The sequence below is a fragment of the Sapajus apella genome, unplaced genomic scaffold (genome assembly GCF_009761245.1).
Source record: "Sapajus apella isolate SASKATOON/1434 unplaced genomic scaffold, GSC_monkey_1.0 scaffold238, whole genome shotgun sequence".
NCBI lineage: Eukaryota > Metazoa > Chordata > Mammalia > Primates > Cebidae > Sapajus > Sapajus apella.
The window spans coordinates 638-72,311 of NW_022437178.1; the positions used below are offsets into that span (position 1 = coordinate 638).

The 71,674-nt window shown below is 42.4% G+C and overlaps 2 protein-coding genes and 1 long non-coding RNA gene across 3 annotated transcripts; all 3 read right to left on the reverse strand.

Annotated features, from left to right (window-relative positions):
- Nucleotides 1-10,705: 10,705 nt before the first annotated feature.
- S100A11 (S100 calcium binding protein A11) lies at nucleotides 10,706-15,229 on the reverse strand. The gene is made up of 3 exons (XM_032271572.1): nucleotides 15,090-15,229; nucleotides 11,831-11,983; nucleotides 10,706-11,026 (listed from the first exon to the last, which is right to left on the reverse strand). Exons 1-3 carry the CDS (start codon nucleotides 15,090-15,092, stop codon nucleotides 10,865-10,867), a joined length of 318 nt encoding a protein of 105 aa, XP_032127463.1. The 5' UTR covers nucleotides 15,093-15,229; the 3' UTR covers nucleotides 10,706-10,864.
- Nucleotides 15,230-17,320: 2,091 nt separating this feature from the next.
- LOC116544959 lies at nucleotides 17,321-19,723 on the reverse strand. Its single transcript, XR_004266115.1, has 2 exons — nucleotides 19,672-19,723; nucleotides 17,321-17,430 (listed from the first exon to the last, which is right to left on the reverse strand). It is a non-coding gene; the product is annotated as an uncharacterized LOC116544959 (long non-coding RNA).
- A 41,092-nt stretch (nucleotides 19,724-60,815) lies between these two features.
- TCHHL1 (trichohyalin like 1) lies at nucleotides 60,816-64,852 on the reverse strand. The gene is made up of 2 exons (XM_032271581.1): nucleotides 64,598-64,852; nucleotides 60,816-64,131 (listed from the first exon to the last, which is right to left on the reverse strand). The coding sequence occupies exons 1-2, from the start codon at nucleotides 64,841-64,843 to the stop codon at nucleotides 61,558-61,560; spliced, it is 2,820 nt and encodes a 939-aa protein (XP_032127472.1). The 5' UTR covers nucleotides 64,844-64,852; the 3' UTR covers nucleotides 60,816-61,557.
- Nucleotides 64,853-71,674: the final 6,822 nt, after the last annotated feature.

Below are 71,674 nucleotides of genomic sequence, written 5' to 3' on the forward strand. Positions count from 1 at the left end.
GTAGTGAGGAAATGAGGAAAAGGGTGAGCTAGCATTTATGAAGCAAGCTTTGCTTCCTACTTGATATTTACACTTTTCCCAACTTTCACATTTGGGTTTAGTCCCTTGTCAGAAGTGACTCTGGACTGGACTTGTAATGTTCCTGAGTCATTGTCTTTGTTTGCATTCCTACCAGAACCCCTGGTGACTCTGCAGATCATGTTTAATGGTAATGTTGACACTAACTCGTTGTGAGGGTAAAATATGAATCTGGTAACAGAAAGGTTTCTCTCGGTGGAGACAGGTGGGGCCGGGAACCAGGACTGCTGCTGCTTCTCTTCGCCCTCACTGTCTAGCCTTACAGGCAGCTCAAATCGCTCAGAAGCCAGTTTGCAGCCAGTGCAGACTTGCCTCTCCCTCCCAGCCTTCTTTCTTGCTGCTGACGGGTCGAGGGGAGGGGAAGATCTAGGAGATTAGGGTGGGCCAAGAAACAAAGCATGAATTATTGCGGTTGCTGTACAGGTGTGGTCCTCTCAGTGTCTCTGCCTGAAGTCCCAACACATCTCTCACCAGGTTCCTGGATGGTATAATAGGGTCGTTGTAAGGTGGGTAGGTGCAGTGAGTCACTGAGGTCTTCCTGAGGCGTAGTGGGTCAGGGAGAGATCCTCTTCACTATCACTGGAGCTGGGCCACAAATTGGTGGTGGAATGCCCAGCTTCAGGGTCCATTTGCATGGCTGTGTATTTCAGTTACAGGATCTGTACTTGGTTCTTTTTTTTTATTGTACTCTTGTTCTTGTTTTATGCATTTGATTTATTGCTTTATTTATTTGACCGTTTTAAACACAGTCATGCTAATGTCCTTCCAGATTGCTCTCCCTCTTATTACTCAGTTCGAAGTCTCTAGTCCATTGCCTGTACTTGTCATCCCTCTTGTGTCTGTGAGCCTATTTCAAGAGAATTTTCTCCTGTGGACATCTTCCAAATGTCTGGAGGCGTCTCCACGAGGTGACTTTGCATTTGTCTAGGCGCTTTTTATGATGCTTACAACTCTGTAGCAGTTTTTGGTTTATTTCTTTAATAGTGTGTGTTTGAACCCCATGCCTTCTGGGAACACAGGTGCAGTGCTCTGATTTCTCTCAGATGACTTTGCTCCTCCCCAGGGCTCGTTCTGTGTCCGGAGAGGTGGTGGGCTGAGCTTTCCGATCTCCGTCAGTGACAGGCAGCCCTTTAGCAGCTCTCTCCTTTCACTAAGAGCTGAGTTCTAGTTCTCCACCATGGCCTGGGCCATGTGGCCTCCACTCTGGGGCACTGTGACAGCTATCAGTTCCCTTTGTGCTTCCGGAACTTGAATAATTATCTTTCTGCCTTTTAATTGATCAAATATTTTGACCTTTTGAGGGGAAGGGGAAGATTTTATGTTACCCAACATTATTTGTGGTAGGAAAGGGGTTTTCTGTATCTTCTCTACCACCATGGCCCAAATCTCCATCAAAAGAGATAGATATTTGCTTGATTTTTTTTCTTTTTGTTTTTCTTTATTTAAAAAATGTACATTGGATTTGGCTATGATTTCTTAGATATGACAACAAAGACACAGGAAGTACAAGAAAAAGAATATAATTTGGACTTCATCAAAACTAAAAGCTTTTGTGTATCAAGGAACACTATAAATAGAGTGGAAAGGTGACCCACAGAATTGTAGAAAATATTTGCAAATCACATATCTAGTAAGAGCTGCCCTGTCACTGATGGAGACTGGAAAGCTCAGCCCACCACCTCTCAAGATGCAGAATGAGCCCTGGGGAGGGGCAAAGTCATCTGAGAGAAATCACACCATGGCACCTGTGTTCCCAGAAGGCATGGGGTTTAAACACACACTGTTATATCAAATAATAAGGGCTTAATATGCAGAATATAAAAAGAACTCCTACAACTCAACAAAAAACAACCCGATACAAAATGGGCAAAAGACTCAAACAGACATTTTTCCAAAGAAGGCATACAAATGGCCAATAGCACATTGAAAAGATGCTTAACATCACCAATCATTAGGAAAATATGAAAGAAAACAAAAGTGAGATACTGTTTCACATTCATTAGGATGGCTATTATTTAAAAAAGTAGAAAATAGCAAGTGTTGGTGAGTATGTGGAGAATTTGGAAACCTTGTAAGCATTGCTGGTGGGAATGTTAAATGATGCTGCCACTGTGGAAAGATATACAGTCGTTCCTCAAAAACTAAAACTAGTATTACATGATCCAGCAAATTCGATTTCTGGGTTATATGACCAGAGACTTAAACCATTATTTGTACACCCATATTCATTGTAGCACTATGCACAGTAACAAAAGGGGGGAGCAACCCAAGTGTCCATCAATAGCTGAATGGATAAACAAAATGTGGCATGCACATACACACACACACACACACACACACACAAATATATATGCAATGGACTATTATTCATCCCTGAAATTGAAGGAAATTTTGACATCTGCTACAACATAAATCAATCTTGAAGACATTATGCTAAGTGAAATAAGCCAGGCACAAAGAGACAAATATTGGATAATTCCACTGACAGGAGGTACCTGGAGTAGTCAGATGAATAGAGACAGAAAGTAGAATGGTGGTGACCAGGAGGTAGCGGAGGGGAGAAAGGGAGGTTATTGTTTAATGGATGCAGACTTTCAGTTTGGGCAGATGGAAACGTTATGGAGGTGATGGTGGCGATGTTTATACAATGTGAATATGCTTAATACCACTAAAATGTACACTTAAAAATGGTAGCAATGTGAAATTTTTATGTTCTGTATATTTAACCTTAATAAGAAAATTTAAAATTTTCAATAACTTAAGAAAATACACGGCCGGGCGCGGTGGCTCAAGCCTGTAATCCCAGCACTTTGGGAGGCCGAGGTGGGTGGATCACGAGGTCAAGAGATCGAGACCATCCTGGTCAACATGGTGAAACCCCGTCTCTACTAAAAATACAAAAAATTAGCTGGGCATGGTGGCGCGTGTCTGTAGTCGCAGCTACTTAGGAGGCTGAGGCAGGAGATTGCCTGAACCCAGGAGATGGAGGTTGCGGTGAGCCGAGATCGCGCCATTGCACTCCAGCCTGGGTAACAAGAGCAAAACTCCGTCCCACAAAAAAAAAAAAAGAAAAGAAAATACACCAAAAAAACAAGTCTACCTGAATTAGTGTTGGCACTTTACTCTCTGTTCCCCTTGGTGGCAGGAGTAACTGTGTGGTAGAAGAATACCAATCTCAGCTTTCTGCAGGGTGTGGATATTCTGTTTGCCCCTCCAGCTCCACTTTTGGTGCTTCTCTGCCCAGATCAGCCTTCTAGTTGGGTGGGCCAACAGGAGGCACTTGCAGGGGATCAGAATGTGGGAAGAGATTGAAATGAGTGTTTATTCCCCTGGGTTCCTCTTGCCAGGCTGTGGTTTGACACTGACTGCATTTCTACATCTAAGGCCACAACATCTGTAAGTGGCCCCTCTTCCTGGGCTATGGCTCTTGAATTCCAATAATTGCTCCCTTGCCAGTCAGGCGGAGAGGTGGGAACAGCGTCCTAATTTTGCTAGTCCTGGTGCTTTGCCATCTCTCGTTATTTCTCTTAGCTGTACCCAGATCTTTGTAAATACTATGTTCATTAAATTCTCTTCAGTGACCCCCTTTGAGTGTGCATGTGTTTCCCGTGGGGAGCCAGACTGATACACACAGTATGTCCCACATCCGGTATAGCATTCTTTTATCATTTATTCATGTATCATGTAGTTTTTTTTCACTCAACAAATAATTTTTCTGCTACTATATGCTGGGTACCATATTAAGTACTAGCAATACAAAGATGCCTCTAATTAGGTCTATGTTCTCGAGCTTCAAGTCAAGTCAGAGAAGACAGACGAGTAAAAACACTCTAAGTAGAGTGACAAGTGCTATGATAGAGGCAAGAATGGAGTGCTCTGGAGCATAGAATAAGAGCATTAAAATTAGCCTTGGATATGGGCTCTTAGAAAAGGCCTTCTGGGGCGAGATGATACTTAACTGCTTTATAGGACAAGTAGGAACAGGTGGAAAGGGGGCCAAGGGCTTTCAGGGCAGCAAGAAGAATGTGTGTCAAAGCACAGAGCCACATCACTGTGACATCAGTTCTAGCCTTGGTTGGCGAGGTGGGCAGGGAGCAGGCCACAGAGGCTCTTGACTGCCCCAGGGAATCCTGTATATTAAGAAGCTCCAATGCCTGGTTTTACACATGGAAGCGATACCAGAATGTTTGCCTTAAAAACCTCTCTTTGATCACAGGTTGGAAAAGGAGTGGAGGAGGTCGAACTGGACAGGGAGAAGCTTAAGAGAGTTTATTACAAATGGTAGAGGTCCTCTTTTCTGAAGGGTAGGGACTTGTAGTTGGTTTGGTTAACTTAAAAAAATGGTGAAAATTGATATTTATAAAAAGGATAGCCAGGCGCGGTGGCTCAAGCCTGTAATCCCAGCACTTTGGGAGGCCGAGGCGGGTGGATCACGAGGTCAAGAGATCGAGACCATCCTGGTCAACATGGTGAAACCCCGTCTCTATTAAAAATACAAAAAATTAGCTGGGCATGGTGGTGCGTGCCTGTAATCCCAGCTACTCAGGAAGCTGAGGCAGGAGAATTGCCTGAACCCAGGAGGCGGAGGTTGCGGTGAGCCGAGATTGTGCCATTGCACTCCAGCCTGGGTAACATGAGTGAAACTCCGTCTCAAAAAAAAAAAAAAAAGGATATTTGAAATATTTACTTTAACTTAATACATGTATATTTGCCAAAATTTTACTATATTATCTTTCTTGCATAAATTACACTCACAGTAGAGTTTAGTACAATTGTAGCTACCTGTTGGATGTGTTCCTTAAATCATTAGCAGCACAAGAGGGAAAATATATCAGTAGTCAGTAAATCTCCATATTATTCCTTTAGCAGGTATACCCTGTATTTAAAAAGAAAAATCTATCACTATCCCCTAAAAACATTGAACTAGGAAAGAGATGGAAAAATGTTAGGCACTCTACTGTTTCTGTTTGCTACTTTACCAAGAAATCGGGCCAGGCGTGGTGGTTCATGCCTGTAATCCCAGCACTTTGGGAGGCCAAAGAAGGCGGATCAGCCTGGCCAACATGGTGAAACCCTTGTCTCTAATAAGAATACAAAAATTAGCTGGGTGTGGTGGCGCATGCCTGTAATCCCAACTACTTGGGAGACTGAGGCAGGAGAATCGCTTAAACCTGGAAGGTGAAGGTTGCAGTGAGCCGAGATCGTGCCACTGCACTCCAGCCTGGGCAATAGAGCAAGACTCTATCTCAGAGAAAAAAAAAAAGAAAGAAAGAAATCGACCGGGCGCGGTGGCTCAAGCCTGTAATCCCAGCACTTTGGGAGGCCGAGGCAGGTGGATCATGAGGTCAAGAGATCGAGACCATCCTGGTCAACATGGTGAAACCCCGTCTCTATTAAAAATACAAAAAATTAGCTGAGCATGGTGGCGCATGCCTGTAATCCCAGCTACTTAGGAGGCTGAGGCAGGAGAATTGCCTGAACCCAGGAGACGGAAGTTGCGGTGAGCCGAGATCATGCCATTGCACTCCAGCCTGGGTAACAAGAGTGAAACTCCATCTCAAAAAAAAAAAAAAAAAAAAAAAAGAAATCACTGGCCATGGCTTTAAGACACCGGGCTAAAGAGTACTAACCAGAAAGCCTTCACTTGCTTGGGTCCTCAAGTTTTGATAAGTAAGATCTAATCGATACCAAGCTTCTAACTCAAGATTCAGATCAACAAACCCCTATGGAGTACTCCCTATAAGCAAAGTGAGTGGCGGAGAGAGACCAGCAGGAAGGGTTGGTTTGGGGAGGAGATAACGAGCCCATTGAGGGCATGTTGTGTTTGTCCTGTTGGCAATGCCCAGTAGGCATTTGCATTCACAATTTGTGTCTGGAGAAAAGATCTAGCTTGAGAAGCAGACAGAGAGAGAATGAGAGAGAGAGAGAGAGAGAGAGAGAGAGAGAGAGAGAGAGAGAGAGAGAGGGAGGAAGGCCTGGGAATGTGCCCACATTAGGGAGATGGGGTAGTGTGATGGTTAATATTAGGTGTCAACTTGATTGGATTGCAGGATGCCTAGATAGCTGGTAAAGTATTGTTTCTGTATGTCCATGAGGGTGTTGCCAGAGAACATTCACATCTGAGTCAGTGGACTGGGAGAGGAAGACCCACCCTCAATTTGGGTCAGCGTCATCTAATCGGCTGCCAGCATGGCTAGAGCAAAGCAGACCAAAGAAGCTGGCTTCCTGAGTCTTCTGGCTTTCATCTTTCTCCTGTGCTGGATGCTTCCTTCTGTTCCTCCTGCCCTTGGACATCAGACTATTTTTCTCATCCCTCACATGCAACCAAATCCCCAAGCCCATCTGATGCTCCACCCAAATATCCCTTGAATCTACCCCCAACCACCCACTGTCCAGGACACCCCCACCTCTGATCTGGATACTGCAGCAGCTTCCTGCTCATACTCTTGGCTTTGACCGGATGCAGTGTCTGGAACATCATAGAGACTCAAATATCCATTGCATGATGCAGCGGTCAGGCAGGATGAAAAAGGCTGCTGAGCCAGTGACTGGTAGGAGAGAAGTTTCAGTAGAATGCTGAGGGTAAGTGCTAGAACTCAAGGGGTTCAGGGCTGAGTGGAAGAAAGGAAATAGAAGCTTTTGGTGTAGACACATATAAAAACGTAATAATTTTGACCAAAGGGAAATGTCTCAGGCAGCAACTCAAGGGTGTAGAAGTGTTGAGGAGTCTTTTGTTTTACCTTTTTGGTTGCAGAGAACAGATAATGCTTTAAAGAAGAGTATAAACTTAAGAAGATTAAAAATGTTTGTAAAGGAATATAACATTCATTACAGTAATTGTTAGGGAATCAGTGGGAATATATTTTAAGAATTACAACTTTGTGTTAGCTATCTATTATTGTGTAAAAAATTACCACAAACTTAATCACTCAACAATTTCACTGTCTCACAGTTTCTGTGGGTCAAGGGTCTGGTTATGGCTTAAGTGGGTTCCCTGCTTCAGGGTCTCTTAGAAAGCTGCAGCCAAGATGTTGTCCAGGGCTGGGGTCTCATCTGAGGCTCAACTGGGAAAGAATCACTCCCAAACTCACGTGGTTGTTGGCAGGATTCAGTTCCTTGAGGACTGTTAGTCTGGGGACACTAACTTCTAACTGGCTGTTGCTGAGAGGCACCCTCAGTTCCCTGCCTTGTCAGCCTCTCCAGGCTTGCTTCATTAAAATGTGCAAGGTGAGAAGGGAATAGAGACACTGCTGTCAAGATGGAAGACAGTCCTATGTAACCAAATCGTGGAAGTGACATACCATCACTTTTGCTGTATTCTGATGGTTAGAAGCAAGTCATAGGTCCCGCTCATACTCGGGGGAGGAGATTGCACAAGAATGTGAATGTGAGAGTAGGGGATTACCGGGGGCTGTCTTAGCATTCACTCACCACAAGGTGTATTGCAAGAATTTAGGAGTAAGTGCAGCTCTGAGAATGGGAACACTGACATCATAGGAACTGGAAGAAAGCTACAAAGATACCTTCCCACCCCTACATTCTACCTTCTTTCTCATCACTTCACAATCCTTCAAAGGAGTAGACTACCTTGTACTGCCTTTGCTTCCTAATCTGCCCTTTAAAAAACCCTCCCTTCAAATGATTTTGATGCAGGTGGTTGACAGACTGTATTTTGAGAAATTCTTCTCTGCTCATTTTCCCTGGGTAACCTCCAAACTCATGGCTTTGGTCTGTGTGCAGATGACAGATAATTCTGTCTTCAGCTTGACTCTCTTTCAATTCCCAGCTTATCTGTTTAACCTAACATCTCCACCTGCCTGTCCCATAGCTATGATTCTTACTGTTGCAAGTGATAGAAAATTCAATTTAAATTGTTTTAAGCAAAAGCAGGGATATACTGACTCATGCAGCTGCACAGTCAAGGGACAGATTTAGCTTTAGCACAACATAAGAATTACAACTGTATGTTAGCTATCTATCATTGTGTAACAAATTACCAAACATAATTACTCAACGCCATTTCACTGTCTCAGTTTCTGTGGGTCAAAGGTCTTAGCATAGTACTAAGGAGCTGGTATCTTTAAAATTTCTTGGCTCTGTTTCTCCAATGTTGGCTCCACCCTCAGATCCTTTCCCTGTGGTCTTGAGATGGCTATTGGCATGCCTAAGGCTACAAACTCCCAGATTAGAATCCACTGAGAAGGAGGAATAAACAATTTCCTTTATCCCTGAATTCTCAGCAAAGGTACTAAAAGTTCCTTTATTTTGACCAGCTTAGATCACAATGACCACCCTAGGCCAATGGCTGTGTCCAAAGGAATGCAGGGCACTCATTGGCTTCAGTACAGGTGTGACCTTGACTCTCAGAACTGGGGAAGAACTCTACCCAAACTCAGAACACCAAGAGATGGGGAGTGCAGAGCAGGGCTTGATTCAAGAAGGGAGAGGCATGCTGCAAAAACAAGGAGCAGGCACACACAAGGAGCACATCTCAAAGACAACATGTTTTATTTGTTCATTTATTTGGAGGCAGAGTCTCATTGTGACACCCAGGCTGGAGTGCAATGGCACAATCTCGACTCACTGCAATCTCTGATTCTTGGGTTCAAGCAATTCTCCTGCCTCAGCCTCCTGAGTAGCTGAGATTACAGGCAAGCGCCACCACACCTGGCTAATTTTTGTATGTTTAGTAGAGATGGGGTTTCACCATATTCCCCAGGCTGGTCTTGAACTCCTGACCTCAAGTGATCCTCCATCCTTGGCCTCCCAAAGTGCTGAAATTACAGACATGAGCCACCATGCCTGGCCAAATACAACATGTTTTAAAGTGGGCTCCACCCTACGTTTTGCTCCTAAAGCTTAACCCCCTTGCTTCATTCTTGATTTCAGTGAATTGCATCATCGTCCACCCAGTTGTCCTCCTAGGCTTCTCTTTCTCACCACTACATTCAGACAGTCATCATTTCTCATGTCATATACTCTTTCACTCCCCTTCCGCTTCTTTGCCTTACTTCACATTCCTAACTGACCCACTTTACCATCTCCCCATTCTCTCTTAAAAAAAATGTTGACTGGTGGCCAGAGAACCATGAATGTCCAAGGCCTGTGGATAACTCTAACAGCCCACACACTGTTTGCCAACCCAACAGTGGGATTACGTGTTCACTAAGAGTGGATTTGTAATTTGTCCCAAACCTGTTTGTTTTTCTTGTAAGGTACAATTTATTTAAATATCTCACAAGCCAATAAAATATGGGTGTGAAAAGACAGTTTTATCTTTATGAAAGTTAAAGTGAATTCTTTTCAAAGACTCGATGAGACAAATGTGCTGAAGATCATTGCGGCTGCCGTGGGTGTAGCTGAGAACTGTACATGGCTGAGGCAGTGGCTCACCCGAGGCACTGTCCTTCATTTTCCAAAAATGACCTCAGATGTGGCCTAATCCATCTCACTGAATCTATGAAGGAATAAACCATGATCTAGAGAGATTTTTGCTAATTAGTTAAAACTCAAATGAATTGATAAGGAATCAGAGGCTTTCTGGAAACACGTCACTTTTTCCTGGTGCTTCTTAGGAATAATTGCACATTGCGGAAACCTGCCCTTCTTTTTCTCTTTCCCTCCTCTAACCTGTCATCTTTAACCCTGGGTGAATCTTCTTACCTTCTTTCTGGGCTCTCTTTCCCTGCTGCTTTATCAGAGGGCTTAGAAAATGAAAACTAATGTTCGGCCAGGTGCAGTGGCTCACACCTGTAATCCCAGCACTTTGGGAGGCCGAGGCGGGTGGATCGCCTGAGGTCGAGAGTTCTAGACCAACCTGACCAACATGGAGAAACCCCATCTCTACTAAAATTACAAAATTAGCCGGGCATGGTAGTACATGCCTGTAATCCCAGCTACTTGGGAGGTTGAGGCAGGAGAATCATTTGAACCCAGGAGGCGGAGGTTGCAGTGAGCCGAGATCGCACCATTGCACTCCAGCCTGGGCAACAAGAGCGAAACTCTGTCTCAAAAACAAAACAAAAAAACCCTAATGTTAACACTAGCTTAAGCCAAGCCAAACAGAAAGACCTTGGCAACACCAGCTTCCTTTCTGTTCTACAAACATCCCAGATCCTTTTCGGCTTTGGAGGACCTTTGCCCTTCCCGTTGCTTCTCTTGAAATCCTTCTCCTTCTTTCCACGTTTGCTCTTTCTAGTTCTTCAGATCTCAGCACAAATGTCATGTCTGCAGAATAGTGCCCTCCTGTAGTCCCCGTGAATCCATAACATAATTGTAGTCTATCTTTCCTAGGACTTACCATACTCTGATAGTCCTTTGTTTATTTAGTGACTGTTCTCTCCCCCAGCTACAAGTTATACTCAGTGAAGGCAGGATCTTGTCTGCCTTGCTGGTTGTATTCTCAGGACTTCTGACAGTGCCAACAGGGGTAGCAGTGAGTGACTATCGACAATAAGTGACCTCTCTCTATCAGTCAGTAATTTAGAGATGATTCTGGTTGTAACATTAGTTATGATTATGTTTATACCAAGATGCATTGTTCTTATTTACTACGCAGCTTCTATCAACCTAATTTACATTCCTCCCACTTTCCACCCTCCCTTGCACAAATTCAGCAACTCTCCAGTTCATGTTTTAAAAAAGCTACATTGTTTTATTACTATCCACAGGTGGGGCCTGCATGAGGTGGCTGGTGTGCTGGGCTCAAAGGGTAATGTGTGGGCTGTGGAGATGATGACAGAAAGGCTGGAAGGAAATGGGGTGGATTTGAAGGCCTAAGGGTTCCTCAGGTCCGCTTCTGGGAAGGGACAGCCTTGAGGAAGGAGTCATGGCAAGCCATAGCTAGGCCACCAATCAGATTAAGAAATTCTGAGAAATCTAGCTGCCCATCACTGTTGGTGTCCAGTTTCTTCATCATGCGGTCCAGGACACCGGGGTCCTTCTGGTTCTGCAGAGATAATAATAATTATACCTTTATATTGCATCTTCTAAGGTCCTTGCAATATGCTGCCACATTTTATTCTCACAGGCTTATGAGGTACAGGATAGGGGTTATTAATATTCTCATTTTCTAGATGCAGAGACAGACTCAAAGAGGTGATGTGATCTACCTACGGGGCAGACCTGGGGCTTGAACCAAGGTTTTCTCACTCCTAGTCCAGGGCTTTTTCTATGACACTAGGGGCTATTCAGCTTTGTGAAGCCAGTGGAACACTTCTTTCAGGGACTGCATGCAACTCCAATAGATAAACTATATAAAAGTGCAACGGGTTCAGGTGGAAAGAGGCCGCAGGCCCTGCCTAATCAATCTCATCCTCCATTTGCCCAAGCTGCCAATGCAGACACACACTTAGAGCCACTGGTTACAATACATTTAAATTAACTAATTTACAAAGTCAGTCTGTTAGTCACACTAGCCACGTTTCAAGAGCTCAGTAGGCACATGTGGCTGGTGGCTACCATATCAGATAGAGCAGCTCTACAATGTATTTCTACCATTGCAGAAAGTTCTATTGGACAGGGATGTCCTAGAACCTTTGGGGTGGAAGAATAAAATTCGAAAACGATTCCATTATGTCATATATCATTTCATATATGTCTTCCTAAATGGGAAAAACTCCTGCCTTGGAGTGAGTTAAAAGGGAGTGAGTGCAGGACGTCAATTGCTGGTCCTTCATTCCTGGTCATTCTTCCAGGGTGTTGTTTCATGCTGTGGGTAGTTTAGGGAAGCGGGGGAGATAGGGACCAGTACCTTTGTGAAGGCAGCCAGTTCTGTATTCATGAAGCTCAGGAACTCCGTCTTGGAGAGAGTGTAGTTGTAACCATCTTTTCCAGCATACTTCTGGAAAACAGCAATCAGGGACTCGATGCACCGCTCGGTCTCTGTAGGGCTGGAGATTTTTGCCTTTAGAGGAAAAAAAAAAAGCAAGGGAAGATGTCAAAGGCTAGATACTGAAGAAAACTCCAGGTAATCTTATTTCCAGTCAAAGCAGTTTCCTAAAAGACTGAGTCATTTTTTTCGGGGGACTGAAGGGTTCAAGACAACCACAAAAAGTCACACTCTATGACTTTCCGTCCTACCCCCTCCACATGTTTATTTCAGGTGAAATATATGAGGGAAATGTGGAGCATTGCTGGCACATTTAGAAGCAGTAGACTGCCTAGGTGAGAGTGAGGGTGGCAAGGCTTACTCATATTTTTGGAATGTGTGGATAAATACATGTGTAACTCTATATCCACAAATCCATATGCACACCAAACACTGTCCATAGGCTAATAATTTGCTATTTTCCAAGATGGTATGGAGGCTTTTGTGACTAATGAAATGTCAGTTCTTTTTAAAGTAATACTGAATTCCTGGGACTCACACATTTCCTTAGAGAAAACTAAAAGCATAGCTATCATTGTATATGCAGTGGGAGATAGAACTTTTTAGATGCTTGAAAATGGCTTTCATATTTCAGAGTTAGGAACCATTAATCTTAAACGTGAGAAAATGGACAGGAGAAGAGAATGGATATGGCAGCGCCAGCCCTAGAATCTGGGACTCCCAGTCCCTTTCTGCAGTCCTTAGCCTTGGAGGCTTCCACTTCCTGGTGGGAAATAGTGACAGAGAAGGTGGAGCTTCTCTGGAGGTCACTCCAGACCAGCGAGGTTCATATGGAGGCTCTCAGGTTGCTGCTTACACAGCATGTACAATGTAAGATATTTAAATCCTGTACTGGGCTCTTTCCTCACGGCAGAATCCTGAAAGGAATTTCTATAGGGCCCAGTCATCCAGTAATTCCAGCAGGGACTTGGAATTCCAAAGTGAGGAGCTGTTGGGCTCCCTCTGGTGGATAGAAGCCGCAATTACAGACTTTCCGGGAGACCGGCCTGGCCACACCCTTCCTCTGAGACTTCACCTCTCAGCATTAACAATGATTTATGTTTGGTGGCCTTTGCAACTTGGCATTTAACTTTCGATTTGTTCTTACGATGGACTTCCTGGAGCCCAGAGCTAAAGGCTTTCACATTCCGTAATTAACACGTGCTAAGAACTGATCTGAGCATTTAGCTGCACAGCTGCAGGTTGGTCCCTCCTTCCTGTGCAGCCCTTATGCTACAGAGACCCTAGCTAAGATTCTTCTTCCAATTGCATCTTAGAACATTAGAACCCCGGAATCCTAACAGAGGTGGACTTTTTCCCAAGAGTCACATTGTTGGAGGATGATTGTTTTGCCCTAAATTGAACTTCTCCTTAAGAAAAAAGAAAAGCGTTAGTAGTTCGGTGGCCTTTAGGAGAGAAACAAAATACCACAGCCTAGAAACAGATGTGTTTGTTACAACATGCCCTTCCTATCAGGACTGAAATCTCCCCGTTTTACTAAGGTATTAGATGACAGGAAGGAGGCTGGGTGGGAGGCCACACCAGGGTGAGGAGTTTGGGCTTTGTCACCTTTCTCTGGAACTACAGATTCTCCCCCTGCCCCTTTTCCTTGCAGAATGCAGACAGTTTTGCTTTTCCAGTTTCAAAATGCCTTTCTGCTTCACGTTTTTCTCTCCTTAACATCAGTCTAGATGGTATTTAGAGATTATTTTCTTTTGAAAACTGTTGCTGTTGCTATCAGCCACAAGGAGAAAATTAAAACCTCTTTGCATTCCCCTCCGAGGTATAATTCTCCAAAGCAAAAGAAAGAAACACAATTATCGAATTACTGAAATGGAATGACATCATTTGCAGAGCTCCAGGGCACTTTGGAGATGGGTCCTGAGGACGCCCAGAGACCGGAAGGCTCTGCCCAGGGTGGCGCAGTAGCTGAAGGAGAGGGGAGCCGGCGCTCTGCACACCTCACAGCACCCTTGGAGTCTTATTTGGTGGAGATGGCGATAACAAGGAGAGAACATTATGATAAACGAATACTGTGAAATAATTTTTAAAATGCAAGCCAAGCACTCAACATTTGAGGAAAGAAAAAAACTACAATGAAAAAGAAGTAGCAATTTAAAAAACTTCAACTGTTTTCTCATTCTTAACCGACACCCTCTGAGCTTTCCGTCCCTGCTGTAGCAGGACTGGAACCCGAGACACTATGGAAGGAAAGGGACAGGCGTGGCGGAGCTCCACTACTTCATCTATGGACGCTTAAGTTTGATTTCCACAGTTTTCACATGCCAGAAAGTATTTTTCTTCTTTTGATTTCTTTCAACCATTTACAAACGTAAACTTTATTTTTAGTTTGTGCGCAGAACAGAAAACCCGCTTTGGCCTGTGGGCCAAAGTTTGCTGACTCTCTTCACTAAGGAGAGGTAAAGAAAGGTAGATTTTGGAGGTGTATTTATGGAAAATATGAGTTCAACGGGGAGATGAAAGGAGATGAGAAGCGAAAACTAAGTTATGCAGTGACTGCCTACAAAGATGGTGGGGTAAAAGGAAGACGAAGGAGGAGGGTGCTCAGCTGGGACCGGGTTCCTCCCAAATTCCTGGCCGCGGCGCTGCAGGCGGCGACGCGCTAAAGTTTCAGTCCCGTTGGGTCTTGGCCGTCTGCCGGCTGCTAACTGAAACTTTGATTTTTTTCCCCGTTGCTAGACGACCAAGTTCAGAAATGTCCTTTTTCTGGACTACAGAAATAACTAATGACCCCTCGCAGCTTTCCATCCCCCGGCCTTCAGCTTGCTCCCAGGCGTCCTCGTGCTCCTGGGAGACCATGGGCGAGGGGGCTGCAGGCACCTTCCCTCTCCTCCGCCCCCGCCCCCGCGCGGAGAGCGGCCGGCGCTTCCCGGCCCCGGACCTCATCGCGACTGGGGAAGGCCAGAGAACCTCCGCTGCCACCCTAGGCGGTCACCACAGGGATGATTTTGGGGCTTATTCCTTCCAGCCCCTCTTCCCCAGTTCCCTCCCTCGAGGCTGATTTTTCCTGCTGTTTCCTGCCACGTCCACACGTTAAGTCAAAGATAAAGTCTGCCTGAAAGTATTTGGGTTTTTTTTCTTTTTCTTTTCATATAAGAAGAAGAAGAAAAGTGAGGCCTACCATGTTGGAGCTGGGCGAGGCGCGCGGGAGGCTGCAGCTGGGACCGGCGCTGAGAGCTCTGGGCGCCCGGCGTGCGGGTCTGGAGCCTCTCCCCGACCCACGCCCTTCCGGGCCCAGCCCGGCCCAGCCTTACTCAGCCGGCCCCCGCGCCGCCCGGCCCCGCCTCGCCTCCTCGCCCCGCCTCGCCTCCCGGGCTGGGCGTGGGACCGCGGCCTGCGCTAACCGCAGAGCTGCGCCTCAAGACTCACAGGAACCCACCTTCCGCTCCAGAGGTTCAACCAGTCTCCCTCTCCCTCCTTTCCCTCTTCTTCCTCCTCTTCCCCCGGCGTCCCCCTTCCCGCAACGTCCTGTGAATCTTGAAGATTTTTGACTTCAGAATTACAAGTTTTGCCCAGTAGTCTTCGGGAAGTCTGTCCATGTCTGTGGGTCTTAACAATGTATGAGCTCATTCTGGGTCTTTAGGTTAGATAGGCAGAAAGGTCCTTTTTAAAAACAAGAGTGGGCCAGGCGCGGTGGCTCACGCCTGTAATCCCAGCTCTTTGGTAGGCCGAGGCGGGTGGATCACTTGAGGTCAGGAGTTCAAGACCAGCCTGACCAACATGGTAAAACCCCCGTCTCTACTAAAAATACAAAATTAGCCGGGCGTGGTGGCACATGCCTATAATACCAACTACTTGGGAGGCTGAGGCAGGAGTATCACTGGAACCCGGGAGGTAGAGGTTGCAGTAAGCCGAGATTGCACCATTGCACTCCAGTTGCCTGGCAACAAGAGCGAAACAACGTCTCTAAAAACAAAAAACAAACAAAAACAAAAAATAAAACCACCAGTGTTAGAGTATGGATCAGAATTGTAGACAAGTTCCTAGGAGCCGGGGCTGTCTATTGCTCCACACGGAAGATATTTAACAGTAAATAGTGGTGAGTATTGCCAAATCAATTGCCAGGGGATTATTGGGGATAATTGTCAAGGGATAATTGCCACTCCTCTTTCTCAAACTTTTCTATAAACTGAGGACAGCCAAAAAGACAAAAACCGAAACTACTGCATTTAGAAATTGATCCATGCTAATAAGGCATTTATCTGTGTGCAGTTTGCAACAAAATTGGGAGTTGTATTAAGAATCAGAAGCCCTGGGTTCCAGTCCTGTGTCTGTTACTTCATTGCAATAGTTTTTATTTTTATTTTTATTTTTTTTTAGAGGAAGTCTCACTCTTTCACCCAGGCTGGAGTGCAGTGGCACAATCTTGGCTCACTGCAACGTCCACCTCCCGGGTTCAAGCAATTCTCCTGTCTCAGCCTCCCAAGTAGCTGGGACTACTGGTGCACACCACCACACCCAGCTAATTTTATTTTATTTTATTTTTTTGTATTTTTAGTAGAGACAGGGTTTTACCATATTGGTCAGGCTGGTCTTGAACTCCTGACTTCAGGTGATCCACCGCCTCAGCCTCCCAAAGTACTGGGATTACAGGCATGAGCCACCGCGCCCAGCTGTTCATTGCAATAGTTTTGACAAGACCTGTCTCCCACCCCTTTGAACTTCCATTTCCTTTTTTGGAATAGGTCTTGAGATAGGCCTTTCCTGTTTCATAAGATTGTTAGGACTGTCAGATGAAGTAAGGGCTTTGAAAGGTCTCCAAAATCTGCAGAGTAAATGCGAATGAAAAATAATGGGCTGTAGGCATTGTGTGAACTGCTTCCCTGCACCTGCTCTCACAGGTGCCTTGAGCAGGTGAGACAAATCTCCATCTCAGTTCTCAGCTACTACACACCCACGTTGTCAGTTGCTTGTTTATGAATCCACTTGAGAGTCCCACCTGCACTTCAGACTCAGTAATTCAAGAATAACTAATTTTCCCCAAACCTGTTTCTCTCTTCTTCTCTGCTAAGGGTACTATTACTTTTCCATTTTCCCTGCTTAAGAGCATTGGAGTCACTGAGTGTAAATGCCTTTCTCACTCACAATTCTTATCAAGTGCCAGGTAATAGACTTCAAACCTCCGGTCACCACCGGAGGTTTGGGTATTACATGGACAACTGCTGGGGTTCCTTAATACCTTAAAGTTATATGTAAATTTTCTGCATAAGAGAAGTTTTTCTGGGGAAGAATCCATATATTTCATCTGATTCTCAGAAAAATTTATGATCCCAAATATTAAGGAATCATTTGTCTAAATTAATCCCTAACTCAATCATGGGGCCTTTCACACCACAGGTTTTTTGTTTTTTGTTTTTTTGAGACAGTCTCTCACTCTGTTGCCTAGGCTGGAGTCGTAGTGTTGTGATCTTAGCTCATTTCAATCTCCATCTCCCGAGTTAAAGTGACTCTCCTCCCTCAGCCTCCTGAGTAGCTGGGATTGCGCCACTATGCCTGGATAATTTTTTGTGTATTTTTAGTAAAGATGGTATTTCATCATGTTGGCCAGGCTGGTTTCAAACTCCTGACCTCGTAATCTGCCCACCTTGGCCTCCCAAAGTGCTGGGATTACAGGCATGAGCCCCTGCGCCCGGCCACCACAGTTCTTTTTTTTTTTTTAAGAGAAAATGCCTCACTTAGAGCCTCTGCTCAGCTCAAGGGGCAGCCGAAGTGGCCAAGTTTTGCATGATTTGACACACTGTGACTCTGTTAGAGCGGATTGGGTTGAGGTTAGCTCTGGACCCAAGCACTGCCAATCTATAGGATGGCCAGTAGCGGATGTTTCATGACGTGACATGGAAAGATGAACTAGGGCCAAAAAGCTTCTTGTTCTTGGGAAGCTGAAATTAGAAGCGCATAGAGAATTAGGCATTTAGAAGAGCTGAAGCTGAACATTTGCATAGACAGAATCATGAAGTCATAGCAAATAAAAATTATGGAGAAGACATCATGAGTAAGTGGAAGCTATGAAATTTGGAAGAAATATACAGAGGAGAATACAAGCCAGTTGGTAACTGTAAATGAAAGAAAGGGCTACTTGGGTGTTTGCTGAGTTGTGAAAACGGAGAAGCACTGGGAGTAAAGAGCCAGAGCCTGCAGTCTGACTTCATTAGTGTTTTTGTTCTTCTTAAACCTAGGTGTTAGTTTTTCTTATTTTCTCTAAGACATTTATTCTTTTTTCTTTCTTTCTTTTTTTTTTCTTTTTGAGATGGAGTCTTGCTCTGTCACCAGGCTGGAGTGCAGTGGCACAATCTCAGCTCACTGCAACCTCCGCCTCCTGGGTTCAAGTTATTCTTCCACCTCAGCCTCCCGAGTAGCTGGGACCACAAGTGAGTGTCCCCTCGCCCGGCTAGTGTTTTTTTTCTTTTTTTTTTTTTTTTTGTATTTTTAGTAGAGACGGGGTTTCACCATGTTGGCCAGGATGGTCTGGATCACGCCTTTAATCCCAGCACTTTGGGAGGCCGAGGCGGGCAAATCACGAGGCCAAGACATTTATTGTTTCAATAACTCTTTAGCCCCATGAAATAGCTTGAATGAAACCAAATAAAAAAGCTAAACTAAGTAAGTATGACTTGTCCAGAGCTAGGTTGGGGGATCAGCCGCACCCAGTTAGGGCTGCCTGGCTGCCACTCCCCAGGGTCACACTGAAAGGGGTTCATTTCTAGGTTATCAGTCAAAAAAGGGAGAGTTCGGGAAAGGTAGCCAGTGAGGTAGATTTGGCGAAGTAGGCAAACAATGAGTCAAACTGAAGGGCTAGAGCCAGCAAGGAGCTGAGGATGAGTGAGAGCTGGTGAACTGATGGCAGGAGACAAAAATGATATACAGATGAGCAAAAGGGCTATCAGGTAATAAACGTAGGAACTTCCATGGCTCAAGGTAAATGTGCAATCTGATCTCTGTGTAGTTTGGGTTGATTCTGAAATGGACGCAGTAGAGTGTGGCAAATGCAATAGTAGGTGTGTCACCAAGACACAATGACAATGCTGGGAAAAAAAATGAGAGGTAAACTCCGGGAGAGCAGGGAAAGTGCTGCTTGAGGGGTATTGAAGGGTAAATAAGAATTCACCAGGTGGATGAGTAAAGTAGTAAAACAAGGTGAACTCGGGCAGGATAGCACAGTATTTACAGCCACAGGCACTGCCACAAGACTGGGGTTCAAATTCCCAGTGTCACAACATACTAGCTATATGAAATCTAGCAAGTTATTTCTTGGCTCTGTGTCTCAGTTTCCTCATCTGTAAAATGGGAGAATAGTAGTTGTTGTGAGGAATAAGAGTTAATTCATGTAAAATGCTTAAGACTTACAGCAGTATCTTCAGAGGAAGTTTTACATAATGGCTTGTGCAGAAGTAAGATGGGATGAAACATTGTGTGTTGTCATTACTTGCAGGTGGTTCAGTAGAACCAGACTTTAGGGTATGCGGTGATGGTAAATGTGAGGCAGAAGCTATGGGATATGAGATGGGAGAGACAAGGGTCAGCTCATTAGGAGATATACTTGGAAGTCTCGATTGCAACCGAGGGTTATATATCAAGGAACACTGAAGATTTTTCTTTTTTTTTGAGACGGAGTTTTGCTCGTTACCCAGGCTGGAGAGCAATGGCGTGATCTTGGCTCACTGCAACCTCCGTCTCCTGGGTTCAAGCAATTCTCCTGCCTCAACCTCCCGAGTAGCTGGGACTACAGGCGTGCGCCAACATGCCCAGCTAGTTTTTGTATTTTTAGTAGAGACGGGGTTTCACCATGTTGACCAGGATGATCTCGATCTCTTGACCTCGTGATCCACCCGTCTCGGCCTCCCAAAGTGCTGGGATTATAGGCGTGAGCCACTGCGCCCGGCCTAACGAACACTGAAGATTTTTAAGCAGGACAGTGATGTGATCCCCTTCACTTTGGAAGTATAGAAAACATGTTCGAGAAAGAAGAAAGACTAGAAGCAAAAAATATTAGAATATTGTTGCAATAACCAAGGTGAGATGGCCATGGAGAGGGGAAGAGGGAATTGCCAAATACTGAAAAGGCAAAACCAACCTAACTTGGCCACTGTTCAGTTGTGGAGCATCAGAGGAAAGGAGGAATCAGGGTGAATCCTAGGACTCTAGCTTGATAGCCCCGTGGTGGTGGTACCTTCCCCAAGGTAGAGAATGTAAACTGAATAACATTTTGGGGGGCTTAAGGGAAGGTGATGTTTTGATATTGATCAAATTGAGTCTGAGGTAAGCAGAACAATTTGGTGCTGGAGGAATTGAGCATGTCCAGAATCTATCTCATGTTCTCCCATAGCTGCTTGTATCATAATTCCTATGACACTCTACTGTTATTTTATGTCTACTTAATCATCTTCCTCACTGGACTGTAAGCTGCTTGAGGGCAGAGATGATGCCCTGTTCACTCTAGTATTTCCAACATCCACTCATTCATTCAGCAGACAATACGTAAGAAGAGTCTTCACGTGTGTAGAGCTGTCTAAACATGGAGGCTGTAGTAGTTAATGAGACAGATGAAGTCTCTGTTCAGACGCTGCTCGACCAGCTCAGCCTAGGTGAATAAACAATATTTACAGAGCAAGTGGAGGAAGGTGATCCAGCATAGAAGAAAGAAGAGATGACCAGGGAAGCAGGAGGAGGCCTCTATGGTGCCATCAAAGCCCGTGAAGAGACACTTCCAAGATAGAGGGAGTGGTCAACAAAGTGAAAGACTTCAGCGAGGCAGAGTATGATGAAGGCTGAGATATGTCCACGGATTGGCAGTCATATCCTTGGAGACCTTTGCCGGAGCAGTTTTAACGTGGTGGTAGGAAGAAAGATGGCAGTGGACTGAGGAAAGGGATTTGAAGAGTAGAGATGCGGGTGTGGATCAGTCATTTGATCAAATTGAATATGAAGAAAAAGAGAAAGTGGCAGCCAAAGGGGATCTAGGGTCAAGGGTAGATTCAAAAGTATATAGGTTTACAAGCTGTGGAGGAGGAGTTAGCAGAATGAGACATCAAACATTCCAGATTGAAAGAATAAGAACCATAAAGCAAGACCCCAAAGGGAGTTACTCCACAGAGGTGGAGAAGGAGAAGAACAGGAGGGAGGCTGTAGATAGCTTGACGGTTTGGGCGAGCTGCAGAGGGGCATCCTTTCCCATGCTGTTTTTGATGCCATGAGGCAGGAAGTAAGGCATCTGTAAGTGTAGGCTTTGGGTAGGGGGCATGGAGGGCAGAAGCATTGGGTAGGGGACTTGAGGAGGTCGTGTGGTCTCAGAGGAGATGGAAAGAGGATCTGATACAGAATGGCTGAGAGGAAACTATCATTTTGTGGTGACTCCAGTCCACACGGTTGTGTGATTTGTGTGGCTGTATGGCTTCTTCCAGGTGTGCTTCAGAGTTTAGTCATCAGATCCAAGAGAACAGGCTGTGGAATGAATTTAGGGTTAGGGGTGTCTGCATGGGTGTAACCGAGGACAAAGGGGTGAAGGAGTTGAGGGTGTGGGTGAGAAAGGAATTCACTTGATTGCCACTGCACACAGGACAGAGAAGGAAGGAGCAAGAACACAGAAGGTGGGTGGGCAGGAAGGCGCCACGCAATCGAGGAACAAGATAATTGGAAAAGAGGGATGGAGAGAGCTGGGAAATAAGAAATTATTGGTATAGTCTAATTTTTCAGTGAGTTTAACATGTTGTAGGCAGAGCCCTTATAAATGATGCCAAAATCCAAGCATGAGGACTTTTATATGACAAATGATTCCAGTTTAAGTGGAGAGGGCATGAAGGAGGTTAAGAAGCTGGATACAGTGGCTCACACCGGTAATCCCAGTACTTTGGGAGGCCGAAGTGGGCAGATTGCTTGAACCCAGTAGTTCAAGACCAGCCTGGGCAACATGGTGAGACCTCATCTTTATAAACATTAAAAAATTAGCCGGATGTGGTGGAGTGCGCCTCAAGTTCCAGCTCTTCGGGAGGCTGAGGTGGGAGGATCGCTTGAGCACTGGTGGTTGAAGGTGCAGTGGGCTGTGATCATGCCACTGCACCCTGGCAACAGATGGAAACCCTGTCTCAATAAACAAAATAAAAACTCATGACTTTAAATAACTTGTTGCTTCACAAATTGTTTGTATTGTTTTTCTTTGTATTGTTTTTCTTTGTATTGTTTTTCTTTGTATTGTTTTTCTGGGCAGAGGGGGAATCTCAAGATATTTCCAAGGGTATTACATATATATTCACTTATATATTCATTGTTATTCAACAAGTGTTTGCTAAGTACCAGATCCTGGTCCAAGGATATGAAGATTTCAAAAAGTCATGATTCTTGCTTTTCTGGATTCCCAAATCTAATTTGATGAACAAAACAGGGTTGGGATGGGATCTTTCCAGAAACCGCTTGAGCCCTCTGCACCAGGAGGTGTGCACCTGATCTCTAGGGTGAGTCTCTTTCTATTTAAGTCCTGGGATAGAAGGTTTACCTCTTGAAGAACTGTACGGGGAGATACTTAGGTTTCTCTCACAATCTACAGCTGCTGCCTGGAGCACTGAGACCACATTTGTAAGATTAACGAATAACCCCAGAGTCCCTGAGGCCACACTAGGGTAAATGGAAATGCTGGACAAGGAATCTAAAGGCCTGAGTTTGAGTTCTAGTTCTCTCCCCTGCTTGATAAGCTGTTTTCTAATGGCTTGAGTTTTCTCAGGTGTAAGGGGGGAGAATTAAGGAGACAATGAATATAAAAGGGCTCTTTCAATGGTGTAGTGTTATAGAAATGTTAATTACTCCTCACACTATTGCCGTGTGGATTAAATGAAAGTGTGCCTTGTAAATGGCACTTTGCAAATATGGAGGGTCATTATTGTTATCCCTTTGAGCGCCTCTCACTTCCTGCTGCCTCTGCCCTAATCCCTGGCCCTCAGCTCTCTCAGGTGTTCTGTGGGATGGCTTCTTGGAGCAGGGAGTCCCTGTGCTTGCTGGTGGGAGTTAACCGTTTGCTTTCTGCCATTGTCTGCACACATTTACATTTCTCTTTATTTTCTTCTAGACATCTTGCATGCTTATGGTTGGAAGCCATTAAAGTATTCCCTCACAGTTTTTTTAGGTCTTTATTGTACAGACCTGAGAAATTTTCTCTTTCACAATGACCCACAGCAAGTTGTCACATATATGCTAAATTTCTACTCCAAGGAAGCCATGCCATGTCAGATACATGTTCAATCCATTGTGATCTGAAAGTCTCATCAAAATATTATCAGTGGATCTGTATTACTTAATTTTTTAATCCAAATTCTTTATCTTGGAATTCAAACTCCTTTGTGGCCTAATTCCAGCTATTTTTTTCATTATTTCCTTTCACTCACTGTGAACTCTAGTGAAGTGGAACTTTTCACTGTTGCCTGTAGGTAGGGTTGATTTCCTAGCCGGTTCTCATTAGTAAGAACTGGTTCTCACTGGTCTCCAGCCACACTGGTTGTTAAAATACGGAAATTCTTCTCTATCTCTTGCTAAATAGCCTCTTGAACCCCTAAGTGCCATCTGCCTAAAGCCCCAGCTATCCCAGTCTCTCTCCTCGTCCACCCAATTCCCATAACCAAGTAACGTAAGGGTTTATGCATGTCTTGACAGAGGGTCTCTAGGACTTGCTTCAGCCCTGCAGACTAGTCACTGCTTACTTGGCCAGTGCTGGTTCACATTTTGAATATCTTCCAGGATTTAGGAATCTCACAGTTTCCCAGATATTGCTTTTCATTCTTGTGATTCCTTCCTTCCATCTGGAATGTTCTTCCCATCTTCTCAGATCCAAATTCTAGCTATACAAAGACTCAACTCAAAAAGCACCTTCTCTGTGAGGCTTTTACTGATCTCTTCCAACTAAAAAAATGTCTCTTCATTGATATCCTTCATTGATATATAGCACTGTATCTGCACTTTTCTTGTGATGAGTAATACAGTCAATTTTGAATTACAGCCTTTTTTTCTGTTAGGCTGTCAGCTCCTTAAGAATGAGCTCTAGCACCATCCTATCTTTTGTGAGTGGCACCACCTACCTTCTAGAGGGCATTCAAAGACCTTCTTACTCATACTTTGGGTGTAGGACAAGGACATGATGGATTAGTACCAGGCATGAGGACTTTTATGTGACAAATGAATAATTTAAAGGTTCTTATGGTCTTTTTAGATGGTTTATCATTTTTGTGCTAGAAGACTTCCTCTGGTTTCACCTTTCCCTGGCTCCTATACCTCACCTCCCACTCTTGGAAGGCCTGGGGATGGGCAGGTTAGCTCAGCAATGTTAGGAATGTTAGGAATACATTGGCTAAGCTAAGGAGATTTTGGGTGAAAGAGACAGAAACTTGATTCAAACAGGGTTGAGTGTTCATAAAATTATTATTTATTTTCTCCATAAAAGTAGGTCCTAGGGCAGAGCAGTCTCCAGGGCTGATTGATTCAGCATCTTAGTGATGTCATGAGGGATGAAGCTCTTCAGTCTTTTTATCCTGAGATCCACGTTTCCCTTGTAATCATAGGATGGCCACCAGACACAGGTGGCACATGGCACATAAGGAGCATGTATTTTCTTGTTCAAGTGGGAGAAACTTACTTCTTTTTCCCAAAAATCCTGAGGAAGCTTCTTTGAGTCTCACTGCCCAAAACTGTTCAGTCTTGCCTAGCCCTGAACCAACTGTTGGCCAGAGATGAAATTACCTTAATTAGCTAAGATGAATAGTTTGGGATGGAATCAATGTTGAGGAATTTGGTAGATTGTATTCCCCCAAATGGGCAAAATAATATCTGCCTCCCACATGCTCTTACGAAGTGACTTTCACACTCTTTCCATCAAGAGAGAGGTTCTACGTTTCTTCCCCTTGAACCTGGGTAGTCTTGTGACTGTTTCAGAAGTAATGCTACATGATTTCTTAGACTTGATGTTCAAAGGTGAGATGCTGCCTTTCTGGTTTTCCCTTAGGATACTCACTTTTGGAACCCTTGCACAATGCTGTGAGGAAGTTCAAGTAGAAGGGGATCAAGAGCAAGCACCAAAGTGACAGCCATATGAGTGAGCTGTCTTGGAAGTGGATACTGTAGCCTCAGTGGAGCTGGTCCAGCTGATGCCATGTGATGTCAGGTGTAGCATTTTAAATCTTTTATACCATATTTATACCGTACCTTTCTCTGTTTAGACACACAAATACCTACCACTGTGTTAAACTGCCTGTAGTATTCAGTACAGTCACATCAGTCACATGCTGCACAGGTTTGTAGCCTAGGAGCCACAGACTATACTCTATAGCCTGGGTGTGTAGTAGGCTATACCATTTAGGTTTGTGTAAGCACACTACGATGGTCGCACAATGACAAAATTTCTCAGAAAGTGTCTCTGTTGTTAAAAGACTGTTTTGTTTGATTGGCATGTATGGAGTCACGCTGTACTCATTCATCTGCCACTTGCTCTGTTTTCACTTAATGATCTGTATTCCAGTGCATACCTTCGACATTCTTCTTAATGACTGCATAGTATTCCATAATACAGATGGAATATCAAATATCTAATATTTGCATAGTATTCTATAATACAGATGGAATATCAAATATCTAATATTTGCATAATATTCTATAATACAGATGGAATATCAAATATCTAATAGTGGGTTCTTTTTTTTCTTTTTTCTTTCTTTTTTTTTGAGGTGGGGTCTCACTCTGTTGCCTAGGTTGGAGTGCAGTGGGATGATCTTGGCTCACCGCAACCTCTGCCTCCTAGGCTTAAGTGATCCTCCCATCTCAGCCTCTGAGTAGTCGAGACCACAGGTGTGCACCACAACACCTGGCTAATTTTTTGTATTTTTAGTAGAGACAGGGTTTCCACATGTTGCCCAGGCTGGTCTCAAATTCCTGAGTTCAAGTGATCCACCTGCCTCCGCCTCTCAAAGTGCTAGGATTACAGGTGTGAGCCACTGCACCTGGCCAAAGAGTGGGTTCTTAATGAAAGACAATTAGATGGTTTCATTTTTTCCCTAATTATTGTTCGAGAAATCCTGTGTATGTCTGGGCATATCTGAGGAAAAACCCCTGAAAGTAGGCAGAATCAATGGTGTCCAGACTGTGAGCCTTGAAAATGTTGACGGCGATTGCGAAATTGCCCCTCAAGGGTTAGTACTTTTTGATAGGAAAAGCAAGTTACCTCTCAAGTCCGTGAGTCAGCAAGTTGCTGAGACACAAAACTTCAAAAGATGCCAAGCCATTGAATGTTGTGGTGGGAGGTGGTTCTGGTGCTGTCACCTCTGGAGGGGTCTCTGTCCCAGCTGGCTCCTTGTGCCTCATTTCCCAGCTGAGCCCGTGGAACTCTCTCCCTCCACTCTGAGTCTCTGGGGCCTGGTAAAATTCTCCTCTGTTTTTAGTCACCTCTTGATTGGGAGCCAAAGCACAAAACCAGTCAGCCCCATGAACAGGAATTACCTGTTTCTCATCAACTCCGCTTGCCAGAACGGTCTGTGGCTTCCCAGTTATTTTTCAGGACCTCTCCTTGTGGTTTGGTGGGCGCTGTCTAGAGGAAGAGAGAAAAGCAAATGCCCTTCTAGAGCAAGGTTGCATTTTAAATGGCAAACTTGAAACACAAAGCCGGTTGAAGATGACAGTCTGTGCTGGACCTAAGGGGGTGCAGGGCAGCGGAAAGGCACACCCTGCCTGCAGCCTCGGGGCTGGTCGCCTATGCGGGCGTAGGGAGGAACCCTGACGGTATCCTCTCTAAGGCTGGCTGCTCTGCTCCTCCCTCCAAGCCAGGCTGGCCAGTAAAGAAATCTAGCTGTGGACAGGAAACGAGTGGTTTCTGTGATCTGAGCGGAAAGGGGGGTTTTAGGTCTGGAGCAGAGTGGAGGCCCTGAGCCTCGGCCCAGGAAGTGACTCATCCATCCTGAGGTCTGAGTTGCTGCTCCCTTTATCTCGCAGGAGGGCGTGGGGGTGGGTTCCTGGGCTGTGCCTGCGAGTGGAGCCTCTAGAAGCTGCTGGCTCAGGGGTCTCAGTCCGGGTCCAGCCCCGGTCGCAGTCCCGCTACCTCAGTAGCCAGAACTCTGAGTTAGATTTATGAGTACTGCCTGTTACAGATATTTGGGGGCAATAGAAATGCCAGAAAACCCAGCCCAGAAGCTGCTAGAGGGAAATACTGTTGTGGTGCCTCATTCCCTCCACCCACTTTCACTGCCCCACAATCGCAGAGGGTGGCAGTTCCGGTGACTTCACCAGCTGGGGGCAGGGGGAGGGAGGAGGTGGCTGGAGTCCCGGAGAGCTGCAGAGCCTGGTGGGGAGGTTGGGGCAGTGCCTTGCAAAGGCCACCAAATTCTTAATCTCTTTCAGCTTTACTGAAATAAGGAACTTGTTGAGTTACAGCAATCATGTGAGGCCTTAACCCTCAGAATACCAGGAAAAATAATCATCTTTTACCATTTAGGTCCAATGGACCCCTTAATTATCTATTTGTGTCTGTCTATCTATCATCTATCCTTTGATTCATTTTATAAATAACTTATAGAAGAATAGAAAAAAAACAACTTTATTAGAAATAATAGGTTGGGTGTGGTGGCTCATGCCTGTAATCCCAGTACTTTGGGAGGCCTAGGGGATCAATTGAGGTCAGGAGTTCAAGACCAGCCTGGCCAACATGGTGACCCCATTTCTACTAAGCTGGCTGTGGTGGTGCATGCCTATAATCCCAGCTTCTCCAGAGGCAGAGGCAGGAGAATCAATTGAACTCAGGAGGCAGAGGTTGCAGCGAGCTGAGATCATGCCAATGCACTGCAGCCTGGGAGACAGAGCGAGACTCCATCTCAAAACAAACAAACAAACCAAAAACAAAAACAAAAACAAAAACAAAAACCAATAAGAATTTAGATACAGCAAACCCAAATTTTTACTCCATATTTTCCTAAATTTGAAGCTGCACACACATTTGCTTATTTTGTGTGTATTTGGATGCAGTTAATTGGTCATCAGCTGTCATGCATGAACCTGGCACATATCCATTTTGTAAATAGCTGACTCCGGATTTCAAATACATCTGTAATAGGTTCTAGCTGAGCATTACTTCTGGTTCTTGTTGCATCTGCATTGTTAAAATGCAATACTTTAAAAACTCTCGATGACTTATAATTTTATTAAAGAGATGATGACCACATTCTTTGTTCCATAGTTGCAAAATATTTCATTTGTAGATTCATAAACATTAATTAAAATGGCCGGTCCAGTGAATGCTTTTATGTCTGTCACCTATTGTTTTTCTGATCACCCTGTTACACACATCTGTTTTTAGCATTTGTCCACTTATGAACTGTATCAAGTAAATTTGGGCGCGTAAACATTGTAAGAGATGAAGAATAATGTCATACCTTTTGAGCCAAATAGGATGATTCAGGTTCTTGCAAAATATTATGTGAAGCAGTTCTTCCTGCTGCACAACTAAACATGAAAACAGACTTTGGTTTTTACTGTTATGCGAGATCATGAAGCCTCAGCAACGTGTTGTAATATAAGGAAAAATAAAATGCTGCAGTAAACTGAAAACAGCAGCAACAATAGTAAAACAAAGTCCCGCTCCCATGGAGATTACAATGTGCACATGTACTTTTGTACATGTTGCAAACATGTAGAAAATGTAGATAGAAAAAAAAAAATAAAGCTCCCGCAATTTTATCATGCAGGTTAATTTTCCAGGGTATGTTCTTCCTGACATGTGTCCTATGCTCATATAAACATTCATATTTTACTCTAAAGTGGGATAAAACTTGATTTTTTGTTGTTGTTGTTGTTTGAGACAGGGTGTTTCACCCTTTGTTGCCTGGGCTGGAGTGCAATGGCACAGTCTCGGCTCACTGCAACCTCCACCTCTCCGGTTCAAGCGATTCTCCTGCCTCAGCCTCCCAAGTAGCTGGGGTTACAGGCATGCGCCACCATGCCCAGCTAATTTTGTATTTTTAGTAGAGATGGGGTTTCGCCATGTTGGTCAGGCTGGTCACTAACAGCTGGCTTCAGATGATCCGCCTGCCTTGGCCTCCCAAAGTGCTGGGATTACAGGCATGAGCCACCATGCCCGGCCCATAAATACCTTTTCACATTATTAAATATTCTTCTACCTTGTCATTTTTAATGGTTTCATGGTATCATTGGAATCTATTTTATCAGAATGTTAAACTGACCAAGAGTACCCTGTACCTCACTGTGCAAGTGTCAAAACTAAAATACATCATGCTTATTTAGGGTAGTGGTTGTCAAACTTCAGTGTGCACAAGTCCCACCTTGGGACCTTGTTAACAGTTTAGGTCCTTGGACACCACACTCTGATTCTGATTCAGCTGGTCAAGAGTCTGCATGTTAATAATTCTCACTCACCAACCAGGGGATTATGAGGGAGGTGGTCCCCAGGGCCCACTGTGAGGCTCTTTGGTATGACTTATAGAATAGCACTTTATAGGGTCACAACTCTCTGCTCCACTTCATGAAGGCTTTGGGAGTTAGAGGCCCCTCAGGGTAAGGTGGTTTCAGCTATACTAAGCCTTTACAGAATGAATCAGAGGGTTGAACTTAAGTTGGTATGGGGGACTGCTGGAGTCAGAGGTAGGGAAAATACCACACCGAATCTAAGAGGCAGGAATGTGTCTGAAACAAGGAGATCAAATTGAAGGCCAGCAGACAGGAGGAGCTGGAATAGGATGGAAGCTGGGAAGAAGGAAGTCCTAGCCATATCTGTCAATTAGTGTCAGCAGTGCAGGTGAGTGCTTGATCCATGGGCAGGTCAGTTTGGCTTAAAGGTGTCAAGTCAAAGGGGTATGAGAGTTTGCAAAAGCCCATGCTATATATTACCCATGTGTGATCTAGAGATTCTCTGACTTTCAAGAGTAAATAAAATTAATACGAATCATCCCCATGCTACATCCATGGCCAGTAGAAGTCCCAAATCCTTCTGGGTGATCTCAGTGGGTCACCAGGGTTCACATTCTCATGGCTGTCTCCTCCTTGTGTAGGATATCTGCCTGCTTGACACGGATAATTAAGTCTCTTCTCTTAGATTTCCACCAAAAAACCATGCAAATGTGTATATATGTGTGTGTGTGTTAAGGACTTGGGGGTCTTGGGCAGGGTCACGTCAGGCCTCACACAGCCTTCCACCACCTGTGGGACTCCTAATTTTTTTCCTCCCCTGTCCAGCAACCCAGATTCCTCTCTTCCCATGACTAGCAGTTTATCAGTCATCTTTCACCGCTTGTGTGAGTCCTCTGGGTGTCACCCTCCACCCTGAACTCATGTCGAGGCATTTTTCTGGGCGGTCCTACTCTGTAAGAAGAGACAGTTTGTTACAATAACATTTCCTCCTTTCTAAGGCGCATGCTTGAGCCTGTGCCTGTGGCAGGGGTGGAGTGGGGAGGGGCATTTATTCCTGGCTTGCGGGTTCCCGCTCAGCAAACTGCAGGCTGGAGATGGTAGCTCATTCTCAGTCTACAATCTTGATCACTAGCAAATGAACTGCCAACTGTCAGCTCTGCACAATTCCATTAATGGAAGGTCAAGTTATTTTTACAGCTTTTTTGAGATGGGGTCTCGCTTTGTTGCCCAGCCTGAAGTGCAGTGGCATGAAAATAATGGCTCACTGCAAACTTGACCTCCTGGACTCAAGCGATTCCACCACCTCCTGAATAGCTGAGACTACGGGTGTGCACCACCATGCCCAGCTAAATTATTATTATTATTTGTAGAGACGAGGTCTTGCTGTTGCCTAAGCTGGTCTTGAATTCCTGGGCTCAAGTGATCCTCCCACATCGGCTCCTCAAAGTGTTGGGATTACAAGTGTGAGGGACTGTGCCCAGCCTATTTTTACAGTTTCTATCTTTATCTTTTTGTTTTTTCAGCAGTATGGCTGGCAGGAGGACTTCTCTGGGTAGTGATTTTTGAAATACTTGCCTACCAGAGCTAGCCAAAATATAGAATCATTGATGCTGAAATAAACATGTAGTAGACGCTGCACTCCCATTCAGATTTCACCGATGAAAGCCATATTCTAATACCCATTTATTCATGTTTTAACATTTCTGAAATCCAAGCGTGTCTTAAAATTGAAGAGTTCATTTAATATAATAGTCATCTCCTGCTCTCAACTGCTCCTTTTTAATTGATGATGCCTCTTACCATTTTAAAATCTAACAATGCAGTAAGAACACCACCCCGTATCCCCAAAGGAACTGAGTTTAAGCTTGTGCAGCACTCTTTGCCTTAAAATCTAAGTTACAGATGAACATGAGAAGAATCTCCTGTCCGTTTGAAATTCCAAGAAGGGGCTGGGTGTGGTGGCTCAAGTCTGTAATCCCAGTACTTTAGGAGGCCACGCCAACAGGATCGCCTGAGCCCAGGAGTTCAAGACCAGCCTGGGCAACACAGCGAGACCCTGTCTCAATTAAAAAAAAAAAAAAAAAAAGAAATTCCAAGAAGGAACACAGGGTTTAACTCCTGACAGTCAGCCCAGGCCTGAGTGGTGAAGTGAGATATTTTCGCCCACTCCTTACTGCCTAATACGGGGTCTACATGATACATGGCAGTCAGTCACCACCAGGTGGCGCACAAGCCATGGGCAAGAAGTTCTGAGGGCCGCGCAGCTCCAAGACCGGGTTCTTTCCAGATGGCCGCGAATGGGGAATTGAGTGGCTAACTCACAGCAGGAGAGCTGGCTGGGCCAGTTAAAGACAGATTTCGTGGAGCAGCTGGGAGAGGGTTTGCATAGCACGGACAGGGAGAGAAGTTAGGATTCGTTCACTAGAATAACGATATCTACGGAACGAATGCCTGCAATTCCCCTGCAACACAAGAGAGAACAAGGCTGCACCGGAAGGGTGTTTTAGAAACTCGTGGCGGCGGGCGTGGCGGCGGGCGTGGCGGGGGCGTGGCGGGGGCGTGGCGGCGGGCGCCTGTGGTCCCAGCTACTCAAACCAACCCCCCCAGAAACTCCTTCAACGAGTTGAAGTTTAATGTCATTCCCTCGCCTTCTACAGACGATTACTGCAATAATAGACATAGAATAGGTTCGTATTCTTGGATTGTGTTCAGTGTAAGTTGGCATCTTTTACGCCATTGTCACACATGTAACTTGGAGGGGACTCAGAAAGTCTGGGACTGGTCTCCTCCTCGGGTAGAGGCATGAGAGGGCAGGGGGAGGAGGAAACAAAGCTGCCTCCAGTGTGGTTTCAAGTCTCAGGGCGACTCGGGTGTTTTTCTCCTCAGGATTCAGTGTGTTCCTCACTGCTCTGTCTCTCAGCGGATGGCCTTGTTTGCTCTACCACAGGGAAGACAGGGCTGCTGGGCGGCTCCTCCAGCTCTTTCCTGCCCCTGCGCGGCACATTTATCCAGCCTTGTCATCTGCACTCCCTTCGCCAGATGCACTCCCTCTCCCGCTGCAGAGGGGACCTGCTCCTCCCCGGGGCCGTGGACCCCACGCCCTCCTACCTAGCTCCTCAGTCTTCATTCATCAGTTATCCCCTTTCTTTCCTGAATCTTCTGCTTTCTTGTCTCTATTGCATTTCTCTCCTCACCAAGTAAATAGCCCGAAGCCCGCCCATCAGCCCTCTCCCTACGCCGACTCTGTTTGGCTATGTCCGGATCTCCTGCTTCTTTTCCAGCCAAGCTTCTGCAAAGAGTGAGCCCCCAGATTTGTAAATATCTCCTTCATTAAATACTAAATTCTCACAGCTGGACTTGGATATGTTTCTGGCCTTTTAATTGTTCCACTGACTTTTCCTCTCATTTATATTACCACGGCTATCACACTATGTTAATGACTTTAGCTTGTGATACTTTTAATATACGATAGGATGAGTTCTTTTATTGACACCTTTCCCCAGATTGTTCTGACTGCTGTTTCCTATACATGCTTTCTGATGAATTTTAGAATCGTTTTTATACAGTTCCGAACACTTCATTCCTGTTCAAGGTATAGACTAAAACGGGGATAACTGACATTCTTTTGATGGTAAATTCTTCCATCCAAGAACAAGGTGGCTCTGTGAACATAACGAGGAAATATAAATCGGAGTTTCCTTTAAACCAGTTTTCAGAGGCGCATTTCACATTAATTACTCCCATTGTGATAAACAGAATCTTCCCCTGATATTATTTAACAGGTTTTTATGGATTTATAAGAAAGTTACTGGTTTTTTGGGGGGAAGTTTGTTCTATAATTACATGTTACTAAACTTTCTGGATCTCATACCTTTTCAGTCAATTCCTTAGATGTCCTAAGTAGAAATATTGTCGTCTTAAACAATGACTGACCATTTTGCCTCTTCCTTTCGAATTTGCGTACCTAATTTCTTTTCTTCTTCTTCTTTCAGCATTAGTGAAAAATCCTGTGGACATGAAACATGCTCCCTTTCCAGTCTGCATTTTATTCTCCTTGTTTTTCTGTTTTATAGCACCCACTCTTTTTCCTGCATAACTCTTATAGTTTATAATTTTAATGGCAGCCCTCACTAGTCTGCCAGCTGCAAAGCGTTTCTTTCATCGTCGTGTAGCCTGTGCCCTGCCATTGCCTGTCACCTGGTAGGTGCTGCATAAAATATTTGTGGAATGAAGGAAATTTCTTAATTTTAAAATTAGTGCTTTGTTTTACCATTTTTAATTTTAGATAGAGTTCTCCTTTCATAATTGTATTTATTTATTTTTGAAGCAGGGTCTCACTCTGTTGCCCAGGCTAGAGTGCAGTGGTGCGATCACGGCTCACTGCAGCTTCCACCTATCCAGGCTCAGGTGAGCTTCCCACCTCAGCCTCCTGAGTAGCTAGAACTAGAGGCTTGTGCCAACCACACCCAGCTAAATTTTTTATTTTTTGTAGAGAAGAGTTTTCACAATGTTGCCCAGGTTGTTCTTGAACTCCTGGGCTCAAGTCATCTGCCTGCTTTGGTCTCCCAAAGTGTTAGGATTATAGGTGTGAGCCACCACACCTGCCACTTTCATAATTTTAAATTAAAACATATAACATGGATTTTTAAAATTTCGTGTCTCCATAGAGATGATCGCACAGGCTTTCTCCTCTGCTAAGTTTAGAATGAGTTGCATGAATGGGTTTCTCTTAGAGAACTGGGGCCTTCTGAAAGGAAGCATACATGGTAGCATGGAGTGTTTGCTCATGGAATCCAAGTGAAAAGAAACACTGCTCTTGTGTATCTGTTCAGGGGTTTTCATCTATATTTACATGTAGGACCGATCTGTGGTATTGGGGAGCTTTGGAATTTTGATATTAGGGATGTGTTACCTTGGGAAAAAAAAAACTGTAAATCTTTCTTGATATTTGTATTCTCTGACATGGTTTAAATAGTGTAGGAATGATTTGTTCCATAAATGTCTGAAAATGTTCACCCGTGAAACAGTTGCCTAAAGGGTAAGAGGGTAGTTATTTGACAATTTTTTCAAATTGGTTATGATTACACTTCTTTTGAATTAATTTTTCTTAAAAAAATCCATTTTTTCCAGACTTTTTCTTTTTCTTGTTTTCCATCTTTCTAAGAATAATTGTTACAAGTCTATTCTTCTGTATCTGTAGCTAAATGTTTTTGGTATCTATGTATCTATCTGTAAATATATAGACCTCTGTCTATCTATTTGTCTATCATCTATTTATCTACTTATTTATCTATCTAGCTAACTACCCTTTTTCTTTAATTATTTTAATTGTTTATTAAATGTCTTGAGTTCTTTGGCTTATTCATCAATTTCATGGCTATTCTGTTTTTTAGTCCATTGCCTTAACCACTTGACCACAATATCTTGTTTTCTAGTTCATGAATTTCTACTTCAAACAAATTCTTTTTCTTGCTTTTCTTTTTAAACAAATTTTATTGAAGTACAATTGATATATTGACAAAACACACATATTTAATGTATCTATCTTGATGAGTTTGGACATATGCATGCACCACAACCATCACCACAACCACACCAAACATATCCATGAACTCCAAAAATTTCTTTGTGTTCTTTTGTGGTTTATTTTTGGTAAGAACACTTAACATGAGATGTTCTTTTAATGTAGTTTAAAGTGTACAATACCATATTATTCACCCTAAGTACTATGTTGTACCTATATCTCTAGAACTTATTCATCTTCCATAACAGAAACTTTATACTCATTGAAAATAATTACTCATTTTCCCTCCCCCCAGTCCCTGGCAATCATCATTCTATTCTCTGCTTCTATGAGTTTGATTCTTTTAGATACTTTGTGTAGGTGGAATCATGCAGTATTTGTAATTCTCTAGCTTTATCCATGTTGTTGTTGCAAATGGCAGGATTTCCTTCTCTTCTTATTTATTTAGATAGAGACAGGGTTTTGCTCTGTTGTCCCGGCTGGTCTCAGACTCCTGAGCTCAAACGATCCTCCTGCCTCAGCCTCCCAAACTGCTGGAATTACAAGTGTGAGCCACTGAGCCTGACCAGATTTCCTTCTTTTTGAAAGCTGGAAAATACTACATTTTCCTGCTTTTCTTAGGTCTGTTTGTGTCTTAGTTTTCTAACTTACTGAATTGAATACTTAGTTTATTCCTTATTTACTTCCTCTTGTTCAGTAAATTAGTTTAGTAAATTTAGTTAGTTTAAGGCTGCCTCTATAGATTTTAATATTTAGTGACTTTTAATTGTTATTTTAAAAATGTAATATATTTTGCAGTTTTGCTTTCTTTTTTAACTTGAGTTATTTAGGAGTATTTAAAAAATTTCAAGTATTTTTGATATATTCATCTATTATTAATTTTTATTTTATTGCATTATTATCAAACATGTTACTTGCATTAAGTATGCTTTCTGGAATTAAAAAAATTTTGTTGTTGTTCATTTATTTTTGAGAAGAAATCTTGCTCCATCTCTTAGGCTGGAGTGCAATCGTTTGATCTTGGCTAACTTTTGTATTTTTAGTAGGGACAGGGTTTTACCATGTTGGTAAGGCTGGTCTCAAATTCGTGGCCTCAAGTGATCTGCCTGTCTCAGCCTCCCAAAGTGGTGGGATTACAGGCATGTGTCACCATGCCTGACATGCTTTTTGGAATTTATTGACGTTTTAATTGCCTTATTATCAGTTTTTAAACTCTTTCATGCTACTTAAAAATATGTGTGTTTTCTAAAGTGAATAGAGTTCATTATATTAGATAAAAATATTTAACAAGGTATTAACTAACATAGATTGATAGTTATCTTTCTACGTGGTAGGCATTGTGTGAAGCATTTAATGCATTATATCAGTAGGTAATATTATTTTTATCACTTTTATTTTGAAGATGAGAAAATTAGTATTTAAAAGGTTTTTGTGCCCAACCTCATAAAAGGAGTGTGATGAAGCCGCAAATTGAAGCTGGGTTGGTTTGCCCACAAAGCCCATGTTCTTCATGAAAATTTTAAACAAATTTTCTTGAACTTATTTATTTTCTGTTTTCCTGCTAAAGACGGAGACATATGTCCCCTCTTCTATTATTTTTCTGTGAGTCTTTCCTTGTATTTCTAGCTTGATTTTTCTTCATTTGGATCCTGTATTGTTGGGCATATTTGACACACGACTGTCCCCCTAACTGTAAACTCCATGGTGGGGAGGCTTTGTCTTGTTTGTAGCTTATCCTCAACACCTAGGATAGTGTCTGACACATAGTAGTTGCTCAATAAATAGCTGTAGAATGACTGAATGACAGTTTTATCATTCTGGGGGATTGGACTGTTTGATAATTAGAATGGATTCATTTATTGCTTTTATGTTGAATTCTACTGGTTAGACCTTAATATTGTAACCTCTGCTGTATTAGTTTGCTTGCATTTGTGTAATCTATTTTGTCCCTCCTTTGACTTTTAACTGGAGAGATTTTGTTTTAGAGGTGTCTTTCACAGCAGCACAAGGCAAGATTTGTTTTTGCTTTTTGTGGGCTCTAATAGGTAAACATGAATATTATTGAGTGAATGGATAAAAATATGTTTTATGAGTGAAAAATAAGCACTGTTCCAGAGGCCATGACGATGATGCTTTATCTCAGTTTTTAATTTGAGACTAGAAGACCAAAGAGAAATTAATGCTTAGTAACTATTTCTTGTACTTTTTGTAAGGTTTGTAATTTGGCTTTACAATTTGACATGCCTTTCAGAAAAGCCTAGAGAGAGTTATGATTTATTGATATTAAAATCACAGGTTATTTAAGGCTATTATAGAGCATTTAATTTTTTCTTTTCACCATATGCCTTTCTTAAAAACTATTCAAGTCCCAGAAACCAAAAGTTGAAGGATTGGACCTATGACAGATAGAGTCTGAGGTTTATGGAGGAAGAAAAAGCCAAGAATGCCTAAAAAATCAATCAGCTCAGCCAATTGGGGAGGTGAATTTTTTTTTGTAGCATCTGGATATGACTTTAGAATTCATCCTCAGAGGATCCAGTGTGCTTGTCAGATTTCCAACTATGATAGACATCATCCTCCTGGTCATCAACATAATCTTCCCATCTTTCTTCCTCATCCTGGTACACATATTCTTCTTCTGGATCCCAAATTGGGTAGCAGCAATAACTTGCCCCATTGTTGTGATTCTTACAGGTCTCTAAACCTGTATAATGGAGCCTATTTCTTGTATTTGTTGTTTCCGATGGGTCATGTAGGCAATAGCATAACCAGTTACCTTTCTTCTTGCAAAAAAAGTATACCTCACAAGTTATTGGCCCAATTTTTCTGGTGGATGCTAATTCGCAAGCATCTAAATCTCTAAGCTCAACTTTCTCCTGCTTGGGAAAATGCTTTTGCTCTTGTTCTCTCCCCAGCTGCTCTTTTGTTTCATGGTCAAATTCTCTCACAGATATGCCTCTTCCAGAGTTTCTCTCCTTTTTGCCCCTAACATGACCCTCATCCTTTTTAGAAGGCGATCTTTGCTCTCTATCCTCTTGTCTTTCATCATTCCTGGGTTCTGGTCTCATGTCTCTTACCTGGTGTCTTCCATAATTCCTAGAGTCTGACCTCAGATCTCTCTCTTGGTTTCTTCCATCATGCCTGGGTCTCGTTTCTCTGATTTGGTATCTGCTGTCATTCTCGGACTCAAGGCTCAGGTTTCCCACTTGTCTTCTCTCATCATCCCTTAGTGCAAAGATCTGGTCTCTATGTTGGACTTCTTCATATTCTGTTGTAGTTGGTCTCTGCTCTCTAACTTGGCGTCCCCCATCATTCCTGGGTTCAGGGCTCAGGTCTCTCATTTGTTTTCTCCCATCATGCCTTGGCGCTAGGATTTGAGATCTCACTTGGTGTCCCTGATTTTCAGTTGGAGCTGGTGTTTGATTTTGAATGTAGTGTTCCCCATCATTATCGAGTTCTAGGCTCAGGTCTGTCATATGGCATCTCCTATCAATCTCAGGTTTAGGACTCAGGTCTCTCAGTTGGCTTCTCCTGTCATCCCTTGCTGTGGAGATCTGGTATCTATGTTGGAATCTTTCGTTTTGCCTTGGAGCTAGCCTCTGTTCCCTAACTCTATTTCTCTCATCATACATGAGATTTGGTTTCTGCTCTTTAATTTGGTGTTCCCCATCATGGCTGGGATCAGGATGCGGGTCTCTGGCTTGGCCTCTCTCATCATTCCTTGGTGTGAGCTTCCGGACCCTATGTTCGGATCTGTCATATTGTATTGCAGCTGCTATTTTCTCCCTACCAGGACTTCTGCCATCACTTCTGGGTTCTGGTCTCATGTCTCTCAGTTGGTATCTCATATCATTCCTGGGATCAGGACTTAGGTCTCTCATTTGGCCTCTCTCCTCTTCCCTTGGTGAGGGGATCTGGTCTCTATGCTGGAATCCTCCATATTCTCCTGCAGCTGGTCTCTGTTCCCCAGCCTGGTGTCTGTTTCCATCATTCCTGGTTTCAGGGCTCAGGTCTCTCATCTGACTTCTCTCATTATTCCTTGGTGCTGGGGTTCCATCTCTCACTTGATGTCTCCGATTTTGTGTTGGACCTTGTCTCTGTTGAATGTAGTATTCCCCATCATTATTGAGTTCTTGGCTCAGGTCTCTCATATGACATCTCCCTTCATTAAGTTCAGGGCTTGGGTCGCCCTCTTGGCTTCTCTCATCATCCCTTTGTGTGGAGATCTTGTCTCTATGTTGGAACGTTTCATATTCCCTTGGAGCTGGTCTTTGCTCTTTAACTTGACTTCTTTCGTCATATCTTGAATCTGGTCTCTGCTTTCTACCTTGACTCCTGCTTTTGTACCTGGGTTCTGGTCTCTCCTCCCTAATTTGGTGTTCCCCATTATTTCTGGGCTCAGGGCTCAGGTCTCTCACTTGTTTTCTTTCATCCCTTGGTTGGGAGATCTGGTCTCTATGTTGGAATCTTTCATATGGCCTTGGAACTGGTCTCTGCTCTCTAACTTGACTGTTCTCATTATCACTTGATTCTAGACTTTCATCAGCCACTTGATGTCTCTCACTTTCAGTTAGAGCTAATCTCTGTTGCCTAAAATAAAGTCTCCCTTCATTCCTGGGTTGTGGGGTCAGGTCTCTCACTGGATATTTCCCATCATTTCTAGATGCTGGTTGTTCATCTCTTGCTTGGTGCCTCTCATCATTCCTGGTCTGTGGGTTCAGGTCTCTCACTGTATATCTCGCATCATCTCTTGATGCTGGGCTTTCATTTCTCACTCTGTGTCTCTCATCTTCTGTTGGAGCTGATCTCTGATCCCTAACTTGGCATCCCCCATCGTTTCTGAGCTGTGCACTCAGGTCTCTCACTGGATATCTCCTGTCATCTCTGGATGCTGGGCTTCCATCTCTTCCTTGGTGTCTCACATCATTCGTGAGTTGTAGGCTGAGGTCAGTCACTGGATATCTCCTATCATCTCTTGATGCTGGGCTTTCATACCTCACTTGATGTTTTTCACACTCTGTTGGAGCCGACCTTTGTTTTCTAACTTGGTGTCTCCCATCATTCCTGGATTGCGGGCTCAGGTCTCTCACTTGTTTTTCATCATCCCTTGGTGTTGGGGTTTGGTCACTATTTTGGAGTCTGTCAGATTGTCTTGGAACTGATATGTGCTCCCTAAAGTGACATGTCACATCATTTCTGGGTTCTGGGCTCAGGTCTCTGACTTGGTGTCTCCCATCGTTTCTGGGTTCTGGTGTCTGCTTCCTTACTTGATATCTCTCATAATTCCTGGGCTCTGGGCTCAGGTTTCTCACTTGGCATTTCTCATTATTCTTTGTCACTATGGTCTGAATCCTTATCTTGTGTTTCCCAGTTTTCTGTAGTATTGGTGTATGATCACTGACTTCCAGTCTTTCATCCTCTCTTGGAGATGGTCTCTGCTCTCTAATTTGCTGTCTTCCACTGTTTTGAGTATATGAGCTCACTTCTCTCACTAGATGTCTCTCTTCATCCATTGGTGCTGAAGTCTGAGCATTCATCTGTTGTCTCTCACCATCCTTCACCTCCGGTCTTTGTTTTCCGATTTCTTGTGCTTCATTACCTCTGGGTTGTGGAATCAGTTCTGTCATTGGGAATCTTCTTTCTTCATTTCTTGGTGCTGTGCTCTGATAACAAACTTGCCGTGTCTCATTATTTCTTGGTTTTAGAGTCTGCTCTTGTTGCCCTGGCTGATCTTGTGATTCTGGTCTGTGGTCTTGTACTGGATGTTTCCCATAATTGCTTGGAGCTGGATCCTGGTTCCTCACTTGTTTGCTGCCAACATCCTGAAACACTAGAATCTTGTCTTCTCTCACTTGATTCCTCCCAGTATTCTTTGGTGTTAGGTTCTGGATTCTTACTTGGTGATGCTCATCAACTCTTGGTTCTACGATCTGCTCCCTACCAGATTGTCTTAGATAGTCTTGGAGTTCTAGCCTCCTGTCTCTCACTTGAACACTTCTGTAATCACTTTGTGTTGAAATATGATCTCTCTCGTGGTATCTCCCAGAGTACTGGGATTCTAGCCTTGGGTTCCTCACTTGTTGTTGCCCATCACCATTTGCTGTTGAGATTTGGTTTCTCACTTGGTGCCTTTGTACATCCTGGGACTCTTGCCTCTGAGCTCTCTCTTGAAGGCTGCCATCATTCCTTAGTAGTGGGATCTGGTTTTTAACTTGATTTCTTCTAACATCACAGATCTCAGAATTTAGGTCTCTCACTTGGTGTTGCCCAAAATCCTGAGGTTTAGGGCTCGTGTCTCTTATTTTAAGTCTCTCAACCTCCTGGGGTTCTACACCCTGGTCTCTCACTTGATGCCTTCTGTCATGCCTTGGTATTGGGATCAAGTCTCTCATTTGGAGTCTTTCACCGTCCTGGGTTTCAGGGCCCAGGTGTTTTGCTTCACATTGCGGAACATCCTGTAACTCTTGCCTATGGTCTCTAAGTCGATGACTCCCCTCAGGTCCCAGTGTTATGATCTTCTCTTTGACTTGGTGTCTTCCAACATTCTGAGATTCTAAGGTCTGATCTCTCATGCCATGAGTCCCATTATCCCTCAGTGTTGGGATCTGATTTCTCATGTGGTGTCTTTGAACATCCTGGGATCCTGGGTTCCAGTCTCTCATTTGATGCCTTCCATCATGCCTTAGTGTTGGCATCTGGTCTCTCATTTGATATCTCCCAGCATGCTGGTATCCTAGGCTCTGGTTTCTCCCTTGGTCCCTCCTATCATCCCTTGGTGTTTGGGCTTGGCCTGTCACCTGGCGTCTTCCAATATTTTGTGGTTCAGGGCTCAGGTCTCTCACTTGGTGCCTTCTAACATGCTGTGATTCTTTGTTATGATCTCTCACTCCATGACTCTCATCATCACTGGGTGTTAGGATTTGGTCTCTCACTTTATGACTCTGAACATCCTGGAACTCTTGGCTCTGGTCTGTCCCTTGACATTTTTCTTTCTCTATTTGCCTGCCTTTGAGTCCTTTTTGCTTGATGTCCTTGAATTTCAGATCTCTCCATTTCCTTTAACTCAGGACAGAGAAGAGGTTTTATGCATGCATAATAGGTTTTTGCCACTGTAAACACCAGCAAGATGAATTCACTGAAATCAACTGTTTTGTGACCATCTTGATCCAGCTGTTGGAGGATTTTTTCTGTTTTCTCAGAATTATTTGTTTTCTATGGGAAAAAAAATCAAGAAAGTAGTTTATTAATCGTTCGCTATTTTTTTTCCCTCTCTTATGTTTTCTTTGTTACCAAGAAAATTCCTTAGGGGACATTTAAGAGTTCTGTTTTCTAGTTCTTTTTCTAGTTATTTCACTGGATATTATTTTCTCCCTTCCTTCCTTCCTCCTCCTCCTCCTCCTCTTCTTTCTTTCTCCTTCCTTCCTTTCTTTCTTCCTTCCTTTTCTTTCTTTCTTTCTTTCTTCTTTCTTTCTTTCTTTCTTTCTTTCTTTCTTTCTTTCTTTCTTTCTTTCTTTCTTTCTTTCTTTCTTTCTTTTTCTTTCTTTCTTCTTTTTCTTTCTTTCTTTTCTCTTTCTTTCCTTCTTTCTTTCTTTTCTTTCTTTTTCTTTCTTTCTCTCTCTCTCTTTCCTTCCTTCTTTCCTTCTTTTTCTTCATTTCCTTTCCTTTCTCTCTCTCTCTCTTCCTTTCTTCCTTCTTTCTTTCATTTTGTTTTCGCTGCCCAAGCTGGATGGAGTGCAATGGCACTGAGTGCAATGGCATCTCAGCTCACCACAACCTCCGCCTCCGAGGTTCAAGCTATTCTCCTACCTCAGCCTCTCGAGTAGCTGGGATTACAGACATCCACCACCACGCCTGGCTAATTTTGTATTTTTAGTAGAGATAGGATTTCTCCATGTTGGTCAGACTGGTCTTGAATTCCTGACCTCAGGTGATCCACCTGCCTCGGCTTCCCAGAGTGCTGGGATTATAGGTGTGAGCCACTGCGCCCAGCTGGATCTTATTATCTATGGGAGTATTATGTATATTTTTATATTTTGAGATCAAGATAACTGAAATATATATTCCTAGTATTAATAAAATATAGCATTATGTTATTACATATTTGTTACCCATTAATGCACCCTTGTTTCCCCCAACTCCCAGTGATGACTCTAGTTTATAATGAAATCCAAGTCGCCAAACTAGAAATCTCTTATCTATCCAGGCAAAGGAACACACTTTCTTCAATGTGTATTCTTTCCTGAGACAGTAGAGGAAGCTTTTCTTTTTCTGTCCAAAGCAAATCCATCTGTTTGTACCCTGGAGTTCATGCCCTTTGAGTTACTTCTGATAATTTCTCTTTCTCTTGACTTTTTGAAGCTTTAGTCTCTACTGGATCATTCCCGGCAGAGAAGCAATATGCTTTATTAGCTGTCATACCTTAAAAAATTTTCTATGGGCTGGGCTCAGTGGCTCACGCCTGCAATCCCAGCACTCTGGGAGGCCAAAGAGGTGGGCGGATCACCTGAAATCAGGAGTTCGAGACCAGCCTGGCCAACATGGTGAAACCCCATCTCTACTATACAAAGATTAGCCAGGTGGTGGTGGTGGTGGCAGGTGCCTGTAATCCCAGCTACTCGGGTGGCTGAGGCAGGAGAATCGCTTGACCCAGGAGGCAGAAGCTGCAGTGAACCAAGATCATGTCACTGCACTCCAGTCTGACTGACCGAGCAAGACTCTGTCTCAGGAAAAAACAAAACAAAACAAAAACCAAAAAAATTCCTGTGCACCATATTCTCACATCTCACATCTCTTTCTTTCTACCAGCCTGTATCTCTTCTTACTATTTATTGCCAAGCTTCTTGAAAGAGTTATCTATAAATGTTTCTACTTCTTTACTCTTCATTCTCCCTTTAATACGTGTCATTTTGGCATCCATATTCACCACTATACCAAGTGGTTTCCTTGGTACCAAATACAGTGGACACAATCTTTTCTTGACCTCTTAACTTCAGTTGACGCAACTGACTAATCTTTCCTTTGGAAACATTTTCTTATCTTGTATTTCATGACATCCCACTCCCCTGGTTTTCTTTCTATATCTTTGGCCCCATGTTTCCATTTTCTATTCTAATTTCTCATTTTCTGCTTAGCATTTAAATGTTGAAGTTACTCAGGATTTAGTACTGGACACTCCTTTTCTCCTATATTTTTATATTCTCATCTATTCCCATAGCTTCATATCATCATGAGCAGATGATAATTAGATTTTTGTCTTTGTGCAAGCCAGATCTCTCTTCTGAGTTCCAGACATGTATATCTAACTGCTTTGGTGACATCTTTTCTGTGATATATCACAGGTAGAAGAAATTCAACATGTCCAACTCTTGATTTTCTTCTTATGTCTATTTATCATCAAGTCCACCGCATCTCAGTAAACGGTACCACCGTCCTTGTAGTTTCTCAAGCCAGAAGCTTGGTAGCTGTATTTGATTTTTTTCTTCTTATTTACCCCTACAGTCCAGTTCATAACAAAGCCTTTTGTTTATACCTCCAAAATGTTATTATCAACCCATCCACTTCTTTTCTTCTCCATTGCTTGGACTCCTCAATCCAACCTACCATCATCTTTTGCCTATACTGTTGCAGTAGCCTTTTATTTATTTATTATTATTTTTTTTTACAAGTCAGGGTCTTACTCTGTCACCCAGGCTGGAGTGCAGTGGCATTATCATAGCTCACTATAGCCTCAAACTCTTGGGCTCAAGCGGTCCTTCTGCCTCAGCTTCTTGAGTAGCTGGAATTATAGGTATAAGCCACCATGCCTGGCTCTGCAGTAGCGTTCTTGTTGGTTTCTTTGCTTCTTCTTTTGCCCCCTTAAAACCTATCTTCATCCAAACACCAAGTGAATTCAAAAAATTTTAGATTTTGTTATTCCTCTGCTCAGAACTCTTTAATGCCTTCCTGTTACATTTGGGGAAAATATCTAAATTACGTAACATGGTCGAAAAAGCTCCGCATGATTTTGTTCCTGCCTGACTGTCCACCTTCATCTCCTGCCATTCTTTCTGCCCAGCCACACTGACCTTCCAGTTCCTTGAGCACAAGAAGCTATTTCACTACTCAAGGACTTTGTTTATACCCTTTCTTCCCCCACTGGAACACTCTTCCTATTCTTCACCTAGTCAACGCCTACACATCCTTCAAGTCATGACTTAAATGTCATTTCCTCAAAGAATCTCCTCTGACTTCCTGACAGAACATAACTCTTATTATTGGTTTCGTTTATTTGTTTTCATTTTTTGAGATGGAGTCTTTGAGATGGATTTCTGTCGCCCAGCCTGGAGTGCAGTGGAGCAATCTTTTCACTGCAACGTCCTTCTCCCAGGTTCAAGCTATTCTCCTGCCTCAGCCTCCAGGGTAACTGGGACTACAGGCACGCCAGCATGCCCAGCTAATTTTTGTGTTTTTATTTATTTATTTATTTTAATGGCGAGCAGCCTATCGAGCTGAGAGCCTCAGGGGATGACAGCTTTCCAGGCTGAAGGCCATTTTTGTATTTTTAGTAGAGATGGGGTTTCACCATGTTGGCCAGGCAGGTCTCCAAATCCTGACATCAAGTGATCCTCCCAAAGTGCTGGGATTACTGGCATGAGCCACCATGCCTGGCTAGGTGTTTTTAACTATATATTGTTATGTTTATTTTGTTTATTATCTGTAAGTTTTTTTAAGGCAGGAACCATATCTGTTTTGCTGGCTACTCTTCCCAGAGCCTACGGAGATACCTGGAACGTATGTGATGCTAAGTAACTATCAGTTGAATAAATGCATTATATGTAACAGGAATAATTCCAGGTGCTAGAGGAACAAAGAAAAGCATAAGAAGACATGTTCTCTGCCTTCATAGACAAGTAAACAGGTGATTATAACACACTGTGATAAGTGCCACAGGGTGAAATGGGAGCCTATATGACAAACACCTAAACAGGGTCACTTTGGCTGCACATAGGTAATAGATTGAGGATAGTGTTGATAAGGAGGGGCAAGAATGGGCGGAAGAGACTGATTAGACTGATTAGGAGGTTACTGCAATAATTCAAGTCAGAGATACTGGTGGCCTAGACCACTCCAGGGGAAGTGGTTGAGGAGAGAAGTGACCAGGTCTGAGAGGTGTTTATTTAGAAGTCAGAATCAGGAGGGCTTGGTGATGTAATTAGATGTAAGAGGTAAAATAGATGGAGGTGTCAAGGCTAGCAGTCAAGTTCTTGGCTTGGACAAATGAATGGGTAGTGCTGCTGTATTTGCCATATTGATAAGATGATGTTTGCACAGGTTGAATTTGAGATGCTTGCACCATATCTAATGGAGATGCTCTATGGGTCTGAAGCTGAGGAGAGAGATCTGGTTGATGAGGTGACTGAAAGTTTCAGCATACAGACAATGGTTGAGGCAAGGAGAGTCCATGAAACCCCAGGAGACATGCATAGAGCGAGAAGAGAATTCCAGAGCCTATCAACTCAAGTGATGGGCAGAGGAAGAACTTGAAATGACTCTGAGAGGAAACAGCTGGAGACATAAAAGGAAACCCAGGAGAGGGTAGTGTCACTGGAGTCAGGAAGACAGTTCCAAGTAACAGAGTAAATGTGCAAGGAGTGAGTCCCTGTCCTTCTTACCTCCAGGGCCATTCCAAGCTCTTGTCTGAGAAGTGTCTTGAGTTTTGTCTCATTCAGCCTCTGGCAGTCTCCATCGCTCTCTGCGTGCTTGTGGAAAACATCGATGATACTGACGCTGCTTCTCAGAAGGCAGGGAGGCATCTTGTGTTGCCAACTGGAGTGTACCTGGAATGCACCAAAAAATCTCTAACTTGTTTCATGTTTCTGAATCTCTATCATCCCTTCTCTCTTCATGTCTTGGAGGTAAATTACAGTGTAAAGAGGCGACCTATTTGATTGTTTTCTATCTGACTCCTTTAGAGATTGTTCTTTGAGAACCAGGACCATGTCTTATCTATTTTTTATTTATCCAGGTGCCTCAAATATAGTAGAAGTTCAATAGGTACCCGATGAATGGATACAGAAACAAATGAATGAACCCTGGTTTGAGTGGTGTGTTGGATTAGGTCTATGGTTCCCAAACTTTGCTGTACTGTGAAGTCTCCAGGGGGAGTTTAGAGAAATAAAGACTCCAAGCTCTGCCTCCAGAGAGAGTAACTCTATAGGCCTGGGGCAGAGTCCTAAACTCGGCGTTTAAAAAGCTCCCCACTGATTCCTTTGCAGCCTCAAGAACCACCCGACCTCGGCGACCTTTTGTAGCCAGAAGGTTTTGCAATGGCAATAATAATGAATTAACTGACTGAGCAAGCATTTCTTAATTTCCTTTGTGCCAGTGCCGCAGTGTCCTGGGAATGGGAGATGAATACGAAACAGCTCCTTTCCTCAAGGAATTCAAAGCTTGGAGGAGGAGATGCAGATATCTCAGTACAGTCTCATAATTTACAGGGAGCGGTGGCTGGGGACTAAGACAGGAGCTGTTCTTAGATGATGCCCTTCTTGAAGATGATAGAATATTTTTAAAACATCGGGAAAGTCCACTAGGATATTGTTCCTGTCATTCTAATTCAACTTGTCAGTGTAAGAAATGTCCTAGAATTCTCCAGAAAGCCAAAACTATATCTGCACAGTCTAATTGTCTATGTAAGAATACTAAGAAAGGAAAACATTTATAAAAACAGAAATAGAATTTTTTTTGAGCACTTACCTGGATTGCCAAGAGAAATGGAGGAGTCAGGCCTGACAGCTTATGGAATACTGGGCTTGGGGATCCTAGTACTTATATGGGGGTTTGGATTACACCCTTTAACCTGACAGCTTTTGCAGACAACACCCTTGGTGTATAACAGACTGATTCATTGCCAACCAAACCCCATTCCACCTGTTTCTCCTCTCAGCGGGGCTTTAAAACTCAGCATTTCCTTGAATGCCACCCCTATTTTCATTTGTTCTGTGTCTACAGCCTGGCTTCTGACGGACAGCTACCTCTCACATCCAGTGCTGCCAGGATATCTTGACTGTGCTGAAGTGCTCTCAAGAAAAACCCTGTGAACCAAGAGTGACCTCATTTCCTAAAAGTAAAATAAGTCAGTTCGTAACCTGAGCCATTTTAGTCCTGAACAAGATCCTTTCACTGTCTGTAATTGCACATTTTATTTGGTTATGTTGAGGGTGAAGTGCCCAGTTGCATTAGATGCTTGCTATACTAATGATGTAAAACAAAAACGTGCATCTGTCTTATTCCCCACCTGGCCTGTTCCCTTGGCTGGTGGTTCTGTGCCTCACGACGCCTCTCCCGTGTCTGTCTGCTGTCGAAGCATAAGATGTTTGCCCTGTGTGAGAGATAACAACTTTTATTTTTGATGGTGATAGCAGCAAATGTTGGACACAGGGGAGGATCTGTGGGCTGCAGAGTTTGTGGTCTGTTGAAACGTCACTGCTTGAAAATTAAAAACCATTTTCAATTTCACCAGCTTATAAATTGTTTCCTTGCTTCTGAAGAAATTATGTATAGGTAGATGCACTCTAATGGAATCCTTTATGATAATAAAAATAATTTCCACTCATCTTTTAAAAATTTATCAGTTCCAGGGTACATGTGCAGGATGTCCAGGTTTGTTACATAGGTAAATGTGTGCCGTGGTGGAAGGCTGCACAGATCAACCCATCACTGAGATACTAAGCCCAGCACCCAGTAGCTGTTCTTCCTCATGCTCTCCCTCCCACCACTAGCTTGCCACCTACCTTTACTGCAGACATTTCGTAGGATCCTTTCAGAGATAGCTGCTTCTATAAGACAAATGTATTTCCTGAGGAGCATGGTAGCTTCTTTTTTTTGCTGCACACGCTGATTTTGAGGATAGCTCCACAAGGAGACACCTTTTCCATGTGGGGATACTGAGGCCACAGGCTGCTGCTGTTTCCCAAAGCACCCTGAATTCTAAATCTTTTTTACATCTAATTTGGTTTGTTTGTTTTTTAGTCTCCTATATGACTTCTAAAGTGGTCTGTAATAAAGACGTTTTGAGCCTTTCCCGATGTCTGTAATAAAAATGTGAAATGTCACTTCTCTTCAGTTTCTCTCCTGAACATCCCCATGGCCCTGGGCAGTTTATTTTCCTAGAATGTCCAAAGTATATTATTTATTCAAAACAAAACAAAACAGCTTTTGTGAGGAGGTATTCCAGGCACTTGACTCGGTAATATTTCATCAGTTTTGAATTTGTGTAGGAAACTCTTTCATGCCGGTGCTCAGACAGCCCCAGGCATGGGCAATTACTGAAGGAGGAGGACGGAGGTCTTTCTCCCCAGCTTGCACGCCATCCACACTGGGCGACTCTGGAGGAGTTGGCTGCCCTGTGTGTCTAAAGGGCAGGGGCCTGATGAATGGGCTCCCTGTGGTCATTAGTTGCTGTCAGGGTGATTAATAAGAGTAATGGAGATAATTATAATTCTTGCTTTGAAAAGCCTTGCTTTTGAGAGGAATTGTCCTTGTGCAATTGTCTCCCCACCCTCTTGGTAAATCATTCTTGGCAGCCTGACCTGCAGCCTCTGGGTTTTACCTGTGGTCTCCAGGCGCTGTTGCTGATAACAGCCAGTCTGTTGCCCTTCCCTCCTGAGTTTGGCTCATCTGATTCCTGAACCTTCTTGCTTTTCTCCTCTCTTTCTCATTTTCTGAGGGTCTCTCTCTGTTCTCTTTTCCGTCTTCCTTTTGTGTTCTCCCCCCTTTTAACGTTTCAATCTCTTTCTGTTTCTCGTCCCTTTCTTACCATGCCTTTTCTTAACCTCTGTCTCTTCTACCTCCCTACTCCCACCCCATTGGTTCTAGACCTGAAGTCTCCATTCAGTTAGGTCTTCTTTTTCATTCTTTTATCTAAAAGCTTATTAGTTTCTATCAGGGAAAATGAAAGCCAAGTAGATTGAAAATGAATACATCCAGTTCTTGCTATGAGAAGGGAAAGGGATGCTTACTGCGTGTCCACACCAGGAGACAGCCTTCCACAGTCACACAGCAGGGAGGCCTGCTTGGTACCAGGACCCATGTTCTTTCACCTTCCCACCCACACTGCCTGTATGAACAGGACCTTTTCTGACCCAGAGTCCATGCCCAATGGTGATAGAATGACTTCTGTGGTGACACTCTTCTGGTAATGTGGTCTTTGTCCCTCAGGGTCAAGGTTTGTCTTGACACTGCCTGGGAGGAGTGTCCTGGAAAGTGTCCACAGCCATGGTTACAGATGACAGGAGACTACCAGAGTCATTTGAAGGCATCGAATTGTCTGCAGGAAAAGCTTGGTGATTGGAGGAGTCACTGCTGGGGTTGGCTACCCTGAGTGCCCATTTGGACTTGGCTTGCTCTGCAACCATTTGCTCTCAGATGTCTTACCAAATCTCTCTGAGCCTCAGCAGTGGGATCTAGTGGTCACCATTTCTGGGATGTGTCACAAGGACATTATGTGGCTCAGGGAAACACTGGATTATAATGTGTTTTAAGCTTATTCAAAGGAAAGCACTGTGCAAATCCCAGTTATTATGTTTATTATGAGGTTTAGCATGATTAATGCAAAGCATTTATTCCATCTGAATGAGGCTTTTAAAAGTACACTGGGGCCAGTAATTACAGAAATGTTGGCTCCCCTAAACATGTTCGAAATTAGGGAGGGACGTAACTGAATGAACTGGGGCATGGCAGGGGACTCTCAGATCCTTGACCTGTTCTTGATCAGCTCAGTCAAGCTTTTCTTGATCAGAAAATGGAGAAAAGCAGAAAACTCTTGTCTCTTGTGCCTTTCTTAGAAGAAGACAATAAACTCAGTGGCCAAAGAATAATAACATTTAACCGACCTTCCTTATGTATCAGGATCTTTTTCTGAAACTATGCTTGTTAAGGATTTCAAGACAGACCCAAATCAGTATGGGGTATTATTCTTTTGTTTGTGATTAAAACATATGGAAGTAATTATAGATCTCAAAGTAATTTTTTTTTTTTTTTGAGATGGAGTTTCACTCTTGTTACCCAGGCTGGAGTGCAATGGCGCGATCTCGGCTCACCGCAACCTCCGCCTCCTGGGTTCAGGCAATTCTCCTGCCTCAGCCTCCTGAGTAGATGGGATTACAGACACGCGCCACCATGCCCAGCTGATTTTTTGTATTTTTTAGTAGAGACGGGGTTTCACCATGTTGACCAGGATGGTCTCGATCTCTTGACCTCGTGATCCACCCGCCTCGGCCTCCCAAAGTGCTGGGATTACAGGCTTGAGCCACCGCGCCCGGCCTCAAAGTAATTTTTACTTACACTCAAATGATACATACGTTCCTGATCCTTGAAAAAATTAAAACATTACAGATAACAGCTAAGATTTCTTTGACTACTATTGTCTCTCCTGATTCCCTTTTATTCTTCTCAGAGGTAACGAGAGGTAATTATCAGTTTGGTGTTTTTTTGTTTTTTATTTATTTATTTTTATTGCATTTTAGGTTTTGGGGTACATGTGAAGAACACATAAGATTGTTGCATAGGTACACACATGGCAGTGTGGTTTTCTGCCTTCCTCCCCATCACCTATAACTGGCATTTCTCCCCATGTTATCCCTCCCCAACTCCCCGTCACCCACTGTCCTTTCCCTATTCCCCCAAAACAGACCCCAGTGTGTGATGCTCCTCTCCCTGTGTCCATGTGTTCTCATTGTTCAACACCCACCTATGAGTGAGAACATGCGGTGTTTGATTTTCTGTTCTTGTGTCAGTTTGCTGAGAATGATGGTTTCCAGATTCATCCATGTCCCTGCAAAGGACACGAACTCATTGTTTTTTATGGCTGCATAGTATTCCATGGTGTCTATGTGCCACATTTTCCCTGTCCAGTCTATCATCGATGGGCATTTGTGTTGGTTCCAAGTCTTTGCTATTGTAAACAGTGCTGCAGTGAACATGCGTGTGCATGTGTCCTTCTAATAGAACGATTTATAATCCTTTGGATATATACCCAGTAATGGGATTGCTGGGTCAAATGAAATTTCTGTTTCTAGGTCCCTGAGGAATTGCCACAGTCTTCCACAATGGTTGAGCTAATTTACACTGCCACCAACAGTGTAAAAGTGTGGCCGATTAGGAGCAGCTCTGGATCGCATCTCCCAGTGAGAGCGCCCAGGGTGAGTGGACGCCGCATTTCCAGACGGATTTTTATTGCCCACAGGCCAGGAGCTCCTGGGCGGTGGAGCTCCACAGGTCACCAGCATGGCTGTTTTGGCCGGTGTGGCAGGTCTCCACACAAAATACACGGTCTGGGCGCCGTTTTAGTTTGGTGTTTTTCTTTCCAAGCTTTTCCCAAGTTAGAGGTAGAGAAAACCAAGGTGAACGTGGTATACGAGTTTCCACATGGTTTTCCCCTGTGGTTTAGCCTCATTTCCTGGGCCAGAGTGTATGCTTCTTGAGACCAGAAACCACATGAACTTGTTGATCTGATTCCATGCCACTCCTAGGCCTGGGGAAGAATCATGGAGGAGTGAGGGCAATGGTGAGGAACGTTAACTAAACCTTTGAGAAAGATTATTGTCCTGCAGTTTACTCAAATAGAGCTAGTAACTCGCCTGGGCAGGTTTCAGATTCTGTTTCAAAACCACCTCAACCCACCCAGTGGAAACCAGAATATTCTTATGGCTTTTCAAAAAATGCCTGAGCTTTAAGTGTGATCCAAAGGGCTCCACAAAGAAGCATTGCTGCTGAGAGGCTTCCTGTCTGCCTCAGGCTCCCTGTCTCAGCCTCCGGGTATCATCATCCTCATGCTCCACTTGCCCAGACATGGATCTAAAGGAAACTCCCATCCATCTTTGTGGGGGCCGCTTCAGGGGCAGTTATGTGTCATTGGCCAGCCTCAGCAGTGGCTCTGAAACATCCCCCAATTTCTCCTTCAGTGGTTTGTGGAGGTCGGGAAGAAATGTATGTATTATTTCCTGGAGGTTCTTGACAATCCTAATGCTGTCATGAACCCTGCTGACCCCTTCAGGCGACATGTACACCCAGACACATAGCGATAGTGATGGAAGAATTCCATCTTTTCTTCAAATTCTATTTTTCTATTTTAACTTTCTTTCCATAAAATGGTGTCTATTTTCCCCACTAGTATGTAGAAACATGAGGGCAAGACTTGGTCTGCTTTGTTCACCGCTTTATTCCCAACACCTAGAAATTGCTGACCAGGTGGCAGTCATGTAGTAAATATTTGTTGAAAAACAAATCAACAACTCTAATTACCATATTTTGTCCCCCTTTAAAAAGAGTTTCTACACTGTTTACGGGTGCCATGTCCAGCCAGGTCTCCGCTGACGTAGTTGGCAGGAGTTGGATGATGAAGCTTTATTCATGCCTTGGGCTGCACGTTGTTTCACTGGAGCAGGTCTTGTCTTCTCAATTATGTGAGCTGCTTGGGGACAGAGATCAAATTTTGTTCTTCTTAACTACTTAACAATTGAAATGGGTCTAGGTTCCATTAGTGATTGTTTATCTGTTTATTGTTCCGTAAAAGGATTAGAGGTTGCCAATGGGGGAGTCACAGTGTGTGCTCATTAATTGCTTATTGACTGTCTGATTAGTGATGGCAAATCCTGATGAGGTCAAATTGACCCTAAAGAGAGTGGATGTGGCTGTTGAAGCTGCATTTGGGTCCCTTATGTAGAATTCTGGGTTCTTCTTGCAGACTGTGACGTCTCTGATTGGTTCCTGAATGTCCTTGGCTCTTTCTTCCACCATCCTAACATAGATTCTGACAAACATATTCCTGGCATTACGAGTGGTTATAAAACTGGAAACATATCACTGTATATAAGCCAAAGTATGTCTTTTTCCACTACTTATAGTCTTTGAGAGAGACTTGATTTTTCCCTTTTTAGTGTATTTATTTATAGCCTCTGCATATAGATTTGAAGCTACTTATCATACACAGTAAAGTGGTTAAATAAAAAGAAGTAGAAAATTAGAACTAGGGAAAAAGAAAATTCAGATTTGTCAATCATAAAGGTCAACACAATTGCTGTTATTACTCTTCAATCTTGGCTCAGGGCTTTCTGGCAGCAACTCCGAAAGGAAAACACCATCAGTTAAATGGCCTTCACAATCAGAAAGTAAGATAACTATGTATACTTTTTGTGGCAAAAGAGAGCATTTCTCAGAACTGAACTCTAAAACGAATATCTCATGGGGGACTTTATACATTTGGGTATCTTATGATAAAATGGACAAAGTTCTCAACAGCATTTTGACAGCCAAAGAAGTGGTGACTTTCACATGTGTATTTCTTATAGTTTTGACAAAAATTGAGCACATGAATGAGGAGGTTTTATTCAATGGGCATAAAAAAATTAAGGATGTGACTTCAATATGTAACTCAATGAAAGCTATTATGAATTGTAGATGAATGTGGTCCTTCTGTGTGGCTTTCTTGAGAGTTAATTGGAGCCAGTGGTAGAATTTAGGTTATCTGAGGAGTGAGATTTATGTTTCATACTCAATCATCCATATTCCTCGAGCAGGAGTGTCAGGGTTGGCGTTTCTTCATGGTACTCCCTCAGCACTGTGGTGGAGTGTGGATCTTCCTGTGTTAAACTCAGAGGAGCAAGTGTCAGGCAGAATGACACGAAAATGGAAGTGCCAAGGCAGTCCTACCACCTTGTAAGAGACAGCTGCACTGCAGGGATATGGGCCACAAGGGCTATCTTTCTCTTAATTACATAGGAGCACCTGGACTTACTGAATTCACTGAGTGATTTGGAATGATGGAAAGCAGAGTGCACGTTGGTGTGGATCAGCCAGGCAAGTAGAATGAATATTAGATTTAATTACCGGGTGATTCTGATTGGTGGTGGGAACTAGCCTCCGCCTACACTGTTTGAAGGCTTTGATCAGGGAACACTATTCAGTGCACTGGGATCTTCAATGGGTCCCTCAAAATGCCTGCAGCAAGGTGTGTAGTCACTGACTCAGCATGAGGTCTCCCTAGGCAAAGCTGGGCTAGAAGGAAAGGGTGGCATTTGTGAAGCTGTTTTCGTTAGACTACTCCTTTTGTGTCATGGATCCAGATTTGAATGCCCTCCTGATGATCAAACAATGAAGTAATATGCGGAGGTATCCTGTGCCCAGAGGGCCAAAATCTGAGATGTAGAAGAAGCTAAGGCTGGGAGCTTGGGAAGTCTGTGGATGCCTTGCTTATTCTCCTGCAAGCACCCCCCCAACACACACACACGCACGCACGCACGCACGCATGCACGCACGCACGCACGCACCGGGGATGCTAAGTGACCTTAGGTGAGTTGATCCCCTTCTTTGGGTCTCACTCAGCCTTTCTGTCAACTATTAGCAGACCTCTTGTTCTGATGTTAGGAATCCCTAGAAAAGGGTTCCTAACCTACTTTTAGGGGCAGTTGGTGAACTTCTTGAGATTTTGTGCAACATTTTAAGCACATACACAAAATGAAGCACAGAGGAGTTAAGGAACTTGCCCACAGACACACTGTAAGTGACTGGCAGATTCAGAATTGATTCTGATTTGGACATAGTCTGACTCCTGAACCTGTGTTCTTAACCACCACTCCATTCTGCCTTTCTCATTTCCCCACTTCTTAGATTCTTGCCTCTTGACATTTTGAGGGGGAATCATGAATTTCTATTTGCCATTGCCATCATAACCAGCAGAAGTAATGCACTTTGAATGGTGTAGGCATGCCTTAAATGTAGACACTGAATGCTTTGTGGGGCATTGATCTGGAAGGATTGATCTTCCCAACCTTGCTGTCCTAGGGTTTGGTAATCAATCGGAAACACGCCACCTTTTTTTTTTTTTTTGAGACAGGGTCTCACTCTGTCACCCAGGTTGGAGTGCAGTGGTGCAATCATGGTCCACTACAGCCTTAACTCCCTGGGCTTAAGCTACCCTCTGGTCTCAGCCTCCTAAGTACCTGGGACTACAGGCTTGCACTAGCAGGCCTGAGTAATTTTTGTATTTTCTGCCCACCTCAGCCTGGGAATTATAGGCGTGAACCACTGCAGCTAGCTGGAGATATGCCACTTTCTCAGGGAGAAACATGCCATTTTTTCAGAGATCTTCTATGATCCTCAGATTAAATTTGGTCTCCCTATTAGTTTATTTTCTCATAGCACTTGTTGACATTTGTGCTTATGCAATGCTTTTGTGTTGATTTTTTAGATGACTCTCTTCCCTTATCAGACTCTATGCTCTATGAGGTCAAGAATTGTCTATTTTGTTAATCACCATATACCCTGTATACATAGTTTAGTAGGTGGTCAATTGTTGAATTAATAGATGAATAAAGCGTCTCTCATATTTGGTACTCTTCCAGGTTCAATGTTTAATAGCAAACAGATACATATTGATCGCCTACTCATGCCAGGTGGTTTGCTGGGCACTTTATTTATTTTATTTTATTTTTATTTATTTATTTATTTTTTTGAGACGGAGTTTCGCTCTTGTTACCCAGGCTGGAGTGCAATGGCGCGATCTCGGCTCACCGCAACCTCCGCCTCCTGGGTTCAGGCAATTCTCCTGCCTCAGCCTCCTGAGTAGCTGGGACTACAGGCATGCGCCACCATGCCCAGCTAATTTTTTGTAGTTTTAGTAGAGACGGGGTTTCACCATGTTGACCAGGATGGTCTCGATCTCTTGATCTTGTGATCCACCCGCCTCGGCCTCCCAAAGTGCTGGGATTACAGGCTTGAGCCACCGCACCCGGCTAGCTGGGCACTTTAATATGTGTTATTCTACTTATTCTTTTTAAACATATTTTCTTATTGAAGAATATTCAGATCATAAATGTATAACTTGATGAATTATTACAAAGTGAATACTTCCATGTAACCACTGACCAAATCAAGAAATAGAACATTAATCAACACCCCAAAGTCCCCATGTTATACCCCCTCTCTCCTCCCTAGCGGTACTGTTATCCTGACTTCTAATACCATAGATTAGCATTTGGTTTTGGCTTTTGTTTTTGAACTTTATGTAAATGCAGCCACTCAGTATGAAGGCTTTCGTTCTGGCCTAATTTTGTCAACATTATGCTTGTGAAGTTCTTCTATGTCTCATTGCTGTGTAATCGTTCATTGTATGAATATAGCTCAATTTGCTGTTGTCCATTTTCAGTTAGTAGATCTTTGTATTGGCTTCTCCTTTGGGCTGTAACAAACCATGCTGCAATGGATATTTTTCAACATGTCTTTTGGTGCATTTCTGTTGAATTATCTGCCTGGTCTGGAGTTACTTAGTCATGGAGTTGGCATATGTTTAGCTTTAGAGATACTGCCCTACAGTTCTCCAAGATGATTATTATATCAATTTATTCTCCTACTACTAGTGTGAAAGTTCTTGTTGCTCTAGACACCTTTGCACACACTTGACATTATTGCTTGTAAATTTCAGACATTTGATAGGTATGAGTGGTTCTCACCCTGATTTAATTTGCAATTATCTGATATCTGATGCGGTTGAGTATCTTTTTTATTGGCCTTAAAATTATCTTCTTTTATGTCTTTTCTTTTTTTTAGAAAAGAGATTGCCTTTTACTCATTGACTTATAGGCGTATGTTGTATCTTCTGCCTACTAGCTCTATTTCTTTTTAATTCTTTGCAATAACTGTGAGTTATAATGATGTTTTATACAGGCAGATACTGAGGTCACAGAAGTTAAGTCATTTGCTCAAGGACACTTGGTGGTATCAGGGTATAAAAATTATTCCTTCTCTTCAGTGGCTTATAATCTATTTGGTTGGGGAAATAATGCTGAGAACAATTAGTGTGTAATATTAGCTAGTAAGTATTAAAGTATTCATCTGGGTGGTGCAGACTATGAGTGATATAATAGTTAAAGGATCAGTGTGAGCTTTCTAGTGGAGTCAGATTTAGTTTAAGTCTTGAAGGATAGATATAATTGAGGAAGCAGAGAGGAAATTAAAAAAAAAACATTTCAGGGAGGGTGACCACAATAGCAGAGGCACAGAGATGGAACTAATACTATTACTAACAACTTGCTTTTGAATAGCTCTTTGCAGAACTTTCCACCTGTCTTATGCAGGGACGTGAGTGCAGGGACCTTAACTGCTCCATTCACTCAGGTATGTCCAGTGTACACTGTGGTGCTGGCACGTGACCAGTGCTTAATAAATATGTTCAAATAAAATGAATGAATGAGTGAATTCAATCCCAATAGTGCCTCCTGTAAACTTAGTAGGATAGAATTTAAATGATTAAGGTGAGGGTTCAAAGTTAAAAGACAATTACATGACCAACCTATGACTTCTGAAAGACTTCTACAGAAACTAGTGGTAAATTGTAATTACAGAGATGATTACAGAGAATCTGATCAGTTTAAACTTGATGTGGCATGTAGAAAAACATAAAGTGTCACTGAGAGGTCTTGAACAGAGGGAGGTGAAAAGGTGCAAATGGTGTTTTGCAAAATTCATGAGTGATTGAATGGGGACTGAACAAGAAGCAGGGGGACAGCTAAGCAGAGGCTGTTGCAAGGACATAGGCACTCATTTATGTATTCAACAAACATTTATTGAAACAGTAGAATATATCTGGCACTAAACTTCATGCTAATGAAGAATAAGAATAGCAAGGTATGTAAGTTGTGAGCCTTGCCATTAAGGAGTTTATAGTCTAAGAGAAGAGATTAGACAAGCACACAAATAATTATAGCTCAATAAATAATGATTTTTTAAAAAGGTGTAAAGACTATGGAGTTCAGAGGAGGATAAGATCTGCTCTAGCCAGGGCATCAGGAAGGATTCAAGTAGTACTCTGGAACCGTGTCCTGCCTGCCTCTGCCTCCCTGCTCCCCTGCCTCCTCTCTATCACGTTACCTTCTGTTAATACCCAGAATTATCTTGTTTATTTATTGCAGTTTGTCTCTCCCTTCCTTCAGTAGAATACCATCTCCAAGATGACAAGCCAGCTGGTTTTGGGCAATGCTGTATCCCTAATGCTTCATCTAATATCTGGCACTAACATAGATTTAAAAAAAAATTTGGAACGAATACATAAAATGTCATCAGCATTAGATCCCGTAAGAACAGGATTTGGTCATTCAGGAAAAGCTGTGGGGAGAGATATTATTTTAGGTGAAGGGTATGTGAAATCCTACAGGGAATAGAGAATGAAAGACACATCTAGAATATGGGCTTAAGAAAAACTACTGAGCTAACAGTAGATTAGATATGAAGAATGAGACGAGGGAAATGATGATTCCAAAGTTTGCGCCTTTGAAACATGATAGAATGAAGATAGAATGACGGTAGGAAGGAAATTGAGAAGAAAAGCCGGTTTGTCTGGAAGTGGTTGACAAGAGAAGGCATCATATCTGTGAGCATTTGTAGAGACTGGATGGAAGTGCACAGTCAGGTTTGAACAAGGTGAATTGAGACTCATCAGTGTGAAAGAGATAATAGTAACTTGAACCAAGCATGGGTTCTCATGAGGAGAAAGTTCATAAAAAGAAGAGTCCTTGGAAAGGGCCCACATTCTTGGGAACTGGATGACAGGAATTAACTAGGGAGATGGGGAAAGTCCAGTGAAGGGAGTATTTCAGGGAAGACAGTCATTGGTGTCTGCTGTCCAGAAGTGTGGAAGTTGGAGGTCTTTTGGCTTATTGGATGGAGGGCAACATCGCCTTCAGAGGAATACTTCTTGAAGGATGATGGCCAAAAAAAAGTTCAGCTAACTTTTCTTCTTTCTGCCCACCATTCTATTAGGGATGATTGCTAGAATGCTAAGAGAATGTTTAAAAACTGTTGCTATTAAGTTTTTTATTTTTTCAGTTAAGAAAATAAAATATGCTTAGTACAGAAAATTTTGATTTCTTTTTCTATTTTAGTAGAGATTAGATCTCACTATGTTGCCCAGGCTGGTCTCAAACTCCTGAGCTCAAGTGATCTTCCCATCTTGGCTTCCTAAAGTGCTGGCATTACAGGCATGAGCCACTGCCCATTAATTTAATGCCCTCAGCAAACCATATAGGTAAACGTTTCTGCTTTTCAGCTGTTCCTGTTCCCCTATGAATTATACATCCTCTGCTCTGACTACCAGCACCACTGCCACTGGAGCTGTTTTGTCAGTCATATTCTTCAATATCAACGAGGATTTCAACTGTGTATTGGCCATCTGTATAGCTTCTTTTGTGAATTTATTAATCATGAAGTTTTTCATTTTTATGGGCTCAGGTACCTATTGCCACATTGCTTGCTAAAAGGGATAAGTTTATGCTCTAGTATACACACACACACACACACACACACACACACACACACACAAATTATATATAATTATATATTAATTAAATAATTATATATAATTTATAAACTAAAATTATATATGCATAATTTTTTTCTTTAGTAAGTCTATAGTATATGTGTGTGTGTATATATATAGTATATATATACTAGAGCATAGACAAACAGAAAAACCAATATATTTTTCTTTTTTGTGAATTGTTTCATCTCTTGCTCATTTACAATAATATGTATTTTTTCAGATACTGATATAATTCATGTTTGAGTGTAGAATGAAGAGACTTGAAAATATTGGCGGGGGAGGGTATATACTTGGATTTTAGGCTCTGGAAAATGTGAAGGTTGATGTGGAAGAATACTGAACCTCAAAGGCAGAATGCAATAGGAGATGGAGGATTGGCCTGCTTTTTGGCTTCAGGAAACATAGTATGATAACAATTTTATTCCTTTCCTGAGTCATGACTAAGCTTGGAGGGTATCATACTTTAATTATAGTCTTTTGAAAAAACACAAAGAACTAAGATTGTTTTTGTTTTTGTTTTTGATTAGTGTCTCCAAGGCAAGATAGAGAACTAAGGATAAAAAAAAATGAACCAACAAAAGAAATTGATCATCAGGTTGTTTAATTATCAATTAGATTTTAATGCCCTCATCAGACCATATACGTAAACCTTTAGTAGACTCACTGGATGGTTGGTTACAAGAGCTGCTTATGAAATCAAGCGCACTTTAGATTTGTGTTTTCTCTCTCATAATTATTCTGATTGTTTATTTGAGCCAGAAGCTATGAACAGTTTGTGTAAAGAGTGGGATTTAATAAAAATTTGTTGGATGAGTAGTCAAGTGCTAGAAAACCATAATTAAGTTATGGTGATTTCTAAAGTTATTTTGAAGGGTAAAATTTTAGGATGAGCTTGAAATAATTCTAGGAAATGTCATGAAGCAGAGTAATCTATATCTATGAATTGACATTTTATGGTTATGAGAGAGTATTGCAGAGTCTCATAATTTCTTACTGCTACATTTTAAATTCAATGAATCAGCTGGAAAAATTGGCACCCGCTAAAGATATGGAAGGAATTTCTATTTTTAATGACAGGTATATTGAAATAAATTGCCTCATGACAAAGTCCATTCTGGCACTTGGAAGTAGCACTGTCTGGTAGGAGTTTTACAGACTGTATTTGTTTGGTCAGATGTTTCTTTGGTGGTGGCTCCCACTGCTGAATACTTTATTATTTGCTCTTGTAGAAACTTAGGAAGGGAATTTAAAAGATTGTTAATCTGCATATGAATGTATACACGTGAATATTGAGGGTGATTGGGAGAGAAGATGGGGGCATGTTGAGATGATAATGATTCATTGCTTCGTGGTGCTTGCCTCCCTTTGTGGTACCAGCCTCTCTCTCTGAGGGTGACCCTGCTTAACTTCCAAGGCCTGGGGAGCTGGTGTTTCCTGTGTACCAGTAGGACTCTCATCAAGTGGAAGTCCCCTGGTGTATGGTTGTGATGCTTGGCTGTAGTTGAAAAAGACAGAACAATCTGAGATCTCACTGGTGAGGGATACACTGCAAAGCCCTGGGCCTGAAGCCTGAGCTATCTGAACTTGCTTTTGATGCTCCTCTTGGTTTATGTTTGTTTCCTGCAGTATCTTCTGTTGTAGGTACTGGTATAGTGGGCTGGAATGGACCGTACTTTTCTCCACAGAACAGGGCTCTTGGTCTCTCTGCATCTGCTTTTTAAGACTTGACCAGGAGACTGAAGAATTGTGCTCTTCCTTGGTTGGCCTTTGTTGGTTATCACCTTCTCCTGCCAGCTCTTGGGGACTTGCATCTTCCTCCTCCAATGTTATAGGTTCCTCTGTTTCAAGTTGTATCTGGGGGGAGGCTGAATTGTCCTCATCCAGCCTTTTTAACAAAGTATCCTGGGCCTCTGGTGCTCTACCTTTCTTTTCTTTGCTACTTGGGCCTTGGATCTTTAATTTATTTCTGCTCTCTCCCTTTCCAGGGAGCTGCATTAGAGAAAGCTGGTCAGTGAAGTCTTCATCCAGGGCACCTGTGATCTCTATTTCCAGGGACTTTCTGTTTTCATCTCTTGTTGTAGATTCCTGTGCTTCTGGGTGTCCGTTGGGCTCCACAGCTGCACCTGGGCCTTTGGTTCCTGAGCCTTGACTCTTGTGTTTTTCTCTGGCAGGCTGTTCCTGGTCCTCTGTGAGCTGTATATCCTCTCCTCTGACTGCCAGCACCACTGCCTCCTGAGCTCTGTTTTTCTCTCCAGGTGTTCCCTGCCTCTGGGTACCTGAGTTATTATTGTGACCTCCCTGTGCAGACTCTCCATGTGAGTACCCTTGACTCTGGGAATCCCCTTGGATAGGCAGTTCACCTGTCTTTGAGCTGCTGTTGCCTTCCTCTGAAACCAGGCTGTTGGGAGTTTCAGAAGACCCCTTATCGTTCTGTGTGATTGGTGACTCAGGGTCCTCCCTTTGGTAACCATCCTCCTCCTCAACTGGTTTGTCATGAGTCTTGGTGACCCTACTGTTTTCTCCTGCAGACTGCTTCTCAAGTGGTGCTAAATCTCGTGTCTTTTCTTTTGCCTCCAGTGTCCCTTCTGCTGCAGGTGCGTTTTTGCTGTTCACAAATGCTTCTGCTGTGCCTTCTTCAGTGTGTTCTGCCTCTTCTCCTGAGACTGCTGCTCCTTTGAGTTCAGGGTGAGTTTGATCTCCTTCTGAGCTTAGATATTGTGTCTCAGAACCTTTTTCAGCATCTTTTGATTTTGATAATCCCTGGAGTTCCTGATACTTCCCATCCTGTGTTTGGGTTTCCAGAAGTAGTGGCTGAGTTTTTCTGTCATGTTCTTTCTGTCCTGCTGTTCCATGGGTCTCAGGGCCTCTTCTCTCTTTCCTTTCATCTCTCATGTCAGATGATTCTGAACCATTTCTGCAACCACCTTGGTCTTGCAGGTCCTTTGTTTCACATTCTTTTTCTTGGAACTCAGATGTTCTACCATAATCCTCAGTTTCACCTGATTTCTTTGTCTCAGCTGGTGTCTGGTCAGCTCCCTTTCCTGGTTCTTGATTGTCAAATGTTCTACAGACATCCTCAGGATCAGTTGATTTCTGTGTCTGAGATGGTTTCCTGGCAGCAGCTTGTTCTGGCATGTCAGCATGTTCTGAATTGGGTTCATCTTCCCCTTGCAGGGATGGTTCTTGTGTGTTAGAGTGTTTCTCCTTTTCTATTCTAACTTTCTGGTCTTCAGATGGTCTCTGTGTTGCTTCTTGCGCTGGTGAACTTTGGGTTCCCGAATTTCCTTCCTGTTCTCCAAACTGGTCTCTTATCTTGGAAACGCTTTTCTCCCTGGCTGGTTCATCTCTCTCTCGGGGGATCTCCTTATCCTGTCCCTTTCTCTCTGTGGGACTGGTGGTCTGTTTTGATCCTTCCATTGGCTTCTTTGTCTTAAGTTGGCCTTCATTGTTTTCTGTTGTTGGTACATCTTGGGGCACTTCCTGACTCTGTTCATCTCCTTCCAGGTGTTGGTTCTTAGGGTCATTGTATTCAGATGCTTCTCCTGGAAAGTTGTGAGTCTTGGCTTCTCTCCATGGGTCCACTCTGTTGTTTCCAACTGCTCCACTTTCTTCAGGCATGAGCTGAGATGAGGATGCCATTCCTGAAGGAAGCATCCTCTCTTCTTGAGTTGGTGAAGTTCCTGCTGTCCACTGACCATCTCCAGTGGCTGTCCGAAGATCCACATCATCTGGCTTCTCCTTCTCTGGTTTAGTCACCTGTCTTAATTCTGAACTTAGTAATGATTGTATGTCAAGATAACAGAGGTTCAACAAGTTGAAGATTGCAAGAACAAATTCATCAAAACTGATGATGTAATTACTGTCAATATTCAGAAGATTCAAATTCTTTTCCACAGCATGAAGGACACATGGCTGCATGAAAACACAGTAAGAAATTAGCTTATTTATATGTGGTCCAGTGTCCTGAGTGTCTCCCAAGAATTCCATTTTTCTGAACCCATTCCTCAGTAACTGGTTAACTTTCCCAGAATAGCAAGAATTTATTGGTTCTGCATGCCATTTTTTTTTAATCAGAGAGCTATGCCTGAGAAGGAGCATTTATATCATTTTTGAGTTGTATTTTGATGCATAAGGGCTTGTGACTCCTTTCAGAAGTTAGCTTTATGGAAGTAATAATCTCAGTGATGAAAAACTCATTTTCTCTAGGCAATTGCACAGAGTAGGGAACTGAGATTGGAAACAGTAGTTCAAGAGTCAGTGAGTGCTGAGACCTGGTAGCTAAGTGTAAAACGGATGGGGATCACACATGCTCATCTTGCTTGGAATGTAAAGAAAGGGTGAGTGGGAAAGAATTTCCACAGCTCTATGAGTAGCTCACCTGAAGAAAGTCCCCAAACTCGCCCTGGAGGAGTTGCTTCAGTTCTCTGCTGGTCAGTGTTGTCTGGTTACTGTCCTCACTGGCATATTTGTGGAATGTCTCAATTACACAGAGGACATCTCTCAGGAGCCGAGGCATCTTTACAAACTCAAGAGAGGCTGTGAGAAAGAACAAACAAAGCTCATTTTCCAGGATGGGTCCTTCAGGAAGGAGATACCAAGGTCGTCCTTTTTGTCCCTCCCCCATCTCCACTGCATCCCCTGCTCTATTCTGTATCTTAAAATATTATATCTGAACTCCAAGGATGATTTAGTTTTGTACCAGACATTGTGGTGAGATCAAATCTCACCACAATGCTTAGGTAGGTATTAGAAGAGACAATTCTCCCCACCCTTCAGTAAACAGCAGCATTCATGTGCTTAGATAAAGTTTCACTGCAAAAGGAAGGAGATAAGAAAACTCAAGCATAAGGATTAAAATGCACAAATGAAGCCAATAGAGTTGGACCCATTCTTCTAGCCTTGTCTGAGAATGTCTATCTGCTCTTCTCTCCCTTTGGCTCAGTCTAGCCTCTTCTGGTTAGGAGGGTATAACCTTTAAAGTTAGTAAAGTTTCTAGTGGAAAGAGAAGTCACACCATAAAAATCAAGCCCTACGTCTGCAGGTGGAAACAACATGCCTTAACCAAGAAGACACGATTCCGTGTCCCAACCCCTTAGTCATTCACTTCCCATCCTTTAAATGTTTCTACATTTTCATTGTATTAGAGCTCTGATCCTGTGCCTTGCTGAATAATATTCATGCCTATGACATACAAACGATTTATATTTTTTTTAAAAAAGGAAAACGATCAGAGAAGTTCCATAAGCAAGGAATGCATTAGGGTGGCGGGTGCTCCCAGTTTATTATTATTAATAGGGGTTGACATAGATTTAAAGTGTGTTTCCTCTGAAATCCTCTCACAATCTCACATATAAGAAAAACAGCAGCTGAAATCCCAAGTATGCTCAAGCAGATGGACTTACCTAGTTCACAAGTGAGAGCAGGTAGAACGTGGGGCAGCGGGTTATGAGCTGACAGCAGAGCTGGAACCTTTTATTGAGTCCCTAATTGCGCAGTTAAGGAGACACCCTCTGGGTTTAATGACCTGCTTTATCACCACCAAACTCAATCTTTCCTCCTCTGTTATCAGTTGTCTTAATTTTATTTCCTTCTTTAGTCAGTTTCAATGAAATCTTAGCTTCAGATGCATCAAAAGAAAGGGGAAGGGGTTTCTTGATTTATTTACTGACTTTTGGAGATTATAGTTTTGAAGGATCTTCAAGGTAGTGTTGGCTTCCTTCTCTTATTTTTTACCTAAGGACATAATTACATTTCTGTTTGACAAATCATAGCGCTGGCAGGGACCTCATAAGTCATCTGATCCCTCTGTCTGTCCACAGGATGCCCTGTATTTGACCCAACCCTGAGAGAGGGGTGTCAATCATGTGTTTAAAAATAAAGGCCCCTATTTAGCCATGTGACAGAAGTGGAGATACCAGTTGATTCAGGTGTTTCAATGCTCTGCTCTCCTAGCCCAGAGGCAGAGTTAGGAAAAAAAAAAAATCTTGCTTAGTGTGCAAAGTCTTGCTTACTTAAGATGTACTATTTTAAAAATGTGATTGAGATCTGCTTTTTAAAGACATTTTTACTATTCAAGGAGCTTGGAACTGATCATCTATATTACTGTGTTCTCTCTGTAAAGGGGAAAGGGAGATGTTGAAATCATCAAGCTGAGAACCGAGGTGAGTCTGAGATGCTGAACTGGCAAACATTTTTATCATCTCCTAGATTTGGGTCCTTCTTAGTAGAGAATATTTAATGAAAATAAGAATTGGATTTAATTTTTTCTTAGATATTTAAAGAAAATAGAGGATGTTTTAAAACACCCTTGCCTCCTCATCCAAGGATGAAATAAATAGACAAAAGATCAATGAAAACAAGTATAAAAGATACAGGCCAAGTTAATGGATGGGGTGAGAATAGGGGTAATTATATCAGAAAGCTGAATCTAAGCATTGCTATTGAGCAAAAACCTTGTTCCAAATTTCCTGATTATCGAGAAACATACAAGGGAACTAAATTTTGGGGAAAAAATCCTTACTGATAATTTACACCTATAAACAATTTCTCAGCATCCTCCAAAGGGAGAAGACTACTGGGAATTGGAATTGGCATGTGAAGGTCATCTTAGTTCTGATTAGTTAATATCACCTGAGTACCAACTATTTCTCAACACTATGCAGGAACTGGAGTGTTTAGAGTTGAGTAAGTTATTTCTTCCAGTCCTCCAGGGGCCTCCAGCCCTCATTGGCCAGTCTCCTGAAGAAGTGGGTGTGTTCAAGCCTGGATTGGAAAGAAACACTTACGGGAGACATAATAACTGTCTTCAAATACTTGCAGGGCTTTTATGGGTGTGGAAGAGAAATGAATTAATGCTCATTGAACACCTATGACATGTCAGGAGCTTTATATGGGCTATCTTAATCCTCGCAGCCCTTTTAGGCAGTTATTATCGTCTTTTAACAGATAAGGAAGTTAAGGCTTTCAGCTGTTAAGCAATTTGCCTACAGACATGTACCTAGCAAATGGCAGAGTCAAGATTCAGAATTGAAATGCCTCAAGAAAGCATGTCTCTGAACCCATAGTTTTTTCATTACCTTGAGTTTCTTATTTTGTGTAATGCCAGGTAACACAGCTGGAATCAATGCTTAAAACTTTCTAAAAAGCAGACTAGTTCTTAAGAACTTTCTAAGGAGCAGAGTTGTCTCACAATGACTTGGACCATTACTAAAGCAATGAACTGTTCCTATAGAAGCTGTATCATGATCTGTTGGCTAGGTTATGAGAGAAGTCTTGCCATGGGAAGAACTAAGGGAGGAGTGACTTATAGTGAAGGGTAAAGAACTCTTTCAACTTTAAATGTCTGTGGTTTTGTTCTAGTTTATATTTAGAAAGTTAGAGTTGGATCTTGCCTTGTCTCTAAACAGTAGCTCTGTAACTCTTTTATAGGCATTCCCACTTTTTTAGTGCTTACTCAAGACCATTTAATTAATACCCATACTCTGGGTAGGTGGTGACTGAGAGGGATGACAACAGAAGGAAAGAGATTGCTCTCTGTCTAGTGCTTAAAAAAAGTATTTGGATTTCTATACAAAAAGTCCCAAACAACTCAACCATTACCAAAGAGAAGATTTGGTTGCCTTTTCTTCTTTTTTGAAACAGATCCATCTAACAGCCCTGTCTAATTTTGTATGGGGATAGTATAGAAAGGAAGAGGTGAGGTGGGGTTGGGAGACTGAGGGAGAAGAGCACAATAAAAACATATTGATTAATATAGAACTGTCTTTAAGAGCCAATTACTCTTCAAAGGTCACAACTGAAGTCTTGAATGAGGGCTTTGGATAAAACCCATGATGGCTACTTTGAAAAGAAATGGCTAATAAAATAATTTTAAATGATTATAATACTGGAAAATTTGGCAAGCAAAAAGGAGGGCTTCAGCTTATATTTATATTTTAATTATGTTTTTTACTTATAGAAGTCAAAGGAGTTTGTTTAAGATGATGATGGACTAAAAAAATATATGTTCTAAAATCCCTAAATCATCTAAAAGGATCAATATACAAAAAGAAAAAAAATAAACTGGAATTATGAACAGAAATAAAGGAGAATCATAACTGAGTAAGAGATTTCAATAAATTTATGGAAAATGGAAAGTGGATGGTAGAATGTTCATTATTGAAATAAATGGAGAAAGCCTCAGCCAAGAATGTATTATGAGGGCATGGCAGAGGTGAAGGCAGATCTGACCATCTGAACCTGGAAAAGCACTAGACTCAGAATTAGCAGGTATGATGGAGGTGTGAATGAGAAGTGGGGCTGTAAACAGGCACAGTAGTTGAAGGTTTGTATAAGGGGCTCTTTCTCAGTGGTCATTCCCATCTCCCTGCTCTACTTTATAGTATAGAGCATAGACCTATGGGCATCTACTTCCTAATCTCCCTAGCAAAATCCCACATGACTCTTTCCAAAAGAAATTGAACAAACTTCTTACAAATACTAAATGTAAGTTCCTTGAGGGCAGGATTCATGTGCTTTATTTTCCACTTTATCTCCTATATAGAAATATCTCCTATATATATCTCCTATATAGAAATATAGGAGAGTACCTGGACTGTAGTGGGTGCTCTGTCAGTATTTGCTGACCAACTAATAGATTGTCTGAAAGGCATCTAGTATAAATATCGGTGCTATGGGAAAACCTGCTTTATTATAACATTTAGAGGTAGGAGAAGTTTGCAGCCTGACAGCCATTTTCTTGCAAATTGAAAGACTTCTTCCCTAAACCTGCCACAAAATTTCCAGTTAGTGTAAAAATGGACCTATTTATGCAAATCAGGAAAAAGAAAATCTTTTTATTGATATAAATGGGCAACTAAGATTATTTAAGCATATGAATAAGTCAGGAGCAGGAAATAGAAAGAGCAATATTATATTTTTAAAAACTGACCCTAGAGGAAATAGAATTAATTCAGATAACAGAAGAAAAGTTAAAAACTTTAATTTAATTTTTAATTTTTTGAGGAGCCTCCGTACCGTTTTCCATAATCATGATATCAATTTACATTTTTACCAGTGTGTACAAGGGTTCCCATTTCTTCATGCTCTTGCCAAAACTTGTTGTCTTTTGTCTTTTTGATACTAGACATTTTAAAAGGTGTGAGGTGATATTTCATTGTAGTTTTAATTTGCATTTACCTGATGATTAGTAATCTTGAGCATTTTTTCAAAAAACTTGTTAGCTATTTGTTTATCTTCTTTTGAGAAATATTCAGGTCCTTTGCCCATTTTTAAATTGGATTGTTTTCTTATTATTGAGTTGAGTTTCTTATATATTTTTTATATTAACCCCTAGCAATTTACTTCTGGCTACAAATCGTAAGGAAATGTAATCAGTATGTCAAAGAGATATCTGCACTCCCATGTTAACTGCAGCACGTTATTCACAATAGCCAAAAAATGGACTCAACCTAAGTATCCGTCAATGGCTGAATAAAGAAAATGTGATACACACACACACCACACACACACACTCAATAGAATACTATTCAGCCTTTAAAAGGAAGGAAATATTGTCATTTATGACAACATTGATGAACTTAGAGAACATTATGCTGAGTGAAATAAGCCAGGTACGGAAAGACAAATACTGCATATCTCCTAAGTTGAACTCATAAATGCAGTGAGTAAAATGGTGGTGATCAGGAACTGCATGGAATGGGCAAATGAAGAGATGTTGGTCCAAAGATACAAAGTTTCTGTTAGACAGGAGAATTATGTCTGGAGATCTGTTTTCTGGTATGATGACTATAGTTAATAATAATGAATTGTGTATTTGAATATTGCATAGAGAGTAGATTTTAAATGTTATTATCATTAAAAGATAAGCAGGTGAAGTGGTGGATGTGTTAATTAGCTTGATTTAATCATTTCATTATATATGTATCAAAACATCACGTTGTACATCATAAATAAATGCAACTTTTCTTCCTATTTTCATTTAAGTAGGTCTTTTCTTCTTCATAACACATTTGTACAAATTTATGGGGAACGTGAAATTTCATTACACATATATAACAAAATTCATATATTGATCAAGTTAGAGTATTTAGGGTGTCCGCCATCCAAGTGCAATACCTTTTTGTACAACTTTGGTTTATCTATTTTAAAAATAAATGAAAACAATTCTAATTAATGTATTTCAAAGAGTTTAAACGAGACAAGACCAAAAGGCAAAAGAGGCAACTGGAGAACAAAAAAGTATTTTTAGGTTCAAAGTAACACTAAAATAAAAAAATAATAAAAAAACCAAAGTTGACAAAAACTTTTGCAATAGTGTTATCTAATAGAACTTTAGATATTTGCACTGTCCAGTATAGTAGCCACTAGCTATATGTGGCTATGGCTATTAAGCACTCGAAATGTGACTAGTGTGACTGAGGAACTAAATTTTTAGTATTGGTTAATATTTATTAATTAAAATTTAAATGTAAACAGCCACATGTGGCTAGTGACTACCTTATTGAACAATACAGTTTATAATATACAACAAAAAGAGAAAGAAATGTAAGAGGTAGGAGAAAAGAAAAAACATATATAAGTAACATAAGAGATCCCACTTTCAAGTAATAAGAAACTTGGAAAGATAAAATGGGAAAAAAATGGAGATATATTTATCAAAGAATTGATGAATATTTCTTAGAGACCTTCACAAAATGTTCCCTAGATTTATCCTTGGACATTTTAGAACACCAAAGATGAGGAAAAGAAAGATCAAATATCTTGCTCAAGGCTATAAAGTTAGTAAGTGGTAAACCCAGTTTTTGCTCTCAGGCAGTCTTACTTCTATATCTATGTGCTCAATATCACAATATATATATTTATTGCTTGCCTAGTGTATTATTCCATTTTTTATACTGCTATGAAGAAATACTCATGACTGGGTAGTTTATTTAAAAAAAAAAAAGTGATTTAATGGATTCACAGTTCCACATGGCTAGGGAGGCCTCAAAATCATGGCGGAAGGCAAAGGAGGAGCAAAGGCACATTTTACATGAAAGCAGGTAAGAGCACATGTGCAGGGCAACTGCCCTTTATAAAACCATCAGATCTCATGAGATGTATTCACTGTCATGTGAATAGCACAGGAAAACCCACCCCAATGATTCAATTAAGTCTCACCAGGTCCCTCCCATGACACATGGAGATTATGGGAGCTACAGTTCAAGGTGAGATTTGGGTGGTGACACAGCCAAATCATATCACCAAGTATTAGAGTCTGTCCATGGAAAAAGTATGGCATGTTTGCTTGTATTAGAAATGTAAAAATATAAGAGATACAGTCAAAAGTTGATGGAAAAAGCAAAATAAGTATATTACTTAGAATTAGAAAAGTAACAAAATTGAAAAAATAAAAACATCAAACATTGAGATAAAGAGAAGAGAGGTAATGTAAGTGATTTAAATCCTTGCCTGC

Coding starts and splice junctions, on each gene's coding strand:
- S100A11 (XM_032271572.1), bottom strand. Junction 11,027..11,830: donor AACTGGCTGCCTTCACAAAG/GTACTGGTCCCT, acceptor TTATCTCTGCAG/AACCAGAAGGACCCCGGTGT.
- TCHHL1 (XM_032271581.1), bottom strand. CDS start 64,843: ATGGGGGAGGGACAAAAAGGACGACCTTGGTATCTCCTTCCTGAAGGA. Junction 64,132..64,597: donor AGTTTGGGGACTTTCTTCAG/GTGAGCTACTCA, acceptor GTTTTCATGCAG/CCATGTGTCCTTCATGCTGT.